Here is a 72,089-nt window from a genome sequence, read left to right as displayed (position 1 = left end):
GACTTACCTGAAAAATCCAGAGACTTCCTCACGAAGATACACAGGAAGGGCATGTAGAACAGTGGTACACCTTGTGTAGATATCATGCAACTCCTATGAAGATTAAAACAGACTTGTAAATACTGTGACAAGTTAACTAATCAAACAAGGCCACAGAGTCCCAAGCAATTGGCCATCACATTGACTTTTGGACATAAATCCACAAATAACCTGCTAACTTATCTTGGGGAAATCAGAGAAATGGCAAACACATAGAGAGGACTTATTGTGGAATTCAAAAGCTCACTTGAATCATTAAAAATAACACCAATAATACACAGATCTAATATGTAAAATGTGTAATCTCTTCACCTGTTCATCATGGATTTTAAAAATTTCAGCCAAAGCATCTGCTGTCTTACCCGTTTTGGATGCCTTCTGTCTGAATAAGGTCATCAAATGAGGAGTATGGCGATCAAGCTCGGCATAGAATGTGTTAGGCAGGTTCTGGTTTGTGATTCGCTGGAACTCTACATACACCTACATTTAAATAAAGAAGAAAGGGATAGTACGTACAGTGACATCAATTAGTCAGTTCAACATTAATCAAATGATTATTTTTTTATTTCGGACATACATTACCAGCAAAGGAAAGACAGCTAATCCAAATTACCCCAGATTCCATATGGAGAGCTGGCCAAAGGTCCATGAGCTGTTTCACCGGTGGGCAGGTCTTCACTATCGTCTGTCGCCTCAGGGCAAATGGGTTCTGCATCATCTTACCAATGAGGAGTAGGTTTCTCTCAGTCTTCTGAACTTCCTCAACAATGTTCTGCCTCAAACGCTCAAGACTTGAGGGATCCTCTCCTTGGGGAAAGTTGGGCAGAAAGACTTCATGTAGCAGATAAAACTCCCGACTGTACATTAAAATGCCACACAAACGCAAAACTACACTTGTGTTACAGGGTTTAGACAAATGCCTGACATTAAAAACAGCAATTTGCACGTGAAGGTATGTCACCAACCCCCATTCTGATCTACTTTTTTTTTGTTTGTCTGATTGACACTGAATAAAAATATTACACGTTTTCCTTGTGAGCTGTAATGCATTAGACCCGACTTTATACTTTATAGTTAATATTTTGACACATAATGTTTTGTAACACATTGGTGCCCCTGACCAGTCTGCTTGGCTAGCTATCACTGCATCCAAATCCTGTAGGCTAGCGAGGCTACGGTTCCGCTAGCTTAACGTTACGTGGCTATCCTGAATACTTGCTCAGCAAGTTTAACCTCCAAATATGAACAAATTATTAAAACAAAATTTAATTGTGTGTTCAATACTTAGAGTTAATCCAACGGCGCTGATACTGGGCAAGACGAAGAACACAGAAGCCCATGTGGCTGTAGATCCAGTATGATCCAGTCTTGGATTTTACTTAATTTTAAGTAAAAATAAATCTACAAAAATTATCAGTTTAATTAACTCAAAAGTCAGAAAATGCTACAGGCACTCAAAATGTTTGAGTTAGTAGAATGTTTTAACATATTTTAAGTTTTCACTATTTAATTCAATTAATTATTTTGAGCATACGGGTTTACAGTGTAGAAAAGCGCCATACAAGCTCAAGTCCATTTACCATTTATAAGCTACCAGAACTGAGTGGGCAGTAGTTCCATTAAATAATGAATCAGCAGACTTTTGATCCACAGCTGTGTTTCTTCCAGCCTTGATCTTTTCATACACTCAGATAAAGTAAGCTATACTGCATGAAGATGTTTCACCACATAGTTAGAGACTACAGAGGCAGAGAATACTTTAACTTTCTCGGCCATGTAATGAAAGCACTACAAATTGCTCAATATTTACATATCTATGTTATATCTATGATATATCTAATATCTGTATTCTGTCCTCACGATTGCATTTCTGAGCAAGGCTAGACAGATAGCGAACAAAAACTCCAATAAAACCGTTTTCTTGAACAAAGTGGCTTTACTGATGGTCGTTTCTGTAAAACTGAAAATACAGTACAAATATTGTGTCAATATACTGCACATGTAAAGCATACACACATGAAATGAAACTGTAAATAGTTAAATGTATGAAGTACATTAATAGCTTGAGATGAAAATATGAATTGTAACCCCATGTATTCACATGTAACATTGCTGTATAACATTCACACATTCACTCACAACTGGAAGCGTAATGTTATCTTCATAAACAGAAATATCTCTTCATAAAAAAAAAATTCAAACAATATATGAGGCGGAAAAATGCCAGTAATGGTGGTTATACAGGAATCAGAATAATCTGTGTTTGCATTTGTTGATGTGTGACTTTTTTCACTACATATTCTTATTTGTTACCTGTTGACTAAAGGGCTGCATGAATAGAATGAATCCATTCAGTCCAGTATGAACGACGGATTTAAATGAAGGGAGAGTCTGCTCGGGTTATAACCATTTGTAAGTCTCACAGTTTGGTCATGTTTGGTAAGGTTTAGGAAAAAGATCACGGTTTGGATTTAAAATTTACATAACTAACAGATGTAGGTTTCATAACAACACAAGTTGTGTAACTAACAAAACTTATGTAACTTAGGACATAATGTAACTAAAGACGAGTCACTGAATGTTAAATGTTGGTGTCCTGGTTAAAAGCAGAGTGGCTGTGTGACCCATCCCTCTCCACCTACGCCTCCACCCCAGATGTTTGTTTTTTTTGGTCCTTATATCTTGACGTAAATGGTGCATGAAGAGGATCTTTACGGATTAGTCCCTTTTGTATTTCTAAGACTTGGGAGTGAAATCTTTTGCTGGTTTTGGACTTGTAAACTGTGATGGGACTGTTTGATTTTTTTATGACTGCGTTAATGCAACATCTGCTCTGCTGTCTGTTTAAAACAGGTCCCTCTGATAATTCATCCAAATCAGAAATGTTGACATCAGACACTCTGAAAGCAAACAGGAGCAGTGCTGTCATGAATCACTGACATTGTTGAGGGAACGTAAGGGTAATGATATTATTTTTATACGCCTGTCTCCTTTGATTTACCTCTCTGACACAAAGCAAAGAGCCAGCGATCATCAGTTGTTACATCAGAGAAATCAGAAAAACAATACTTCTAGGGACAGCATGACATCCCCATCAGACAAATATGGGCTTCTGCACGTCCTGCCCTATCATCAATATTTAGTTTCATGCTGTTCTCCTCTCCCCTGACAGTTCTTAGCATGCTGCTCTGAAATAAGCCGTACAGCAGCCTGCCGCTGCGTCCGCTGTCTATATAAATGCTAATGAAAGGCAGGGCACCGAGAGGCCGCGCTGCTTTTGTAATGTTAATAATACATTTGGCTCAGAGGAAGGTATGGGGCTGCAAATGAGTGCTGAGGCTTTGAAGATCTAACACATTATTATCTAAAGAGAAATCACATGAAAAGGCAATGATTCTTTAGTACAGGCGATATCACAGCCCTCACATAAAACCTACTTAGCTATTCTGATGCTAAAGCCGGAGCGTAAGAGACAGAGTCTGGGTAATGTGTCAGGTGTGTTTGTTTTTGCTTCAATCATCTTCTTCACAAACATCTGCTCATAATGCAGATCAGGGCTCATCTTTGATTTCAACTTGTAGAAAGTGACAATTCTTTACTTACTTTTATTATTTCTGGCATTGTAGCTATGAATCTGTTTTATTCATTGTTGTTATGTTTGTTGTGATTGATGTGTTTGTTTCTGTCTATCCCTCCTTCCATGCCCATCACAGTCGTGGTCAAAGTCTTTTCTTGCCACTGTTACTTTGCTTAATGTCACTGAGTGTTGAGCTTGATGTTGGCTCTCTGTGAATATTATAACAAAGACTAAGGTGTAGAGTTACTCTTTTTGAAATGACATTTACTCTGTACAAATACAATTCTACAATTCAATTCAACAATTTATTGAGCAGATGATTTTTTCCTAAGTGACAGAAAACAAAACCAATTAAAACCGCAAGCGGTGATGAAGGGCCCTCGCACCCCTGTGAATGTCGGGGTGTGTTGCGACCGCGGGAGTGCAGCAGCTGCAGAACGTGGCTAGGCAGCAGGCCGTGCAGTTTAATTTGTGTAAAAGCCGTAGTACTGGCATGTTGAAATAAGCAACGTAATGAAGATCATGTGATCATGTCACTATGGTTAAAATGTGTTATTGCTATGTGACTGTATTCAGAGGCCAACCCTGATTATACATGTGAAATTTGTTGAAAATCTGACATTGTATATGGGAGGTAGTAGTTATTCTTTGCATTAGGAGGCACTATGGTTAAAGTTTATTATTGTTTTGTCATTGTTGTCCAGAGGCCAACCCTGAACATACCTGAGAAATTTAAAAAAGATCAGACAAAGTATATAAGATGTAGTACTTACTCCTTGCAGTAGGGGGCGCTATGGTTAAAGTAAATGATTGTTATGTCAATGTGTTCAGAGGCCAACCGTGATCATACCTGGGAAATTTTAAGCAGATCCAAGAAAGTATGTATGATGTAGTATTTAGTCCTTGCATTAGGAGGCGCTATGGTTTAACTTTATTATTGTTTTGTGTCACTGTGTTCAGAGGTCAACCTTGATCATACCTATGTAATTACAAGAAGATCAGACAAAGTGTATAAGAGTTACAGCCACTTCCTGTTTGATGGCGATGTGATTTTTGGACTTCCTGTTGAGTTTTGGGCGTGGGTGCAAGACCCTTTTTTGTAGCTTTTGTCATGTTGGAAATGCATAGTAAAATTCAGAATTGTAGGTTCAACGTGCTGCTGGGGCTGAATGTTTGAAATATTGTAGGGGGCGCCACTGAGCCATTAAGCCACGCCCACTCTCTTAAACGGTATAAGATGTTTGACTTTACTACCAGGATTATATGTATGAAGTTTCGGGACAGTACGACTATGTTAAGCCTGTGAAAAAACTACTTCATGTCCTTATGGTGACAGCGTTGGACATAGGCATTTGAGCTTGAAAGTGTTGTATGGCCAAGGTGTTAGCATGGTCCACACCAATTTTGACGGGAAAATTAGCTACCGTGTAGCAATGGCTAATGCTAATTGAGAAGCAGTAACTTCCTGTTGTCAACAGGTGGCACTGTGACTAATCAAAAAATGTCAATCATGGATGTGTTCAGGGCGGGTCCCGTATCATGCTATCATGATAAATTTTGATATGATTAAAGACTAGATGGCAGAGATATAAGCATTTACTTTTTTGGCAACTTGCCAAAACGCTCTAAAAACTTTAAAACGCATGCCACGCCCACGCCCTTTGACGAAATAACATGCCGTACACAACGAGATATGTTGAGCCTGTCTAGAATGCACTGACACTGAGATTGCGTCGATCGGATGGCGCCCTCGGGCAAGTGCGTTCAAATAAGAAGGCTGAAATCTGTGATTTTGAGCCATTATCGTGAATTTCAACTTTAATTTGTGGACTTCTTGTCGGGTTTTTTGAAACGCCGCAAGAGGATTTTTAGTCCGTCCCGAGAAGCTTAATATGCATACCAATTTTCGTGAGTGTACTGTAAAATTTCAAGGGGGCGCCACTGAGCCATTTCGCGAATTTTTTTCACGAAACCACCAAAATATCAAATTTTTTGCGAGACCTGATGACCGTGGAAAGTTTGGTGAGTTTTCGGGCACATTCAGGCCCTCAAAAGTGGCCGCAAAGAGGAGGAACAATAAAAAGAAAAAGAAGAATCGCTAGGGTTTCAAGAGGGTCCTCACACGGTTTGCGCTCGGACCCTAATTACAAAATGACAGCTGATGTCATGTCAATTTCGGACAAAAAAAAAGTATTTAACAATCCTAACTTCTCCAGAAGTAATTTACTTTTTCTAACTTTGTCTTGTCTTCATACTTTTTATTTGACTTTTTTAAGTGATGATTTGTTCTTGTTCAGTAATTTTGTTTATTTCAGTGTTTGGATTTAATTTCCTGTTATATTTTGAGATTCATCCTTGTGTTCCTGGTGTGTTCCCTTGTGTTGCTTTAATCCCTCGGCATGTTTTTCTGATCATATTCTGCGGTTAAGCTTGAAGTGTTTTCTGTTTAATGTTTTCATGTGTATCTGTCTGTTTCTCTTGTGAGCATTTCTCTAGTCTTGTCTTCAGTGTTTCCTGTCTTATTTAGGATTTAATGGCCCGATCTCGATGTCAACACTTTCACACTCATTGACTTTGATGCACATTCCCATTGAAGCCGTGAGGGCTTAGAGCTATCTCACTGTCAAATCATCGAGTGTGTAAGGGGTCTCTCACAGACTTTTTCAGCCCTTTAGGCACCTTTTCTGAAAGGGGGCATATCTACAGAATTACACATAGTTCATAGCACTGTGACATGAAATATAGGATTCCCAGGGAAAGCCCGCAAGAATGGAAGGGTAAACAAACGCCATAAAGCAGAAATCAATAAAAAAAATGAAAGAGAGACGGTAAACAGGCATGAAATCAACATTAAGGCTTCAAAATAAAGTTTGCCTGCAAGTATAAATACATAAAACAGCCAATTGAATTAATAAATAAACGCCCCTGGTGTTTTTATGACAGCAAAATGCTGCGAAGGTCACCCATGCCTTTTGTTCCAGTGTACTGCAGTTTGTAACAATCTTTTTACAAGTCTACCAAAAGAGTATATTGGAAAACTAGAGCTTATTCAGAACTCTGCCGCAGGTATTTTAACAAACAAAAAAAAAGAAAGAGAGAGAGAGCATATAACTCCTGTTTTAGCAGCACTGACATGGCTCCCTGTATGTTTTAGAGCCTCGATCACATGAAAATCTGGCAGTCTGTCCATTAAGCGCCTTGGCAGTGAGGAAAGTAGAAAACGTCAGCCATGATGTCGTGCTGTCAGGATTAAAGAGAATTCAAAAAGTGCTATCCCATTCCTATTAAACCATTTCGAGCCCTTGCAGCCTTGTGCACTCAATCACTTTCTAGGTGACGTCAATTAAAGGGATACTTCACCTGTTGAAACATGAGTCTGTATTGACATTGGGTCATATATGTAGAAGAAATGTGAAATACATTTTGAAGTTGGTGCCGTCTCACCGCTATATTTATATTTTTTCTCCATTATCAGCTTTCTCCACAGAGCCTGTTAGCATAGCTTCCAAGCAATATAGCGGATGTTAAGTTTTGATTCTGAGAGTGAGTTCCCACCCACTGATCTGTGATTGGTCTGTAGCTTCAGTGGTTGAAAATATGAGGAACAAGCATTGTAGTTTCACCCTGCTAAACGCAGCAGCTTCCAGTGACTCAAAAATCGTCATTTTGCATCACTGGAAGCTCCTTTTCAGACTCAGAAATACAAAGATTTCCCATCTCAGGGGAAAATGAGGGCGGGATGCACGACCATTCAAAAATACTACCAGGTTTCTAATGATACAAAGCTTAATGCAAATGGGTGAAGTATCCCTTTAAGTCCATAATCACAGTGTCTATTTAAGGTACTTCTCATGACCCTTATTTTTTGTTTCCTCACTCCTCATGCCTCACTTTAACGGGATGTAGTTCTATGTTTAATGATGTCTCAAGTTTCTTTATTTCAGCACCGAGGATCAAAGAAACATAAGTGCATCCTTTCTGGAAAACTTTCCGCTGGATACAATGAAGTCAATTTGCCAAGCTTTCACAGCTGGCAAATATAAATAAAAACATTTTAACAACCATTTTTTACCCCCATTTGAGAAACACTGGCATAAGGCATTAGATCTTACCTCTAGTGCGGAGAGCGTGTCCCGACGCAGTCTGTCTCTCCTGCGCCTCGAGGCCTCCTGGTCATCCATTATACCATCCAGTACATCGTCTGTCATGTTATCTTATGAATTTGGTCTTACATTGTCTGACATTTAAAAAGGCCTGGTATCTGCTTAACTGACGAGTTACAGCTGAACGTTTGTGGACACATCTGCCTAACCCAAATGGCAAAGTTGGTGTGGTCAAGTGATGGCCCGATTACTTGACCTACATCCAGCTGCAATCAATTCAATCATTGTTGCCTGCAATCAATAACAGAGATTAGTTCTTGTGAACGTTTATTCAATTTCACACGCATTCATAGTAGTGTCAATTATATTTAGATACTGTAAATACTGTCATCATCTCTTCGGACTCTGTTGCTTTGACCGCCACTTCTGTCTGCGTTGTGCTTTTAACCCCCCCACCCTGTCCTGTCACAAATAAGGCGTTATGTGAATATGCTTTAGAAATGAGTGAAGACATAAAGACAGAAGTTGGGTTGTATTAGTGCTCGCATCAAATTTAAAACTCTGCTGCTTGCTTACAAAACAGACACAAAAACGTCTCCTCCTCACTTTAACTCTCTGATCCAGGTCTACACTCCCTCCCCCCCACTACGCTCTGCCAATGAAAGGCGTCTGATCCAACCTTCACAGCAGGGTCCAAAGTCTCTGACTAGACTCTTCTCCTCTGTTGCCCTCCGGTGGTGGAATGAACTTCCAAACTCCATTGGATCTGCAGAGTCCCTCTGCACCTTTAAGAAAAAGCTAAAGACCCAGGTCTTTCATGAATACCTACTAACTTAATGATGATGGTCTCCATATTATTGATGATGATGATGGTAATGACGATGGTTTTTGTTTGATAACGATGACTTATAAGATGGTTTCTATACTGATTAGAGCTCTCAAGAACTGCCCTCAATGTTGTGCTTTGCTTCTGGTCACTTCCTGTCAGCACCTGTGTGTCCAATCAGACTCAAAGCTGATCGTTTGCTCTTACTGACATTGTTCCCTTTTTTCTAGATCCTTGCTTGTGTTGTACTTACTCTCTGATGTACGTCGCTTTGGATAAAAGCGTCTGCTAAGTGAATTGTAGAATGGAACCCGGCCTGTTGTTATCCAGGTAAACAGTGGTCAGGGGGATCACATAGTGCTGCAGCATGCTGACAGAAGGGCAAACACGAAGCAGATATCAGGACAGTATCACCTGTCTGCATTTTGCCAGCAGAGCAGCAACTATCAGGAACCCGTCGATACTTGTACTCATGTTTAGGCTTAAGAGCTGCCTCTTCAGATTGGTGCTCAGCCTCAGATTACAGTGAGACAGACTCAGTTTGTGTGTGAGCAGCTTTTAATTGGACAGTCTTCATAATTTAAGTGTAGACCTCATCCTTTTTCAGAGTAACTTGAACCCTTTAAGTCAGCGAGAAGAAGTCCTGTTCCTGCAGAAAAAAAACAACAACTTTGAGTTATGAGGCTCTACAGGGACAGGCTCCATTTTCACACTGTAACACGAGGGGAGGGGGGGTCTCAGTGGTTTCATGTTCACATAACAGCACAGAGTGAACAGCTGCTGATCATCCTCTTAGGAAATATTTCACACATATCTGACATAATGTGGCTCAGGTGTCAGTGCAAACGCACATGGGAACAGATCCAGGCTTTATATCATTGAACACACTCAAAACTGTCCAACAAAACAGACAGAATTATAATTCAGGGGAAAAAAGTATGTGTAGAATTAGAGAAAAAAAGGGTTCCAAACTTTGTCCTTATGTGATGATTTCTGTTGTTTGCAGCTAATTCCAAAATGTGACGAGTATCATTTTTGCTGTTTAATGTATTTATTGGAAATTTCATTAAGGTCTTATATAGAGGGACAGAGATAGCAGGCTGGGAAGCTTCTTGCATGTGTCTAAATGGTGCACTTATTTATCTATTTGTCTATTTTAATGTTGTAGGCTCTGTAACTTTTACTGATCAACTTGTTCATCAAACTTATAGATTAGAATCTGCTCACTGTGAGCACTTGTACACTTCTACCTACTCACCATGCGTTTGCACTTTTTATGTTTCATGGATTGTCTATGATTTATTATGTTATGTGACTCTCCCTGCAAACAACTTAATCTACGGGTACAAAATAAATAACCTGAACCTGTTTCTGTGCAGTTCTATCTAGAACCATCTGTTTTCTTTAAAGACAGGATCAGGACATAATGAGGGAAAAAGATGTTAAAATGTGGCGCTGCCAGTCTGTTCATGAAGACAGGAATGGTGGCGGATGCACTTGTGGTCATGACAGCGCATGTCTCGTAATTTCATAGTGTCATAGTGGGTGCACCTGTTTGAAGGACACAGCCCTTTGTAGATGAAACATAGGTATAACAAGTGCTTCTTACCCTGGATTTTATTTTAAGTACATCAGTACCTCTGGATTTGTTTTAAAGTTATCTTTAGTATGGAAACAAAAGCCCCTCTTCAGACTGCCGTTTCACTCCTGCGATATTTACTCCCATGTGATGTTTAACCTTCTGAATGTTGTGGGGGCGTAATGGGTTAGACGAAGTGATCCCCTTCTCTTTCTGTACCTTCTTTGGAGGTAGTGACAGAGGTGTTACAGAGGCGAGACGTATCAGCAGAGCCAGCGGGGAACGCAGTGCTGATAACTGCTGAGCTACAGCACTTCAGTGAAAAAAGCAGTCTGAAATGGGCTTTGACTACATGAAAACACAAACAGGGTCCTGTGTAAAACTGTTTTATGATATAAAGTTTTGTAAAACCAAAGAGAGGACAAACAGACTGTTAGATTAGATGAATTTATAAAAAAAAAAAAAAGAAGAAGAAAAGAATGGTTAAATGGTGCATTCAGGTGCTGCTTGGGTGGTCCAAGTTTCAGAGTTTGGAAGACGTTCTTCCGACTTCAGTATGTTCAAGTGATTTCAGTTTGGAAAGTCGGAATGTTGTAACAACAGCACAAAAAAGCGTTGATGCTACCAAGAAGATCAGTGAAATGTCACTGTTAATAAGTTATATTTGAGCAAAAAGTTGATGTGCAATATGTGAATTAATAAAAAAACGTGTGAACATTTACATAACATATTTTTTGCCCCCTATGTGATGACGATTCTGACGTCAAGTCGGGAAGTCAGGCACCTAATTCTTTTCCGAGTTGTTGTTCCGACTTGAGCAGGTGTTCATGTGCATTTTACATATTGGAAATTCGTTTTTTCTGATGTGTCCGGCACCACATGAATGCAGCATAAGTATTCCAAGGTAGAAGGGAAAAATGTTGATAACCAAAAAAAAAAATGACAGGCTGCAAGAAACAAGGTGAAAACCCAATGACGAGTAGGAGGGACCTTCCATATCGGAAACTAGGTTAGAAGGTTTAAAGAACAGGCTCGCACAGAAACAGAAGGACTAAATAGACTGTGAAGAGGGGGGCTAGAAGAGGTTATAGAGGGGGTTTCTATCCAGTCCAGGTGTTAACGTACAATAAACACATTGGGTTGGACATACCTGCAGCTCTTCTGTTGATCAAGGTCAAATCTCACTCACCTGGCTTCAAACAAGTAACATCTCTGTGAGTAAGAAGAAGCAGATCCTCAACTAAGGCATCCTGATGACTCCTGTTGGAAAAGCTGAGTCACTGCAGAAATAGCTAATCAGTCATTTACAGCATGACAAAAGTGAGGGCCGTTGGTTTAGCTCAGTTGGTAGAGCCACACATACAGAGGCTGTATTCCTTATCGCACAGATCACATGTTCTACTCCCTAACATAATGCTACTTAGAGCATGTCATCCCACTGTTTCTCCCCACATACTCTTCTGCTGTCCTATCAAACAAACGCAAATCCCCCAAAAAAATGTAAAAGAAAAAAAAGCGTAAAGAAAAAAGTCTGCAATTGAAATAAGTAAAAAACATCACTGGAGGTGCTTTTTTTCACACATCAACTCACAGTGAAGGTTTCTGGAAAAACACCTGAGACCCGAACCTGTCCTAAATTGTCATATCTGGGTCTTGCACAGGGACAAAACTGACAGTAAGGTTTCTGTTGTAAATGAATTTGTCATTTGTATTGTTTGAGTAGAACTAAAACAGTTAAGAAAAATACATTTAACACACCTTGCATTTCTTTGAAAGTAGTAAAAACAAAAAGTCATGATAACATAAAATTTTAAGTTAGTTTTACTTCAAGTCTATAAAAATGTTGCGTTAACTCAGTATTATACTTTTATGTCACCTCAACTAATTGAAAGTTTTCCAACTTTGAAAAGTGATTCATATTAACTTAAAAATGGCGAGCTCTATTTTCGATTGGGAGGAGTATTTGTCTTAACCCTCGTTGCAGCAAGTGGGTTTCGGGGATGTGGATGGAGATGGAGATGTACCTGTGCTGGGCAGTGAGTCTGAACCAGTGGGCGCGCACTGTAGCTGTTCCCACTCAACGTTCTTGAAGCCAAAATACGCCTCTTAGGGGGGCTTCCATCTTGCGATTTTGAAGTCATTTGGAGCCAGAGTCTGCGCAGTAGGGTCCGGGGGCAGGAGCCCTGGTAACACGCCCCGCCCACTTAGCGTACTGCCCTGATGACTTACGCAGCCCAGCTACGCCGAAAGCGCTCTGCCGGTCTACGATGAAGAAATGTGTAAGTACAACAAACCACCGTATTCAAAGTCTAATATTTAAACACTGTGTTTTAAAAAATCCCGCTATTTTGATCATTATTGAAAATACGTGGGCTGCTGGGTCCTCTGTTTTTGCTGAAATTGTTCTATATTTAAGCTATATTTAAGCTAGGTTAGCACCACAGACCGTAGGCTACAGGTGGTAAGATATGTTGTATTTTGTTAGAAACTGATAGTGATTCATGTCTGCTTCTCTAATATATTTAAATGAACAGTAAATCAATTGTTTTTTGTATCTTCATTTAGGCAAAGAAGAGATAAAAGCAGCGGGTCTGACATCTTCCACAGAGGTGAAGTGTAAGTTAAAATCATCTGTTAAAAGTTTATATCCTGTGATTGTTTTGAAGTTTCATAAAGAGGATTGTCAAAACAAGCTATTGTTAACAATACAGTCTTCTAAAAATAAAAATCACACTGAGTCATACACCAGCTAAATGTTAAATAGAAAGGTGATGTTTTCTTTTCCATTTTACAATCAACAGAACCTAAAAATGACTCATTTCAACCTTCATCTGCACACCTGTTACAGAGGTCAGGCTGGGGTCGCTTAGTTTGAAGGAACCTCCTCCTTTTTTCACCTGTGCCAGATGCCCTGCTCATCCACTGTGGTAGAAATGACCTTACACCAGCAGCTCTCCCAGATGAAGAGTCCTCTCTGCCATCACCCAGAGGAGCTGATCGACGTCTGCACAACTAAAGAAGGTGGACAGAGTCTGGTGCTTTGTGACAGTGAGAAGGCTACCATAGTCATCCTCAGATAAAACAAAGAGATCCAGGTCAATATTTAATTTATTTTTCTTTACATGATGTTGCCCTGTGTTTGAAAGGCCAGATGCTGGAGGGTTGTGTTGGATTTGCTTTTCCATCATATTTTAACAGTCAAACAATCATCCAGGATCTCTTTACTTTATTTGATTTTTGTTGGGATTTCTTTGTTAAATTATTTTTTATACTTTCTCCTATGTCCCAGCAATTGGACCTGATGGTCTCCCTTACTTATTTTCCACATGGTTAATGAAGCCAGGGGTTGTTTTATTGAAGATTTCTTTTCATAAAATGTTTAAATAAACTTTTTAAAAATCTGATATGACTGTCTCTGATTAACTGGAGTACAACAACGTGTTGGTCACAGTAAAATAATTTAGCAGTTAAGTTTATAGTTCACATTTGAAAAGGCCTTGAACTGACATTCATTTCTTCTTGACCAACAACAGCTAAGACAACAGGAAAGCTAACAGACGAGCTCAGCTGGTCTTGTCTGAGATAAATGGCCTTCAAACTTACTTAATATTAAACACTTCAAGCCAATAAGCATAGCAAGATACGTATGAGATTCCATTTCCATTTATTCAATCACAGACTTGTCAAACAGTCTGGCATGTTGTGCTGCTGTTTTCAAGAGTTAATGACTAAAGAGAAGAAGTCCATCGAGAGGGGACAGGAAACACTCAGGGGACGAGTCCTCCATGTTGTCAGGGGTTGCTGATGGATCTGAATCTGAGAGCATCTTCTGTAATAAAGAAAAACAATCACAGAGTTAAATGTAAAGTATAATGAATTTTACTGTGATGTTTATGCCTCAGACCTGAAATCAGATCTGTCCTCAGGTTCTGCTAAACTTCAGGTTCTAAAGTTTGTTTTTATGACAGGATAACTATTTATGAGGAAAAACAAAATATAAAAGACATGATGAATTCAATAATATGATCAGCTTTATGAATTTATGTTTTAAGACAAAGTGTTCCTGCCATTTTCTATTGAAGATTATTTTAAACTGTCATCACATGGGCCAGCCTGATAAATTAAATTAATCTTAAATATTCTCATATAATCAGATTTGTGTGCAGAACCTCACCGGAGCTGGAATCAGAGTCTGGACTGCTGTTTCCTTTGGGCACTGATTTCCTTGAAGACAGAAAGAAGAACAATTTAAACATGAACTTCTTGCAGAACCATAGAGGCTGTTAAAATCTTCTGCTAGTCTTCCTTACATTTTAAGAAAGATTATAAATTGTTATTAAAATTACTTTAATGCCGATAGCGGTTACAATAACACGGTCCAATCATATGAGAGATCATTTTACCTTTGAGTCCTATGTGAAGGCGTTCTCTTCAGAATCAGCACTGCAAAGACAAGATGATGGTGTCCACCTTCACAAGCTGCTGCTTCAGTCTGGCTACATCATGGTCACCTACAGGAACACCACAGAAATACAATCAAAGTACTTCAGTTTATTTATCAGAGGATGTACTGTATGCAAAGTAAAACAAAATTAGCTGTAATTCCTCAAAAAGATTTGAGACTGCTTTGTTATTTGAGATCACAGATTGTTTCTTTTCCCTTCTCTCTGTTTGCCTGTACATGACCTTTAGTGCTGTAAAAGATGCTACAGTAAATCCTGGATCAGCTGTGTGGATGGTGTGACTGTGTGGTAAAGCTTTGTTAAAGTTGTCACGCACATACTCATAAACCTTTGAAGAGTAAAAGTGCAGTGTGGTGACAAACTGCTTATAAAATATAAAATAGTATTTTATTGGTGAGGTGCCCCAATCAAAGCGTCCTACAGAGTAGCAGCAGCTTTAGAGGGAAGAGATGAGCGCATTATGGAGAGGAACGCACCAGAGGGGGCGAGCTGGGGGAGAGACGCACGACCTGAGGAAAAGGAAATCCCCAGTTTAAAATAAAATGTTGGTGAGAAGAGGGAAATAGGAAGACATAAATGTCCATGTTGAAATTCTTTTGAATACAGAGGCTGTGAATGTTCAGTTTTCTTTGGCTATAAAAAGGCAACAATAGCCTGTAGTTTAATCATGGTGTTTCTCTTCCTTAACGATTATTGAAGCGAAATAAAAAATAAATGCATGACATTTAAAACATATTAACATGTGTGGGGAAAACGTGATCTTTATGTCTTCTTTTATTGTGCCCATGTCTCCTCCTAACTAACATAACAGCAGCCTGTTGTGTGTAACACTGGTCTCCTGGGTTAACACTTTCCTTTCAAAGGTGTTAAATACAGACACAGTCACAATCACCTCAACGTTTGTCAGGTTTTGTCAATTTTTAGAACAATTTCTCTATGAGTGTCATTAAATTTACAGTATGATCAACTTGTGACTGTTGAATTGGTGTGTGGAAGACAATGCAGAATATTTATCAGTTTAAGCAGCATGATGCTCGGTTAATATTACATTACACCACCGCCGGTTGTTGATGTTTGTGTTCACGTTTCGGTTAGTCTCTTAAATCACTAACAGTTATATTAAATCACATCTTACCTTTAGTTTTATCTGGATACATAGAGAAATATTCTACCCTCGTATATAGTCCTATGAATTTCAGCCTGCATGGTGAAAGTAAAACCTGTTACTCTCGGTATAGTCCACTTATCACTCAGACTGTAAACATGTACACATTAGTAATGATGCAGGCCAGATTACAATTATGTGACTTTGTTTTTACCCTACATAGTTTTTTGAGACCTTACCAGACGTTTTTATTTTTGCTGTAAAATAACTGTACAGTCAATGAACCGCATCTAGGAGCGGATTTTTATAACGATTCTTGGTTTTAAATACAATTTCAATCACAATAATGATATAACAATATCAAGAAACATAGCATGTCAGTTATTAGGTTTGCTCATTTAATAAAATAAAATAAAAAGATAAATCATGCCGGATAAGTAACCTAGCTTTACAACATTTCAGCTAACCTTAGACTGCTTATGTGTTAGCTAGTTAGATAACGACTTTAACCAACCAATGACACAATGGGCCCACAATGCCCTTCTGGGTCTGTGATTGTGGTGTTGTGAACAAAATACATTTTTATTCAAATAAATACTCCCCTGTGTGTCTGCAGTGCATGGCTGTGTGTGTGAGTGCATGGTTACCTGTACAGACAGCCCATGTGTTGACAATCTACCCCTCATCCTCAAGCATCTACTCCGGTCTTTCACCACGCCTCAGTATCCTATATCTTTCTGTGTGATCCTGTGTTATGTGCTCATGCCTGCCTGCCTGCTCATTCACTGCTCAGCCGGGACACTCACTGTCTCTCCAAGAGGATTTGAACACTCCTTCCCCCTTTCCCCCCCTTGCACTATTAGTTTTGTTGCACTATTAAATAACTGTTTAATTGTAGTTGCCCACTCTCCTCCAATCTCTCTCGAAGCCCCCGTTCTCTCCCCCGGAGACCGGTGGGGAGGTGAGATATCGAGCGAGATCCCCGAACCCACCTTGCTCTCCCCCGGCTCCCGAAGACCAATGGGGAGGTGAGATCCCCCTTCTCACTTTCTCTTCCCTAGCTACCGGAGACCAGTGGGGAGATTAAAGGTTTAAAAATGTGTAACGAGTAATGGGTGTGGATGAGTCACCTGCCCTCCTCCCCCTCAAAGAGCAGACAACCAGGTAATGATTAGGTAACAAGCAGCGGTACTGTGATGCGCCGCATCAAGCAAGAAAATAGAGCCTTTTTAAATATGTCATGTAGTTGTGTTTTGTGGCTTCTTTTGTAATATTACTAAATAAAAGCATGAAAATTATATTATACAGATAATATTTAGTGATTTTTAAATGCATTTTCATTCTATTTCTTCTGATCTTAAACTTTTCTCCCTCACTCATTTGGGTTTGTGATTGTTTGTTTTTGAATGTGATTTGATATCAAATGAAGATTTAAGTGACAAGTGATGAATAAGAGAAGAGCTTCTCACCCACTTTGTCACAATGTTTTGTTAAGTTTTCTATGCACTGATTCAGTAGAGTGTAAACTCCCTTCAGTGTTACCATAGGGCTAATAATGCATCAAATTCAGCCGAGACTAACACGATTAGCTGCTTATATCTATGCTTAAAGGGATACGTCACCCATTTGCATTAATCTTTGTATCATTAGAAACCTGGTAGTATTTTTGAATAACCGTGCATCCCGCCCTCATTTTCCCCTGAGATGGGAAATCTTTGTATTTCTGAGTCTGAAAAGGAGCTTCCAGTGATGCAAAAATTGTACTTTTGCACCATCAGAAGCTATTGCGGTTAGCGGGGTGAAACTACAATGCTTGTTCCTCATATTTTCAACCACTGAAGCTTCAGACCAATCACAGATCAGTGGGTGGGAGCTTACTTCCAGAATCAAAACTTAACGTCCACCATATTGCTTGGAAGCTATGCTAACAGGCTCTATGGAGAAAGCTGCTAATGGCGGAAAAAATATAAATATAGCAGCGAGACGGCTGCTGCCGACAGGCCGGTCTTGTGTTTTGGCTGCTGTGGCCGCTGCCGCCGTTGGCTGCCACTGGCCACCAGGGCCACCGCGACACAAGACTGGCGTGTTGGCAGCAACCGTCTCGCCGCTATATTGCTATAGTGCTAGACGCCGCCGGCTGCTGCCAGCTCAGCAGCCAAGACATAAGGCCTGCCGGTGAGGACGAGGAGCCCGGGCCGGCTCGAGCTGAAGCCGGCTCAAGCTGGGGCGGACTGGTAGTATCGGTGCTCTCACTGTTTGCCTATGGACACAGACATAGAGTCTGTTTTCTGACAGGAATTTCCAAGATCAATTCTGGAAGAAATCTCTGAATCAGTTGAGGAAATGGTCTGATGTGTTTCAGTAAATATGTCTGTAAATGTTTTTATTACTATATTTCTACTGCTATATTGTATATTTTGGAGAAACTGTAACGATCGAATTTCCCTCTGGCATTAATAAAGTATTTCTGATTCTGAAATATAACGCCACAGGAATGAGTCCTAAAACCCGGAAGTAAGTTAGCATTACTTAAGTTATCGTCTAAAAGTCAATGTGGATTTTGAATGGGTTTGTGGTTAGATGCCTGAAATAAGGTCTGTGGTTAACACAAGCTTAAGAGATGTTGGCATTTTGTTAGACCACATAAACTACCTTAGGTAAGTCAACAAGTGGCTAAATGAGTCTACAGTGGTTGTCAGTGACACAAAGACTCACGGTATGGAGCAAACGCAGACGCAGAGGGAGAGTTATAAATCAATCCTTTAATCCAGGCAGAGTTCGGTACACGAGAAGGCAATAATAAACAAATCCAGAGGGCTAGGCAAGGCAGGGTCAAAACGGCAGCGAGGGTCATACACGAAGATCAAAATCAATAATAATGCTGGAACAAGGGAACACATAGAACGCAACAAACTGGCAACAGGAGGGAGAACACACAGGGATTAAATACACAGACAATCAGGGACCAACGAGACACAGGTGAGGGTAATCAGGGCGGAGCTGACACACAGGGCGGGGACAAGAGGGGCAGGATCTGAAAGACAGAGACAAGGATGAAAACCAAAACACAACAAAACCCAGGAACATAATATTAAATTTGCAAAACACAAAACAAAACCTAATGCAGACTGAAACCCTTGTAAGTCAGGGACATTAAACGTCATCACGCCGGACACAGAGGCCGGGAACTCTCTCACTAGTCTGAGATGTCTCCTGTAGGTTTAATTTTTAGGTTAAGGTGAATATTATGTTAGTAAACAATTTATTAAACTACGTGGATTAGTTTATCTGAGATCGTCTGAAGCGTAACGCTAGTGACGTCACTGATTATCCTGCTGAAACAAAACGCCTATGCATCAGAAACGTGTGTTTGCCAGAGATTATTTTCTGCTATGATCCAAAATCCAATGAAAAAATCCCATAGGCGAATTCTCCTTAGACCCCATGGCCTACAAAAATATGTCATGTGGTTTGTTCTCTATAGAGGACATTAGTGGGAGTGGTATGCAGTGCTGTGCATTCTGGGATTTGGTGTATTTCATACACATGAGCCAAAAAGACACTTTTTGTCTTTTCTCGGCCAAGAAGGCACCAACTTCAAAATGTATTTCAAATTTCTACTACAATGTCAATACAGATTCATGTTTCAACGGGTGAAGTGTCCCTTTAATGTTTTTTCAAGCCGTCTACCCTCTGTATGGTCCTCTGCCGGTTGGTTGAGTCAATGGCTAATGCTAGCGTGGCTAACGTTAATGCTGGACTCACACTAGTCTTCACTTGATACTGTCTGGTTTACGAGCCGCGAAGGGGTCACTTCACCTCCCCTACACAGGCTTTCACCACATGCTTGGCCCTGTGGGCCTTCGGTAGCTGTCTGGTCTGGAACATCACATTTCTTTTTCATTAGCCAAGCATCCATGACGGTGACTTTAGCTCTCCCGCCATCCAGTGGCTGGTGGAAGAGCCTTATTTTGTGCTTTATTATGGTGGAGAGGGCAAGTGTGACATAGCGGAGCTCCCCCATGTGGCTTAAATTTGTATTGCAGGCAGAAATGTCACATTAAATACTGTAGCGTAAACATTCTGAAAACTCATTTGGCGACCCATAAAAAATCTCTGGCGACCCACCCGTCGGTTGGGACCCAGACTTTGGGAATTATTGCTCTAGAGTTCCCTAGTGTTTCATCATTATCATACATCACACCAACTTGGCTCTGCCGGCTAACATTTCACAGCTATATCTATATTTTCTGTCTCTTGTAAATCTACAGACACTGAGGATGGCATAACAAAGGATACGAACGTTGGCATCCTCGCAGTGATAGAAGATGAGGTTGTCCTGGAGGATCAGATCATTCAGCATGGCATGAAGGACAGGTGGGCCCAGCTGGGCAACATGTCCGATGTGTCCTTGGGCAAGACTTACTTTTGGGGAAAAAGTTGAACGCAATTGTGAGGGCCTGTCTGTCCATGGTTAATAGAAAGGATTTACCTCAGGTTACCCAAAGATAGTATCAGATTTTCAAATTGGATTCATTAAGAGTACCGCCTGGGCTTGCCTCCTCATCGGTTAGTGCATCACATTGAACTAGAATTGCCTTTGACTTAAAACAAAACCTTAAAACTGGTTAAAAAATGTAGGTAATAACTGAGGCTGAACTTCTCTGTAGCATTCAGCAGTAGGAAGTCTTTCTTGCCAGCCAGCAAGGCGGCTCCTTAAGTGTGTGATTTCATGTGAAAACCATGAATAGCCTACATTCAGTCTCTGTGGTGTTGGATTGCAGATTTGTTCTACACTTTTTATTCCTGGCATTGATTAGTGGGCATTGATTATGAATTCCTGTGTGGTGTGTATGTAAGCGTGTGTGTTACAAGCGTTCCTGGTGATCTTTGCCTTCTATTATGTAAGGGGCCGAATGTGTTTGGTGTACTGATCTACAAAATAGCAACAAGTCTTTTTACCCATCAGCAGAAACATACATCATTACCTATGGTCATGATAATTGTCTGGCCTTGGTGGTGACTGTTTTGAAGTGAGTTATTTAAGTTGATGTTTTGACATTATGAAGTTGCTTCAATGAAAGAAATCAAAATATTTTCAGTGAATGTGAATTTAAGTCGCCTTTTTCTAAATGAACACAGCACAACCTAAACACATTTTTCCCCGCTTTTTTTTCTCGGGACAGCTGAGGAGAGACAGGAAGTAAAGAAGGACTGAGGGCCAGAGTCAAGCCATGAGGACCGTATACAACCACTGAGAAAACCTGCACCCTAAAGCTAAACTCTTCCATCAATAACATCAATAAATTCACTACACCTTTATAAGAAAGCACTTCTACACTTTCTCACAAAATCATGCTGCTGCTTCTAATGCTAATGTCCTCTTGCCCCCTTAATATAATATATTTTGTTTTCTTGATTGCATAATATGTCATTATGTGTATCTACCTCTGATGGTTTTGTGAGGGTCGGGTGGCTTTGTGGGAGGGATATGTGGACAGATGGGTGTGTGAGAGCCTGTATGTATGTATGTTGTGCGTGACTATGTCTGTATCACACTACTGTTGTGTTTTCCTGTTGGAAACTAAATGGTTCATCTGAAGGGGCTTTTCATCAATAAACAGAATTTCTCACTAGCACCTGAATGGAAGCATCCATAACTTGACCTTAAGGAGTTTCCTCCTCTGATATAAAACTTCACAGTGGAAATATGATGGCTCGCAGCTGCAGCTTTTTAAAGTGAAAGAAAAGGGACAACAACCTTCATCCTGAAAACATCATCATCGCAAACACACTCACATTATTTACAACAACCTGCCATAATGTGTCACAGTGACCCCTGTTTAATGTTAGTGTCATTCTCAGGTTTACCCCCCCTAGACAAATGTTCTCATACATTTTCAATCCCAGCCACTGTCACAACTCATCATTTTCAATTATGAAAGTTAATGTGGCACACGGCTGTTCATAGTTTTTCATTACATTTTAATTGTCTCCATAATGAAGGAGTCAGGAGCTGCTCTGCTGAGACACAAATCAAACGAGTTCTTCTGTTTTATAAAACGTCAAGCCCCCCCATCCTTCAGCGGGACTTTGTTCTCAACGTGACACATGTCTGTGTGTGTTTCCAGGCTCAGACTACGTCCTGCAGCGTGACTCTGAGTGCGGGTATGTAGGTCAGATCTGTCCCGCCATGACTGCAGAACAGACTAAAACATCAAAACAAATGTGGGATGAGTTGAATGTTGTCAAGGCAATTCTGAACACAACTATTTGATTGGATAAACAAGAATTCTGGGTCTGATGTTAGAGGTCTCAAAATGATGACTCTGTACATCTAACTTAACCTTTAGCACAGTCAGCACGTTTAGAATTTGTTTAGGTTGAAATGCAAATATATATATGTATATATATATACATATATATATATATGGTAGATAAATGAGCTGCATTCAGTTGTTTTATTCCAATTTATTTCCATCTCCACTTACTTACTTACTTGTATACTTACTCACTGTCCTGATTTTATTTTACCTTTATTTATGCTTCCTTTATTTATTTTCCTCTTTCTTTTATAACTGCAGATGGATAATTATTTTGCTTTTCCTTCAGTCACTTTCATAGACAAACTTAGACTTTCACAAGAATAATGCATGGAACACTAGACCACAAGAGTGAATGGGGCCCCATTAAGAGAGGAGATGATATTCTGCCATTATACCTCTTCATATGGCATTACTTTGGGCCCTTGCTCTTCCACCATGCAGTGACAGGGCTCACGGTTGGACAAGGAGGGGTTAATGTGAAAAAAAAAGTATGGAACATGCTTGAGCCGCTTAGTGAAACACAACCTGATGTAAGCGCTGTCCCGCCGGTGTGAACACAGTGCTAAAAACAACAAACCTAGAGGGAGTTTGACTTCACTGTTTAAAAAACTAAAATTTCTCCACATTATATTTGTCTGCTATATTAATCAATAAAATGTGGCATATTATACCAGTAAGCAACTTTTCACCTACTTGCTTAAACCAGTTAGCACCACTGGTCCATCAGTCAGGAATATGTCATTGGACTCAGAAATCAGAATCAAAATCAGAAATACTTTATTAATTCCAGAGGGAAATTTGATAAATCAGAAAACAATCAGATGCAGTGAATACTGGCACATATGCACTACAGTATTGTGATGTAGGCAGATCAGTCGGGCAGCTTCTGGTGTGAAAGCAAATGTAAAAGAACATTGTGCCTCCTAGGTAAGGAGGGTGAATCAGAAAATGTCTGTGAAACAGAATTGTGTGAAACCATTTGTTTGAGATTGGTAAACATTCTTAATTATACAGACACAGTTTGAGTTGATTCGAAACGCTTTATGAATTCTTTATACTTTTTTCACATACACAATGAAAATCGCCAACTGAAAGAGAGAGTCAGTCAACATACTGTGTTGTCTGAGCAAGGAAATTGGCTCCGCTGTGGAGACAGCAGGAATACAAAGTAAAAAAAGGACAAACTGAGAGCAGACAAGATAGACGAAAAGAAGGATGTGAGCACAGATGCAAAAGACGTTGCTGCCAGAGTGAATAAATGTACAGAGCTTCTGATTCCTGTTTGAGATTAAATTACTTTTCTTAACTACAGAACGTGTACGTTTCTGTCCACTCTCTTTCAATGGAGGCTATTAAGATGGAGATCTGATTTCTCCCAGAGTGGAGAGCAAAGACTTTTTTCTCACACTGACTGAATGACTCACTGACACATTGACAGGCAGAGCAAGGTCACTCCAAAGCGATTTAATGACAAGACTGCACTAATCAAGTGTGCTATTTGGAGAACAAATGTCTAATTAAAAAAATACATGTAACCGTTCATCTCATCAGTCCTATGGCATCCTTCCCAACACATGTCTTCTTACAACCTTCCCCATTACAATCATGCTCTGCCTACTTCCACATCTATCGTGCAGCTCAGAGGACAAAATGGGCCCTGTGCTGCGCGGATACGAGGGTTTCAGAAAGCGACAGGAGCCACTTAGAATTGAGTCCTGTAGCAGTTGACTTCCTTGTTTTGATCACGGTTGCGTTCACATCTCCCATGGACCGCACTCGTGTTACACATGACTCGTGTCCCAGACCACCTCTTCAAGCGGACTCAGGCATGGAACCCGAGTACGGTACAAGTACGGTACGTTTGTGTTCACACTGATCAAAGGGCCCGGGTCCCCTATAGTGTGAAACCAGCCTGAGTGTATTTTGAAGATTTTTCTGTGATGCTCCAGTTTCAATGAGCAGAAACATTTGATGCATTCTGAGTCAGCTGACCTATCTATTGCTGTGTTGTGCTCAGGTTTGTACATGTGGGATTTCAATAGTTTATCGTTATTACATTTGTCTCAGCGTATCCATGGGGGATGGGGGATCCAGTGCACCCAAAAATGTAAAATTAGGATAAGAGAAAATATACCGTATTTTCCGCACCTTCAATGAATGGCCTATTTTAGAACTGTTTTCATATATAGGGTGCACCGGATTATAAAGCGCATAGAATAGAACGTGTTTACAACTGAACAAGGCTGGGAGATATTGTGAATATATAAATATAAATACGTATAAAACGTAACGTATAAAACTACAAAAACAAAAGTACATAAGACGATTTCCCCAAATAAATTATTTCTTTGACGTTTCTCTTAACTCTCAAAACGTAGTTTTATACGTAGTGCATTCACAATAACTCAACGTTGTTCAAACGTTAATGTGCATATTCACAATATCTCCCAGCCTTGTTCAGTTGTAAACACGTAAAAGAAACACAGTCTGATACCGCTAATTCAAACGTTAGTGCAGGGGTGCCCAAACAGTCGATCGCGATCGACAGGTAGATCGCTGACTGATTCTCAGTCGATCGCGAGATGTTTAGTCAATATAAAATACAATTGTAAAATAGAAAAGTGATTTCAATTTCATCTCATTGCACTGTTTCCCACACACGATACCTGTGTTGGGAGCCCAAGTATACTTCCGACCTGTGTGTATTTAATTTTTCATTTATTCATGAAATTGCTGTGTGCATGAGAGAGCGAGCGGCGGAGATAGAGAGAGAGAGAGAGAGAGCGCGCAAGAGAGAGTGCAGGCATGCGCAATGACGTGCAGGTAAAACCGGGGGGGTAAATGTTTTACCAAAAAGTCATATATAGAAACTATGCTACGAGTATTAAGCGCATTTGATGAAGCTGCAGCTACTTTTCTCTGCTCCTCTCTGCTGTCATGACTGTGAGCATCGCGGGGGACGAGACACACCAACAAACAGCGCAAACGCGCACACATACACACACACACACACACACACACACACTTGCGCTGGAGCGCCAGCCACCACGCGAACCTTTTTACTTTTTACTTTTAGTGCTACAGCACACAGTTGATCCGTGATCCGTACGGACCGAGGTGGGAACATACGTGACCCGGTCAAACGGTCGATTGGACTTTACTCCGTTCACTCTCACCGTGTCTGCAGCTAATTTAACAAAAGCAAAATCATCTCACAGCAGCCTGCTGTAGTCTGTAGTCTGCATTATTTTTTACAGAACTCTCATTTATTATTTTCTGTTTGTTGTGTGAGTATTAAATGCGTTTGTAGGCTGTTGGTAAAGGCTATGGCTCACTATGTGGACTGGTAGATCTCGGCAGACTGGTAACTTTAAAAGTAGATCTTGGTTCAAAAAAGGTTGGGCACCCCTGCGTTAGTGCATAACTCAACATTGTTCAGTTACGTATAACACGTAAAGCTCACTTTTTCAGTTCATTCCCCGTCCACGAATCCCTCGAATTCTTCTTCTTCAGTGTCCGAATTGAACAGTTGGGCGAGTACGGCATCCAACATGCCCGGCTCCCTCTCGTCATTATCCGAGTCAGTGTCGCTGAGCGCCGTGTACAACCAGTATGGATCAACCAATTAACCAATTGATCCATATATAAGGCGCTCCGGATTATAAGGCGCACTGCCGTTTTTTGAGAAAATTAAAGGCTTTTAAGTGCGCCTTATAGTGCGGAAAATACGATACATATATTTTTTTTAAACTTCTCTTTATTGGGTTTTTTTCTTTTTCAAATACAGGTAAAAAGAATCTGAGACAGGTTTATCCATACCTCAAACCAACACAAAAAACTAAATGATAATAAATAAATAAAAAGATAAGATATAAAAAAACATGAGTAAAAACAAATAAAATACCAAAATAATAAGAAAAAAAAATAGATTTAAATAGTAATAATAATACAACTTGGAGGATGTCAAGTTCTATGGATTTTACTAAATTATTATCTTTTCCTGGGGTTGTTTTTGTTATTGTAGTCTATAAATGGCTGCCATATTGAGTAAAACATATTTATCTTTCCTCTCAGGGTAATTTTTTTTTTTAACTGCAAATGCTTCATTACATCATTCATTAAAGCTTGATAAACTGGAGGTTTTTTTGTTTCCAGTTCAGCAGAATTATTCTTCTTGCTAACAGCGTCACAAAGCATATCACATTCTTCTGGCTGTTTGATAAAGAGAGCTCCATAGCAGCTGACTCAACCCACAACATTGCAAGAACTGGGTCTGCTTTGATATGTTTCTGGAAAATCTAATATAATTTTTTTAACTAAATTCAGAAATGGTAATGTCTTGTAAAAACCCACCTTTGCTACTTTCCATATATTTACAAATCAAAAAACAAGACAGAAATGTATGAAAGATAAATACCACTACAAGATGAGAAAGAAGAAAGTGAAAGAAAAAAGTTTCCAGAGAATTCTTTTGGGACATTGGGTTTGTCTTTCTTGCAGAACAGACACATGAAGCATTGCTGGATTTCCCTCCACCCTAGATTCCATTGCAGTACCATAAAGTGTATGAGATTAACCAACAGTTCTCTAGCAACTATCAAAATACCTTAAAGTGATCAAGTGGAGAGCAGAGTCGCCAACCCCCTGAAGGTGAGCTAAAGGTGATGGGATACCCAGGGAGAACTGAACTCCAAAGCCACAGAGGAGTTTGAATCCTTTCCCTGCATAGGCACAGAAAGTGTGATTTCTTTTTAAAAGTATTTTGTTTCGATCACTGATGGACTTTCCTCTAAGAATAACGTGGACATCTTAGTACAGAGAGTTGGGATCTTTATAATACCTGGCAGGTAGATCTTACAAGTACTTTAAAAGTACAAGTCATGGGCAAGAATGAACTTAAAACCACCAAAGTCAAAGTCACTTCTGTTGGTGAAAGAGGAGTGGACAACACTCTCCCAACATTTACAGAGCAGCCAGTTGAAAACTCCAGCCTGAAGGACACAGCTGTCAGTCTCAAAGCCTCAGAGACTTTGAAAGCTGGCTTTAATGAGATTGAACAATATGCCCATTTAAAGTTGTGAACATAAAAGTCTTTCTGTCCAAAAAGCTCAGTTCTCTGTGCTATAAAAATAATAACTTTATTTATATGATGTTTCTTTTGTAACTGTTGAAGCCCCCTCTGGAGGAGACCACAGCTGTCTGCAAAGGAACCTTGGTTTGCCAAAGAATTTAGCAGTACTGCAGTGCTTGGGTCCACTAACACCCGACGGCTTCCCCTCAGTTTCGTCACAGAAGAATAAGGATGGCTTTTGAAAGAGTGGCCACGTTGTACAGAGAATTAAGCAGTAGATGGCAGAAAGTGGAGTGCTGGCAAAGAGATGCAGGTGGCAAGGGCATTACTCTATCGTTGTGATGGTTGTAACGGAGGCTACTTTCAGCTCCATGTTTTTTTAAATTTTTCTTTAAAAGATTTATTTTGGGCTTTTCGTGCCTTTAATGCAGAGAGAGGACAGTGGATAGAGTCGGAAGCCAGGGAGAGGGAGCGGGGAATGGCATGCAGAGGGGGGCCACGGGTGGAGGCGAGCCCGGGCCTACCGCTTGAGACGAGAGTCTCACTAGATGGGACGCGCGCCCTAACCGTTGCGCCACCAGCGCGCCCCAGCTCCATGTTAATATCGGTTAAAAACATGTTGAAAGGTGAATACATTTATCGAAACCAACTTCATTTGCAATCAATAAAATCTATCATCCAGCTCTACCAAATTCTATAGACTAAATTGGTACTCACCATTCGATCAAGCAAAAGGCAAAATAAAAAATCGAGAAAAAAAAAAAAAGAACAGCATAAATAAAATAAAAAAACATCACTATTTGAATGTAACCTCTAGCATATCCTGCCACTTTGGTTGAGAGGCACAGAATACAGCTCATGTCTATAGCAGCGTGGATGTTTTTCATCAGGCAGCAGTGATTCATTCACATGAAGAATTTAAAGCAAATCAAACCTCTGGAGGTGTCCATCTCAGGCAGCAATATGTTCATGTCCCTAAAGTAAACAGCAGATACAGCAAGTGTGTGTGTGTGTGTGTGTGTGTGTGTGTGTGTGTGTGTGTGTGTGTGTGTGTGTGTGTGTGTGTGTGTGTGTGTGTGTTTGTTTGTGTGTTTTCTAACACGGAAGAGAAAAACACTTAATTATGTGTAATGAGAAGCAGTGAAGAGGACACACTAAAGAAGAGAGAATATGAAGACATCGACGACGGGGGAGGGGTAGCACAGAGAGGGGGTGTGTGAGAGAAAAGGAAGGGAGGGAGGAGAGAGAGAGAGAGAGGGAGAGAGAGAGAGAGTTGGCACAGAGTAGGGGAGAGCGCGCGAGCAGGGACCCCGCTGCTCGCACGGGACGCACATCAGGCAGACAGGCTGGAGGTCTGCGACAGGGAGGAGGATTGCGCACCGCGGACAGGCGCACCGCGCGGCTCTTACCGGAAACCACGGCTGTTTGTCTGGAGACACTGGAGGCTGTCCTGCCGGCTGCTGCAGCCTCTTTTCTTGCGCGCTTAAAAGCGGGGGATGTGATGGGTGCTGGAGCAGAGCCCGGAGGTGATGAAGAGCACGTTTCTGATCTCCAAGTTGGGTTTTTACGTCCAGACGACGCTCAAGGGGGAATAACGGAGACGCGCTGACGGATTAAAAATCACTCTTTTGGTTTGTTTTCAACAGAATCTCTCCGGTTCTTCTAGTTTTTTCCGCCACATGTGGGATTCATGATGCTTAAACTCACCTCAGCATCGTACATGTTGCCCGACTGATGAAGCGGGATTGTTGCCCTTGTATGCCCACATTCGGCGCTTTCTGAGTCAACATTCAGGTCAAACGACCGTCTCATGTCCGCGTGAAGAGCCTCAGTGTGACATGGAAACACCGGGACTCTACTGGCTGCTTTACTGCTTCATCCTTAACTGGCCCTTTATGTTCTGTGTGTACGGTAAGTGGAGGAACAAGGGCTGTAGTTTAATATTAGTGGCAACTGTCTGTGCGTTATAACTGTACAACTGTTGATGCAAAGTGTGAGGATAGTGCAAAGCAAAACAGCTGAGCGGTAAAAACACACGCAGCTGTGCTACATCACAGCTTCCTGCTCTCCATTATTTGATCAAATAAATCCTGAGGCAGATTATAGGTCACGGCTGCTCTAATAAAACCATTACAGTCTATAAATCATGCCTAATGGGGACTATAGGAGGAGGATGATGGCTTAGGACGGACGGGCCAAACGGAGGCTTATGACATGTTTCCACTCATTAATCTCTGCCTCTCTCCCTGTCTCCCTCCAACACCAAAAGCTGCATTCACTGAAGTCCCTAAAGATGTCAGTGTGGGGGAGGGAGAGGATGTGGAGATGCCCTGCGCTTTCAAGGCGGCCAGCGCAGCACCCATGTCTCTGGAGATCCAGTGGTGGTATCTGAAGCAGGAGGTGCCCAAAGACCTGAACCACGAGCTGCAGATCAGCGCTCCATCTAACAGAGACTACAAGGTGACCACACACACACACACACACACACACACACACACACACACACACACACACACACACACACACACACAGACAGACACACACACACACACACACACTGTTCTAAACTGCTCCGGCTCTACCTGTCAGTCTGTATCCAAAATGAGAATCTATAGCAGCACTGATTTTTTGTCAAAATCTCCATTTACTTTTTATTGCAGTTGAAAAAAATCTAATATTGAACTGGAACATTTCTTCAATGTGTTCGTAGAATATGAAAACTTTGCTCACTGGGATGTTCCTGCAGTATCTGTAAACACCACAGGAGGGCGGAAATACACTGAACTGAATTGTACTAAAAGTGCAACACACAAATAATTTTTCTAAAATGCCAAAGAAATAGAGATGATTACTTTTCTTTTCTATTCTTTAGCTATCCATGATTGTAACTGTAGATTTTAAGGCACACTGAGTGCGTTGGAATTTAATCCTTAATGCTCTTCACTCTTGCTACAATTCCAATGAATAATACTCAAATAAATAAAACACTCACCTATATAAACCTTAATTCTTTCTATTTAGAAAAAAGTAAGACTCTGTTAAACCTGCATTATATTAACCTTATAATATATATAATAAACCTTGTTATATCAATAAAAGTATGTCTTACTCCCCAACTAACGGAGACTGAACTAGTGGTCCTACTGAGGCATTGACTAAGACCAATTTTGCACAAAAATTCTCCACTGAAAACGCCATTTGTTTTTTGTTTTGCATATTCAAAAAAGTTCCACGTTCAGACCATAAGGTTGTCTAAAATGCTGTAGAATACATGCCGGGCCAGTAGTTGGTGATATGACTTTGTAGTGAAACAACACATGCACACATTCTCTTACTTCTACATAGCGGTGAGTTACAAATGGCTAACTTTAAAAGATGGCTAACGTACAAACGTTTGTGTGGACGGACGATAAGATGGGGTTGCTGGTTCAAGTGACCCTAAACCACAAAGGCAGTACATTTCAAGAAAATGTCGACAAGGAGTCATGCCAGACCATGAATCACAGCCACAGCCTGCCACAGCAGATACTTGTAATGGAGATACTAATCTGTGCTGCGCTGGGCTCGAGTGAGACAGAGTCAAGCCATTCCAGCACATAGCCCATGTTAAAGACCAAGAAAGACAGAAAAAGACGTTTTGCAAGCCAAAACAACCACTTCAGTTTGTTGTTGTTTGCTGAATTTTAGAGAGGGTAGAACACAAGTTTACCTGATTGCTATGTAACATTTCATTTTCATTATATGCGTTAACACTCGATCTGACTTAAGGAGTAGAAGGCGCCATTTGGTCAGTGATCGTTTTGAGACCACCAGCTCTCCTCTGAATGTCAGAGCTTAACTTGCAGAAGACCTGGGGATTCAATCTGAGCTATTGTCTGTCATAAATCACTATTTAACACTTCCTGTATTCACCAGCCTCTGTAAACAGTAGGTTTAGCAAATGTTGTGGCCTGGTGTCTGCACTACAACCAAACGTCTGTTTTTTTTAAACGGGTGATGATTGTATGGTGAAAATCAATGTCGTGGCAGAGCGTAATGCTGGTGACGGTACTGATTATGGTTTACCGCCCACATCTATCAGGCACTCAAAACCATGTTTTTTTGTAAACGAACAGCCAGAAACTACAAACAGCTGAAATCATTGTCATGAAAACAGGGACTTTAATCTCCACTAATCATAACTTTTTAAAATTAAAGTATCATATAGACGTCATATTCCTGGGTACTTTAATCTTAAAGTAACACCGTTACCGATAGAACAATCTATCTACTGGCCTATAGAACAATGTTTACATTACTACCTTAGGGGATGCTTTGGATTGCTTCAGGTATTAGTCAAACACTTGCAACTTAACATTTTGATGGCAAAACACAAGAAAAACCTGCAGTATGTCTTCAAGTGTGTCAATTTGATGCAGACAGACTTTGATGTTTTTCAAGTAGGAATGAGCAGCAATAAATCCATTCATCGAAATCCAATTCAAAGAGGCCATCAACTTAACTTTACAGCCTCATCATATGTGTGTGTGTGTGTGTATCATCAGACATGTGCATATGCCTCTATCTGCAGGACAGACACTTGTTTATGTTACAGTCACCCTCTCTTGATGAGATACTGTGGGAATTAAACATGACAGTGATCAGTGTGAGTGTTTATCAGTCTAAAGAGTTAGGGACTTCACAGCTTTGGCATTAGCACATTAAAACATGCAGGGAGGGGAGAGCAGACTCAGAGTGAGAGAGAGAGAGACTGAGAGCAAGAAGAGAGAGGGTATGAATGGCGTCTTTGAGAAATAAAACACGCTCTGCTAATGTGTTTTTTTTCCATCAGATAAGAGAAAAATCAAGTGTTGTTGTTTTTTTGTGTATTTTTTAGCGATACGACAGCTGATGTTTTGGTAACATTTTGTGTTTGTGTTGCAGGTCACTCCGAGGGCAGCCAATAAAATCAGTGTAAGTGTCCGTGCTCCCGCCTCCACACATTGAGGAGTGCTGATTAGCAGCCTGAATGTTAGCGACATCATGCTCCTTTTGTAAGACCGAGTCCCACTTTGAGTGTGTTTGTGATGTTGCTTGAGATAAATGTCTGTCTAAACATGAATGACACACCTGACCGCTGGTGCTTAATTAACATACAGGCATAAACACAACTGTATGCAAGCAGAGAGGGAGGCAGGGGACGAGAGGGTGGTCACACAGGAACACATTTCACCTGTAGTCTGATATAATTTAAATTATAAACACAGCAAACCATCATGGTTTGGGCACAACTCGCTCAGACACTTTTCAATCAATATAGCGAATTTGATTATTAGCCATGATGTCATAACCATCCAAGGTAGACTTACAACGAGCTCCCTGAGTGTGAAACGATATGCTCCTGTAGGAGACACAAGTTTGTATGATGTCCACCTCGTTTTAAGATAAACAAGATATATAATCGATATCGGGACAAAGAACTGCTCTACCCACGATCATAGAGTGTCACGGTGACATCTCTCATTGGTTGAGCTTGCTGTTACCATGGCAATGTTTCCCGTCGTGTGCAAACAGATAAGTTTCGCTAGCAGGCTAACTAGTTTCTCAACATGAAAGGTACTGATAACCTGGTCATGCCACAGTGAATGTAGTTTCCACAACACAAACTACAAGACAGTTACAACACTTGTATTGGCAGTATAAACACTAGAACAACGACAATAGTTACTTTTAAGAAGAAATGATGTAATTCGCAATGGATTGTGGGATGGGTAGTTCCTTGACTCCGTAGGAAGAATATGTACAGTCTTGTACCTTTGCCTTTCCTTCAGTTTTTCAACGCCGTTTCTGTGGCAAATTGAAGGTACTATAGTCACGCGTATTGGGGTAGCTGATTGTCTCTTGATATAAGGTTTTTGTGAAAATCAAGGGAGGATTTGAATGGGGGAAATTTACTTCCGGAACCAGAACCAACAAACAAGTGGGCGGTTACGGTTGAGCCCTATAGTTTACAAGGTTGGTCCAAATTAGAACCGTTTGTCTATGTTTCAGTGAGTGAAATATTGTTAAACAAGTCAAGTCACTTTGTAAAGAACTGTGGATCAACTCCCAATCTTGTACATTTTTTAAGACATACAAAACATATACAATATACAATATACAATAATACACATAATAATAAAGTTCTACAAATAGACAAATAGAATGTCTCTTATATATTTAATTTTTATATCAGCTTATTTAAAACATTTGCCATCTAAAATCTTTATTGGTGACACAAATTCCACATCAGTCAGGGTTTACCTTAAATCATGCATAAGAAATTAACTCTACATCTCTAAACTAAAGTTCCTTTCTTATGCATGTTTATACACCTTTTTCCAATTGGAGTCAAAAAGATCTAGTGTCTCTTATTCACTGCAGAACATCGTCAGTCCTCTGCTCACTCTATTTCTGCAGACATGTTTCATTTCCTGATCTTTTTAGAGCTCCAAAATAACATTGGATTCAAAAACCTGCAGCTGGCACTTTTATGATATTAATATTTACTGTTAAACTGTGCCCTTTTATGTGCTGAGTGGGCCTCGATAAGATCTGATATGAGGGTCTGCTGAAGGAGCTAATAGAGGGTCACGTGCCTCTGCCTCTTCTCATGAACATGAAGCTTTTCTCAGTCAGCTGCTGATTCATGCACACTGCTGGTTATTCAAACCATGTTTCAGCGTTTCCTCTTCCTGCGTTTCAGACTGTGCGTGTTCAGGGCAATGCCATCTCGCACCGCCTCAGCTTGTCCAAGGTGAAGAAGGAGGATGAGGGGGTCTATGAATGCCGGGTGTCTGACCTGTGGGCCGACGACACTCAGGAGTTTACAGTCCACGCCTCGCTGCACGTGTCGGCAGGGGATGGCATGGTGGCAGAGGAGGCCGTGTCGCACATCCAGAACCGCTGGCCTTTGAGGAATACTAACACAGGGCTGGGAGGGGAGGGGGTGGCAGGCAGGGCCACCTCAGAGCCGGGTCAGGGGCTGGCAGTGGGGCAGAGGTTTGGGCAGGGGAAGCACCTTGTGCATCAGCAGGCTCATCCAGGACTCCTTCCCTCGATCTTCACCACCACCACCTCAACAGTGGTCAGGTCTTCAGCCTCAACGCTACCCAGGATCAAAGACATCCTCCGGCTGCAGCATGGAGCCGGTAAGTGAGGGATGGGCAAGGGAAGGGAGGGGAAACAGTGCCACAGTGACCCCTGGTGGTGGTTAAGGGAGTAACCACTTGATAAACACACAAAGCTGAGTGACGCTGTTTCAGGTCTGTAATGTGTGAAGTTCAGATCTTTGACACAGACTCTGTGTCTGTGTCCTAGTGATTTACACTGAGACACACTGCAGGCCCTCTTGTATCCATTTGCATCTGCTGAATAGATTGTTAGTGTGAACATATTCTGCTGCATAGTGTTGGATCTGCATGACTTTCACATCAGAGTAGATACAGTTTACTTCCTAAACTTCTAGTGTCAGAAAAACAGTCAGTGTGTGAAACGATGTTGAAGTTGTCTCAGTTGTCTCCATTGTGTTTTGTCCATTTTTTCTCCAGCAGTTATTCTTACATGTTGATTTAACATCAACATGTTTATGCTTTGTTTAGCTGTGACATTGACATTTGACATGACAGCATAAGAACTGGTTATTTTTTGTCAAAGAGGATGAGGAAGGAATATTTGTTAAAGCTGCAACCGCAAAATAACAATAGATAAAATACAACTTTATAAAGTCAATCAGTCAATTCTACCCTGGTCCAGACTGTTGAGAAAAAAAAAATCAAACCCCTGGTTAAGATTGTTAATGAATAGATCAAACCCCTGATCTACACCAGGGTCTGGACAGGTCACCAGTCCAATCAGAGGGCTTTCACAAACATTCAGGCTCACACTCAAACACACAAATCATTTAGATTCACCAATTCACCTAACAAGCATGTCTTTTGGACTGTTGGGAGGAAGCCAGAGGCCCAGTGTTTAATAAATCATTTACATCATCTGGACTTTAATTCCATCATCAAACCCTTGTCCAGACTCTCGAGAATTGAGTTTCACCATTTCTTACTGTAAATTAATCAGGCAAACTTATATGATCAAAAACCTGACTTGTTTTCAATTAATCTATCAAATCCTGGTCTAGCCCTCAATCAATCCACCTAACCTAGTCTTAACTTTTAATCGATCCATTAAACCTTAGTCTGGACTTCAATCAATCTATCAAACCTTGGTCTAGAGTCTAGTTTGATAGATTAAGACTCTCAATCAATCCATCAAACCCTTGTCTGGACTGTTAATCAATCAATACAACTCTGGTCCACGCGTCATTTATTTATTGTCCCTGGACTGTCAATCAATAAATCAAACCCTAGTCCAAACTGTTTGATTGAATATGATTGGGGATTTGAACCACAAACCTTCTTGCTGCAGAGCCAAACACTCCACCACTGTGAAGCCTCAAATTCAACCAACCTCCCACACATCTCTTCAACCCTTAAAACGTTAGTCATAAAGTGCAGCTTTACCAAAAATTTGACCAATCAATCTAATTCACCATGCAATGTGTTTATGTCTACAAACTCATTTTTTTAGATTTTCAAATAGATTATCCTTTGTTGTATAAATATTGGAAGGTGTTGTTTACTGAATCTTCAGTATTATCTATTCATTTATTCTATGGAAATCTATGGATGACAGCATGCTAGAAACGTGTTTTTGCTGAGAAGCAGACAGCTGAGCCATTCTGAAGCATTGTGATGTCAGGTGTGATGGTTGTTTTAGTTTTAAAGCCCAGCATCAAACTACAGAGTCCCTATGGAAAACTGTACATGGAAAAAACACGACTCTAACAGTGCCTCAGGGGTTTGCAGTCATTGTTAGGTACCTGTTCTTTTTGTCCTTTATGAATCCTCTCGTGGTATGGAAAGACAACAGGAAAGTGTTAGTCGTTTTGCAAGTCCAGGACAAAGCTTCAGAAATCTCCTTGACAATGACTTTCCATCCAGTTTTATTGAGGAAACAAAAAGGCCATGGGAGACACGAGTGTTTCCTCTGATAGTGAAGACACTCACTAGCTGGTTCTGATCTGAAGTTACAAAGTGGCCGAGGAGAAACCTTACCTCAAAGATGCTCGAGGGTTTTGAACTGTAGCTGTGTTGAGTTAAAATGAGAGCGATGGAGTATTCATACACCCTTTCCAAACATCACACACATCTCTAACCCCTTCATATCAGGGGAGCGTTTTAGTGCTGCTCTTTATGACAGCAGCCTGGCAGATGGTGGTGGTGGTGTGTGTGTGTGTGTGTGTGTGTGTGTGTGTGTGTGTGTGTGTGTGTGTGTGTGTGTGTGTGTGTAGGAGTTTGTGTAATCCACCTCGCTTCAATTCGTCTACCTGCCTCGCTGGAGTTCCACGAAGCGTAATGTGAATAATTAAAACTTTGCCAAGTTTAGAGAATCTGCTGAGCCCTGAGGAGAGCATGACAGCTGCTGTGTGTATGGCTGACACACACACACACACACACACACACACACACACACACACACACACACACACACACACACACACGCACACACACGTGTTGATATGAAGTGACTGAGTTGTTGGTTATGACAGAGGTAATCCTGCAGTCTGCTCTGTGTGTTGATGAGCTGCAGTATCAGTCCTGTGCTGTCACCGCTCTGATCAAACACTCCTCACATGGTAAGAACTCTGCAGCAGCTGTGTCTGCTTGTGTGTGTAAAACAACCTCAGCCAATAATCAGGCAATAAAAGCATCTAAATATGTTTCGTTCCTGTTGATTAGTTATGTTACATTATGATGACGGATTCATTATACATACTCACACAAGATTATCACAAAAACCACCCCAGCTGACCTGGACGCACGTCAGCTGGGGTGGTCCTCTGTTAGAGAATTACGAATCATGCTGTAATAGTTTAGGCATCAGACCAGACTTTCATAAATATACTTTGTCTTACTGCATTACTTCGAGGCCCACTCAAACCTTGTATTATGGGTGGGATAGGGTTTGTTTATTGCAAATAAAGTACTTTCCCTTAAGGTACCAAGCTTGTAAGAATTTTCAATACTTCAATAGAGAAAATACAATGATTTGTTATTTCTATGATACCCAGTATCTTAAATAGTAAATAGCCAATTCTCTTTACATTAAAAAAATTACATTACACGACAAGAAATCTAAATGTAAAAATTACATTTTGAAATTGAAAGATGTCTCAAGAGAGAAAGAAAGACAACACGGTCTAAATTGTACAAAAACATTTTGGTACTGAAGTGTTGCCAGTGTACAATTTAGACAGTGTGCAGGAACTCAGCACTAGTTGTAGAGTCTTTAGAGATTAACCAGGGCAGCCTTATAAAAGAGAATTACAATAACGTTAAGAGGTAAAAAATGCATGAACTAGTTTTTCTGCATTGTTTTGCTACAGGATATGTCTGATTTAAGATATATTACAAATGGAAAAGAAACGCTGTCCTTTAAATAAGTTTTATGTGAGTTTATGGACATATCTTGATCAAATATAACTCCTTGATTCCTAACAGTGGTGCTAGATGCCAGGCTGATGTCATTAAGGACTGCTATGTCATTCTAAATGTCTCTGAGGTTTTTAGGGCCCAGTACAATAACTTAAGTCTTGTCTGAGTTAGGCAGCAAAAAATGTCTGGTCATCCAGGTCCTAACGTCTTTATGGCATGCTTCTAGTTTACATAACTGACTGCCGTTATCAGGCTTCATTGATATGTAAAGCTGAGTATCATCTGCATAACAATGAAACTGTATGGCGTGTTTCCTCATTATGTTGCCCAGAAGAGGCATATACCTGAATAATGTAAAGAGAATTGGTCCAAGCACTGAACCTTGTGGCACTCCATGGCTAACTTTGGTGTGCATAGAGGACAAACTGAGAGTGATCTGATGAATATGATTTAATCCAATTTAAAAAAATCCCTGTAATTCCAAGTAACTGTTCTAGTCTCTGTAATAGGATGTGATGGTGATTCATATCAAATGCAGCACTAAGATCCAACAAGACGAGCACAGAGAGAAGTCCCCTGTCTGAAGCTAGAAGTAGATCGTTTGTAACTAGTGCAGTCTCAGTGCTATGGTGGACTCTAAATCCTGACTGAAAGTACTCCAATAAACTGTTGTCACGGAGAAAGTCACATAACTGATTAGCTACCACTTTCTCCAGGATCTTTGAGATAAAGGGAAGGTTAGATATAGGTCTATAGTTAGCTAGAGTTCCTAATTCTAGAGTAGACTTTTAAAGAAGAGGTTTAATTATGGTTACTTTAAATGACTGTGGTACATAGCCTGCCTCTAAGACATATTGTGGATCAGTGGATCTCTCTCTCTCTCTCTCTCTCTCCCTCTCTCTGTGTGTGTTTTGTTTATAATTTTCCCTCACAGCAGCTGTTTGCAGTATCACTGGTTTCTGAAGCCCTGAATGTTGTCTGATTGTGGTCTTGACATTGTGATGTAGCACTGCTTGCCCCTAGCACTGATTGTGGTTCTGTAGTTTATTTTTTTTTTTCAGGAAATTGCAAATTAATGATCTATTAATACTTTTGTAAAGCAAAAAAATTGTATAATCATGAGCCTCTATTGCGGCCCACCTTCAGTACCCTCACACTTTGGGAATCAGCTTTCGACAAAAGTAAAGAATATGTACAAATCTCCTGAGCTATGTTTTTCAGGGTTAACTGTTTGGAAATGTTCTCACTGTGGCATCATCGATGTGATACGTTTAATTTGTTTGTGTTCAAATAATCAGTTTTGAAGGACTAAGTGAACATTTAATTTTCAAGAGAGGAAAACTTGAGTTCACATGAGGAAACTGTGTGTGAGACTTACAGGGACAACTATTGCAATATAACTGTTCATCAGGAAATGTAGTCATAAGACAGTCTCTCTTCACACAGCTGCATCATCTCCCAAACCCCTCAGGGATAATGAGGAAACCCTCTGCTGGTCTGTGCAGAGAGACGTGCTGCTGCAGGGAAATAAAATCACCTGAATGTGAGCTGCACAGAGAGGAGCAGGTCTTTTCAGAACAAATGTCCTGGTGTCCGTCCAGTGACAAACTGCTGTTACTGCTCACTGATTTCTATCTCCTGTAGGTTGATCTACTTTTCATGAAGCCAGGAAGTTGTGTGTTCACAGTTTAGTTATGTAACTCACATCTGTTGTTGAGTTGTGGAGAATGAGTGAAGCAGCACAGAAAAGCTCACCATCAAAGGCATCATTTACGTTACTGGACTGTTCTTAGTGCTTCATAACTTTTATTGTTTTGATTTACATCAACTGTGACAGTATATGTGGGAATGTCCAGGAAACGTACTACCAGTGTTGGGCAAGTTAGTGAAAATTAGTTCAGTCGGAAAACTCAGGTTTGTATGGTTTGAATTTTTATTGCAGCAGAAAATAGTTTGAATTTGTTGTCTATATGCTCCGACCTTATCACTCCTCGCAGATTTAATTAACATGCAGGAATTTGCGGAGTGATGGGATGATATCTTAAACCCCCCCCCAGTTGGAAATCGGTGCAGCTTGAGTTGACTTCCTTCGTTTTGCGACAGGATATGCCTGATTTTAGATATATTATGAAGTTGGAAACAGGCTGTCCTTGAAAGTGGTTTTATGTCAGAGTTAAAGGACATATCTTGATCAATAGAACTCCCAGATTCTGAACAGTGGTGCTAAATGCCAGGTTGATGCCATTAAGGGCTGTTTTATAATTAGAAAAGGCTCTCTGAGGTTTTTAGGGCCAGGCACAATAACTTCAGTCTTGTCTAAGTTAAGCAGCCAAACATTTCTGGTCTTCTAGGTCCTAATGTCCTTAAGGCTTGCTTCTAGTCTACAAAACTGGTTGTTGTCATTGGGCTTCATTGATACGTGTAGCTGAGTATCATCTGCATAAAAATGAAAATGTATGGAGCTTTTCCTCATAATAGCACCCGGAGTAAGCATATATAAGGTAAAGAGAATCAGTCCAAGTACTGAACCTTGAGGCACTCCATGGTTAACTTTGGTGTGCTTAGAGGACTTATCATTAACATGTACAAACTGAGATCAATCAGACCTGATAAATAGGATTTAAAACAACTTTAGGCAGTCCCTGAAGTTGGGATGTTTAGCAGTTTTAACGTCAGACAACTGAAATAAAATAATCATGTTTATTCATGAACTGAGTTGGAGTCAGGCAGGTTTGCTGCATCAAGTGGTCCATCATGTCCTCCTGGTTGGATCAGAAGAATTAAGCACTGTCAGTTTAGCAGTTTAGAAGCTTCATGTTTTTATCCTTTTTTTTATTTGAACTCATTTAATGAACAAGCTGTGTTCAGAGCCTGGTGCTGCTAATTCACTTTAATCCTTTTCATAAAGCAATAAACGAAGGATGATCCAGATTCACATCAGCATGTCAGCTAGATTAAAAAGCTTCGCTATAATCAGGAAATATTTCACTCTTTTTTCTGTCCTGTAATTTGTGTCATCAAAGTGGGCCATCAATGATTAGCTATCTGTTACAGTGTCATAGTGCTCTAGAGCAGTGGTTCTCAACTGGGGGGTCAGGACCCACAAGTGGATTGCGGAGCCATTTTCAGTTGGTCGCGAATGTGTGCCTTCAATATTTTTTTTCATTGAGTAAATCTGATTGGTTATAAGATATGGGTTGCAATGTTTGATGAGAAAGAAGGTGAGTGGTCCTGAGGTTTAGAACGTGTTGAGAACCTCCGCTTTAGAGTCCCTGAGAGCTTTACCTTACTGACGGAAACAGAGTTATCAGTGTAGAAAGGAGAGATGTAAGCTTCCAGTTAAAGGTGGTCAGAGTCAGTGTCTTCATCTGGGAGATTATTCCAGGTCTGTGCGGCATGATAACAAAATGCTGCTTCTCCATGTTTTAGAATAAAATAGAAGGTTTATTGTCTTTGTGCAGATGTACACAATGAAAGTCTGTTCCACTCAGGCTGTGCTACAGATTTTTGTTGTATACACCGGACAATGACAATAAACCTTCTTTTCTATTCTTACAATTAAATTGATCATGATATCAACGGTGACGATATCTGGGTTTGATACTTATCAGTTCTCTCATGGGAAGCTGTTGATGTTGATGATGATGTTTTAACTTTACAAAAAAAAGTGCTCTGCCTCTGTGCACTGCATGTCAGCATCTGTTTCCAATTGGGCCTTAAAACTGTTCGTTTGCACTAACTCTCAGTGTATCAAAATGCAAGAGGAAATGTTTGTTGCTAAACATTTCTGCATGAATTTTAGTCCAGACTGTGTAATGCTAGCACCTGTAATCTAATCTGGATTGTCCTTAAATGTACACGTGACGCTGCTGTCTTTAACAAACATTCAGCTTGATCAGACAGTGTGAAACAGCAGAGCGTGTCAGAGACATGATAGTGATCCCCCATCCTGCTGCTACACTCTGACTCATCACACGACAATACTTTCCTCTGCTCTTAATCCAGATCATCCTGTGTTGTCCTCTTTGCTCAAATACATTTTATGTTGTTTATAAAACGGTTTCTTTTTTTTCCTTTGCACGCTGTCATTTTGTGTAGAGCACAACAGAATCAAACAAACATGTTCAGCTTGCTGTTCTTGAATTTGTGTGTCATTTTAGTTTGACTTTTCATGACTGTAGTTTTTAATGTCTGTCACATCATCCTGTCAGTTTTCTGTATTTCAAAGCTTAACAGACTAATAGATGTTGATTAATTTGACTGAAATTGAAAAGCCATGTGGATGAAATCTATAATATAATTGATCATGTACTTTGGGTCATGTTTATAGATCTATAGATATTTGCTGGGATTAGATTTACCTCCTAAAGGTATGGTGTCTAACTTTCAGAGTAGATGTCCAGTCTCTTCAGCACACCGCCTCCCTTCTGCATCATAATGTAATTATTTTTTCAGATTATGATCAAGTTTGATTCATCACTTAAGTGGTGTTTGGTTCTTGCAAACTAGGATTAAAACTCGGGGATGTCAGAATTTGTCAGTTTCAATTAAAAAAAAAGAGGTGTGACATTAAAGGATTACACTTTAGATTCTTGAGGACTGTGCATATTCGAATGTTGTAGTTCACCAGATTAATATTCCTGCGGTGAGGTTTAGTATTTTCATGTCCAAGTCTTTGAATGGAGGCTGCAGCTGTCAGGCACACACTGAGTCAGAGACAGTTTCAAATTCTCAGAGACAGCTTTCTATTGACCAGGATGAGTTTAAATATATTACTGAGTGTTTGACAACAGATGAGGGATAACGACAACCTTCTGATGTTCTGACATTGAGATGCTTAAACACGCAGGAAGATATTTTTGGACCATTTATGTCAACACAATAGGCCATAAAAATCAAACTTAATTCATTACTTTCTGTACAGAGTTTGTGTTCCTGTCTGATTCTACCCATACACTGCAACAGTAGAAAAACTGAAGTCCTACAGTCAAGAAAATGTTAAGCCAAAGAAAAGGCCAGTCTGAGCAAGGTGAAGCCGTACAAATATTCCACTTTTAACACACTTTAAAAAAAAAGATTTCATTCAAAAAAGCTTCAAAAAAGCCTTCATTTTAGAGACGAAATGAATAGAGTGGATAGAGTCAGAAATTGGGAAGAGTTAGAGTGGGGATTGACATGCCAGAAGCGGCCACAGGTTGGATTCAAACCCGGGCCGCCTGCTTGGAGGACTATAGCTTCCATACATGGGGGTTGTGTACTTAGTCTACCTGCGTCTGATAACTTACACTTTAAGTGATAATCTTTTTTGTTTGTTTTTAGGTTTGGCCTTTTTCAGGTTGCCAGATGTTCTAGGACCCAATATTAAAGCATGTTAAAGGCAGAATATGCAATTTTTCACACTTAAATGTCGCAAAGTCTGTGATGTTTTCAGTGCATTCCGAGCCGTAGCTTCAGTTTGTTTACATCGCCGAGACGGCCGGCCGGCTCATCCCCCGGCGTATAAAAGTTGTTTAATTTAGGGACTAGAGAAAAGAAGAATAACATACTGTACTCACTGCTTAAGTGTGTTTCTAGATCATGCTCATTTCAGGTAAATTTAAATGCAATGTGAAGATACGAGTATAATAAAGATCGCTAGCATTAGCATGCTAACACAACAATGCAGCACAAGTTGTTTTGGTTTCGTGCTGGTGCTCAAGGGGGACATCTGCTGGATCAAAAAATCGCATATTGTTCCTTTAAAGAAATGGAAAATCTAAGATTTCAAGATTAAATTCAAAGACTAATTATGTAAACTTACTAAATTGAAGTCATAATTTATATAATTAAAATACCAAATGTATTAGGTTAAAGTTGTATATTTCCAAGAATAAAGTTATTTTGATTTTCTTAATTAGAAACGCATCAAGCCGCCTGCACTGAAATGAGGAGCGTGGAGCATCTTGTGTGTGAAGATACACTTCAGGTTTCACGAATAAGGACATACAATGGAACGTTAAGGATTGTGCAAGAAACAGAGTCTCCTGCAAGAAAGAGAACCACACCGATTTTTGAGAAAAGTCTCTTTTACTGTGAAGGAAATGGCTGAGTGGTCAACTACAAGGTTATCATTGGTGTGTACCATCAACCCAGTCTCATGTGTAATAGCTACGTTGGTCCACAGCGCAAAACGTAGTAGTTTCACAATAAGGGCTCTAAAATTGTGACATGCCTACGTTGCCTATTTTTTTGTATAGGCATACCTCAGGTCACGTGACTGCCCAGTTTTCACCTGGCGAAAAAACAAACATGGCGGACATCCCTTATATTTTCGGTGGAAAATGCAATATTTTAAGATAGTTTGAGGCTTAAGTGTTGTTTTGATAACCTTTCTGGCGACAAATGTACATTGTATCTTCATAATCTTCGTTCGGTTTATGTTTATGATCTTTAGTTTGTTCGTTTCTACGAAGATTCTTTCAGGTCTCGATAGAAAAACGTTGGATTGTTACGTTTTCTACTGTTGCTATGGTGGTAGCTATGGACGCTATCAACAAGGAACCGGAAGGAAGTGGACGTTCGGTTCGCGGCTCTTAAAACAGGTTACATCAGACCCTAGACATCAAACTAAGCTCCTATGCAATAAATAATGATTTCTGTTACATTTTTATCGATGTCTTTCATTACAACCAAATTTAATAAAACGATTAGAACAGATCGATGCATATTAGCAACATTATAAACTATAACATGTAACAATACATAAAGACAATACTGTACAGTTTGTGTGATTTATATGATTTTATAATTTTATTTGACAAAATAATCCTAATGGATTAGATTAATACCAGAAAATGCAATCAATAAAGTAAACGGCCGGTGATAAGAACTACAAACGGGCACATGACACTGACATCAAATAATGACGTATTGATAATAGTCACTTGTGAGCGATCTTTCAGGGGGTATTTACTGATGTTTTTTAAGGTTGGTTGCAAAAATCCATTCAAAAAGCCCATTATGCTGTGGTCTGTCAGTGTACTGCTGACATGCGCAATCGTGCAGTCCCGCCCACTGTTGGTTTAAAGGCTGAGGGCGCGCCCCCCCCTCCTCTCCGTAGACTCAAATTTTAAATCCCTTTTTCATACACTTATGTTTGACCTAGAACCCCCAAATTTTCACCAGTTGTTTGTGAGATTGGGAACTGTCACCAAAACAAAACAAACCGAATCAACTTCCTAGGTCTCTTCTAAGAGATTTTGTGAACCCACAAGTGACTTAAGGCCCCACTCTCAATTTGCCAAACCTTTCACAATTGAAACACTTTTATCAAAACATCAAAAAGGGTGTTTAAAAAAAAAGTGTGAAAATGTTCCAAAAGACAGAGGGTCATTCTCCATTATATACTGTATGCTTTGTGAACAAGACTGATGTTAAAAACTCCTATTAAAGGTGCTTAAAATAACTAATTTGACCATTTGCGGCCTAGCAGAGACATGAAGCCTTTTGACCTGTTCAACCTTGTTGCTCTATGAAAGACATTAAACTGAATATTAAAACAATGACTGATGACAAATTAGATTAACTCTTCTATAAGGAAAGAAGGATAAAAAAAAGTACTAGGATGAACTAACATGGACAAGAGCATAAGAGATTTTTACTTTTAGCCATAATTCTAAACCAAGCACTTAAGGCTGTCCTCCAAGCATATAGTTCCCCAGATTTTATGATATACTTACACCAAAACAAACAAACAAACAAACAAAATAAAAAAAAATAAAAAACATTTTATGTACTGGGCTTTGAAAGAGCTCTATGAAAGTATGACTGCAAGACCCCTTGCCTAGGAAATGAGAATATTTAAGTTTTTGGCTTAGAGCTGAACGACATACATCGTTGGAAAGGTCTCATCCTGGAGAGTAACATATGTGAAGATGAGGTTTCAATATGACCCCTGTTTTGAAATAATGCCCTTTGAACCTTGAACCAAGGGCATGTTTGAAGGCTTATAACTCAGCAACAAAAGGGGCTACAGACATGGGAATAACTGTTTTAGAGAGGTCTTGGAACAAAGTACCATGTGAGGGTAGTCAGCTCACCAAAACAACAGGGGGAGCTGCTATATATGGTTAAAATACATTTTAACAAATGTATCAATTATTTTTTAAATATCTGATAACATAAATATGTTAACCATCCAACTAAACTCCCCTGTGTACCCTCAATTAAATATATATTACTTCTTAGGTAAGGGAAACACTGAGATTTGTCTAAAAGACTACAATTCCTCAGAGTCAAGTCATACAGCTTGATACTGAATGGCACCATAATTGTAGTCTTTTCCGTTTCCAAAAAAAGGTTGTAACTAGGATTATAAAAGGCTTACAAAAGATATAGACACTGAATATGTCTCGTGTGACCGAAGTATTTATTGCATAGTTCATATATGATCTATGTTAAAATAAAGTACATATATCAGTTAATTTTGGATATTTTGACTGTTATTCTAGAAACAGGAATTTTGGTAGTTATGTCTGGCGTTGTGCACAGAGGGAACGTAATTAGGGTTGTAAAAAATGTATATCTACCCACTATATCAAATATTTACTAAAGCCGAATATATATATTGTAAAAAAGTGGTCAAATCAAACCTGTTTTAAAAGATAGTATTAATCTGTCAGGATTATTTAGTTAAATAAAATCATATAAATCACACAAACTGTACAGTATTGTCTTTATGTATTGTTAAATTTTATAGTTTATAATGTTGCTAATATGCATCGATCTGTTCCAATTGTTTTATTAAATTTGGTTGTAATGAAAGACATCCATAAAAATGTAACAGAAATCATTATTTATTGCATAGAAGCTTAGTTTGATGTCTAGGGTCTGTTGTAACCCATTTCAAGCATAGACCTGAAAGACTGAATAAACGATATAATTCGCAATGGATTGTGGGATGAGTAGTTCCTTGACTCCGGACGAAAATGATGTACACAGTCTTGAACCAAGGGGCAACCTCCGGTCTCAAAAAATGAAGCCTATGCGGAAGTACAAAAAACTGCAGTTCCTCGAGGTTCCGCTTGAGGCTGGCTGCAGAAGCGCCGGAAGTGCCATAAGCCCACAGCCAATAAAGCCCGTTTTTACCACAGGAATCAACATGTTTACAGCCTGGTTCAAAAAACGAGATATATCTGAGAAGTTGACGGCCCCTTCTCCTCACACTGTGGGGAGGGGGATTTTTTTTATAACTCATTCTATAAGGAAAACGACTATGCCCATATAAGGGTTTTGGGCGATTTGATTGACAGCTCTGGGCGCTGCATCTATCTGTCAGTTCAGCAGGTCAGGAGGCTAACAGCTTGATCCGTCTGATTTCTCCTCTTTTTTACTTTGTTTGGAGAGGTTGTTTAACACATATCTGACAACATACATGGCTTGCTGTGCGGTTAACAGACCATCCAAGAAGTTGATGCTTCAGTTTTTTTCGGTAAGTGATATAGTAGTGTTATATTTACTGTATACTCATGTGTCGGTATTTATATTTACGGACCTAGCTTGTTTAGCGTTAGCTTGTAAACCAGTCGACTAACTGTACTCAGTGTAGCTCATTATTTACATTATTTACATTATTTACATTATTTACATTATTTAGAATTGTTTGTTGTTAAGATGTTGAAAATAATGAGTTTATGTGATGTTAGAAGCTAAAGGTTCAGCTCGGTGGTTATCTGACGTTATGAGTAATGTTATACTCCACGTAAATGTGGACATTAAAAAACAAACTTTGTGTAGTAATTATCTGTCAGTAACATAAACTCAACTGAACCTAATGTGCTGTGTAGGTTATAGAGGATGACATTAACGTTACATGGTTGGCGTAGTGTCTCAAGATTTGAGCAAACTGTTAACAAATTTTAAAAAAAATGCACTTTGTAAGAGCATCTGTAACCATTAAGAACTATATTAATAACCATATTAATTTTCACTGAACTCATACACAGAATATAGCAGCAGAAATATAAAATATAAATAACATATGGAATGAAAATAAGATTTAAAGCACATAGATATAAAGTATAGTATATAGTATAGTTTGAAGAATACAGCTCATGTTAATAAGAAATGAGTTACTGTATGTTCTGTACTAAAGCACAGAGAGTTGGGACCTGTTAATGATTTAAATAATTCAGGTTATATTTGTTTCATGTTAAGATGAAGTACTATCCACAATAAACTGCTTAATTTTTCCTCACACAAAATCTGAGACAATTTGATGTGGAATATCATTGTGTGAGTGAGAGAGCTGAAAACAGCATGATTACAATAAGGTTTATCTTCTTAACTTTGAATAGATGTTGATTACCTGAATACTGTACCTTTGTTGTCTGGGTAGTACACTGTTGAATTTATAAATGTACTCTTACACAGAGATGAATACAGAAAAATAGATGAGAACAAAAAAATGATTTAATGAATAACTGATATTTTCTCTCTTTCTTTGTCATCCTGAAGACCCCTCACTAAAAGTCCATGTTCTCCTGGATCCATGTCACATGCTCGAGCTTCTTCTGAATGACTTTTCAACAGTCAAAGTTCTGGTGAGAGAAGATGGCCAGCAGATAAGACGGCAGTACATCAACAAGCTCCACAAGCTTCAGAAGGAGGAGGAGGAGGGTTTGCACCTTGGAAGACTGTATTCATGCTGTTCAAATAAAACTAGATCTCCTCCAAACAACTTGCAATCAAACTATTTTCTTCCCATTTTAAACCCTTTTGTCCAGTTTAGATGGAAGAAGTTGATATTATGTGATATTGATCTGGGAAGACTACATTTCTAAATAATTTTTAACTGTTTTTATTCACAAGTTATTGTTCTTATTTACTCTCCATGTATCTTGAGTTAAGAATGGGGCTGTGTTTAAGGGCATATTTTTGCAATGACTCTGTTCCATCCCACTTTCAGAAATGAACTACATTAGTATTTGGTAAAAAAAAATGTTGAAAGAATAAGAAGTTGTGTAAAAGTAGACTTCCTTCCCTTAGCTATTGAGTTGAGCATAAAGGAGTGCATTTATATAGAAATATTTATTTAATCTGAAAAACAACATAAAAAAAGTCTGTTTTTACAGCAGAGATGAACCTGTTTACAGCTTGGTACAAAACAAACAAATAGATGTGTGAATGTTTTGATGATTCATCAGTTTTGATTTGATGAAGGATAAGAGTTATTCACAATAAGGCGTGTAGCTGACCAGCTTGACAGGCGGGTGCGGTGTAACGGTTTGTCAAGAGGCTTAAAACACGCCTCAGCTCTCAGTCTGTGGGTGACATCACTCAGACCTCCCTCACAGCGAGCTGTTGAAGAGAAGCAACTGAAGTCCACCCCAGAAGAACTAACAAATGCAGATGTTGTTGAGGCTCAGGTTTCTTCCTCTGTCTCTGCAGCTCTCTGGGCACCTCGATGGACCAGTCACCAATAATCCACACTGTGTCTATAGGAGAAATACAAAGGTGTTCAATTAATGCCTCAGACAAGACAAAATGTACAGTTAACTACATGTGACAGCTCAGGCTGTTTTTTTGTTATGAGCCACATCTGCAGGAATAATATTGAACAAGGTAGCTGCAACTCATAATAATAGATGCCAGTCTTAAACACTATTTTTTCTAATAGTTTTTGGTGTGAAGCTGACACTGTCCACAGACTCCATGACTTCACAGGGTTCAATAGAAAACAAATGTCTTATAATAAATACTAAATAATTATTTTTCAATTGTCATGTTCACCTCATCGCTGTTGACATCAGTAAATATAAGACACAGACATTCCTCTTCTTGTCAGAACAGTAACATGAACTGTATGCTTTGTAATATTGATTTCTTCTGGATGTCTCATATTTATTTACAGTCTATGGATAAAACTTTGTTAATGTATTGCTCTGCTAACACTGACAAAGTGTAACTGCTCTGACAAATAACTAATAACCATAGTTGTATATTTAAAAAAGTGTAGTTTTAAGACTTTAATTAAACATTTGGGTTGAATATAATTAGTTTTAACTGTGTTGTAGAAAAGTTAAATGTTAACTTACTGTTTATAGAGATAACTCAGGATGAGCAGCAGTAGGGGATGATAGCAGCCTAGCTGTTAGCGATGCTGTCAAGTGGACTGCTAACGTCGAGCTGAATGGGCGAAGTTAAGTCCCGCCAGTCCCGCCTTACTGCTGTTGCTAGGTTGATCCGAAGTTAGGTTGAGACTGCAAATCCAATATGGATGCGGCCGTCGATTGGACTCATTTTCTGCCTATGTAACAGACGGGTCAGGGTTCGTCCAGTAATATTTACAGTCTATGGTTTTGAACCTATACCTTTGATTCCGTTTTTGATGCCGTTTTGGTGCCAAATTGAATGTACTATAGTCACGAGTGTTGGGGTAGCTTGTTGTCTTGGTCCCAGGCACCAATCTCTTGATATAAGGTTTTTGTGAAAAATCAATGGAGGATTTGAATGAGAAAGCAGAGCAGCCGAAAAAAGAGCTGCGAACCGAACGTCCACATCCTTCCGATACGTTGTTGATAGCGTCCATAGCTACCACCATAGCAACAGTAGAAAACGTAACATTCCAACGTTTCTCTATCGAGACCTGAAAGAATCTTCATAGAAACGAACAAACTAAAGATCATAAACATAAACCGAACGAAGATTATGAAGATACAATGTACATTTGTCGCCCAGAAAGGTTATCAAAACGACACTTAAGCCTCAAACTAAATTTTCCGCCGAAAATAGAAGGGATGTCCACCATGTTTGTTTTTTCTCCAGGGGAAAACTGGGCAGTCACGTGACCTGAGGTATGCCTATACAAAAGATAAGGCAAAAAGAAACGTAGGCATGTCACAATTTTAGAGCCCTTATTGTGAAACTACTACGTTTTGCGCTGTGGACCAACGTAGGTATTACACATTTTGACATGAGACTGGGTTGGTACCATCCAGAGGGCTTTTTCTTTTTTTTTGAGATTGGTAATCAAGGGTTTGGATCCGTTCACATATTCTGTGAGGAGACAGTTTGAGCTCTTCCTGTCCTTCCTGAGAGCATTAAATCAAGTGAAAGGCTTGATACTGAGATGATAATCGTGTGTTACAAGGGAACAATTAATCATGGTGGGGGATGGGATGTTAATGAATTATTGTTGCTTGCAGAAAACAAGATGTTGCATGATTTGTGTTGGTAAAGCGATACAGCCCTGGCTGTCAGTGATGCAAACTGAACCGTGCTGACAGAAACAATGATGTCTCAGCAGCAGCAGCAGTGACAGTGAGGGTGCCTGAGTGCTGCTGAAGCAGTTATGAGCTGTGCGAGTCCATTTTAGACACACCAACACTTCAGATCGCCTTTATCTTCAGTCAGAGTCCAGAGACTAGAGCTCAGCTGGAAGGATGTAATCCATTCAGATAAACCACTGTGTCCTGCAGATGTCATGTTGATGTCCCTGAGTGTCTTTTAAAGAGAGAGAACAAGTGACTGCTGTATTACTGGTGGAAAATAGAGCTCATGTTGAATGCTTTAGAAAATGCAACAGACTAGAGGCTGACACAGGAGTGGTTTATCCCAATCCCGGTAGAATGACTACCGTTCTATCCCGCTCCCGTTTATTTATTTTCACTTTCGTTTTTTTCTACTCCATTTGGCACCATACATTTAACAAACTGTAGATTTTCAGCTGCTTTTCAATCCCACCTACTTTTAAAATGTGTGTCTCTTGTGGCCCTTAGTCACTAGTGTGACGTCAATGAAATTACATGTTTTACAAACAGCATAAGGTGTCGCACTACCATACTTCTAAGGGGCAACAGTTGCTCAGTCTGTAGGGACTTGGGTTGGGAACCGGAGGGTCGCTGGTTCAAGTCCTGGTGTGGACCATAATATGGAAGTTGGTCATTTAGCTGGAGAGGTGGTAGGGGACTTCCCGAGCATTGCCCACTGCTCTGCTGTGCTATCTGCTTAGCAGCTTGTAGCAGATGTCAGCAGCCCTACTCTGACATCTCTCCACTAATGCATGTCCACAGGTCCTGTTTGTGCATGTGTGGGATTCGGACTTATGTGTGTGAGAAGTATGTCCATATAGATAACAGAGTGTAAAATGAATTTCCCCTCGGGGGTTAATAAAGTCTATATAATAAAGTGTATAAAAAAAGTATGTCGGACCTGCCCCAGAACTCAGACAGTCAAACAGACTGATCATTGTTTTTAACTTTATGTTGTAACTCTGCCTTTTCTGTATCAGTTATGCCCGCTGTCTCTGAATCCATCGCTTTTGGATTTACGCAACAGCTGCAGCACTCGCATACGACATACATCATACACGTTTAACCAACAGACAGACACAAAAGCTGATAGAAAAATTACCCTTTATTCATTTATTTGTGTGTGCATGTACAACTTGTCTACCCGTCCGCTCCTGTTGACTTTCTTTCCTGTCCCTGCCCATATCTTGTGCTGAGTAGTGAAATCCATTCTCGTGCCTCAGGAATCCTACGGGGATTCCTGGCATCGTGAGACGCCAGAAAAAATGTCAGCCTCTTTAACAGATACAACATTTATGGTTGGTGGAATAATACTAATGTGTTGTTTTGGCAAAGAAAATCCTGCCTTCAATATCGAGGAATCTCAGAGTGTTGTGTTTTTAAGTCAGTAAAATAGCTTTCTTGTTCTATGTGTTGTTCTCCCTTGTACGAACACGGACCAGACAGCGCGTCCTTTTTTTTTTCTCCCTCAAGTCCGCCTGTCTTGGAAACTAAGCAAGCTTCATAATCACGTAAAGCCATACATGTGTTGTATTACAACCTTATGTACTAGAGGTAATGACAAGCTCAGGCCCGGTTAGTCCTGGAGCAGTGTGACCGCACGCCAGCGGGGGAATCACTGAACACCCCATAGCTGATCAGAATCAAGTACTAAGCCAGACCATGGTTTAAAACTAGAGGAGTGATATGCAGAGTACGTTTTTATGGACACAAAAAAAAATCTGAATAAAGCCTGATCAGAATAGAAATGTGTCAGAAGAGACTGATCGATACGGCTTATTAGGAAAGAAATTGAATTCAAAAGAGAGGCATGGTTTGTGATGATGGTTGTTTCAGATCCTGAATCACACTTTTTCCAAATAGCTTCTTCCTGGTTGGGGTAAATATGTTCTTACTGAGCATGTCTGGAGGTCCTTTCCGCGGTATCCCCTTTATATATGTCCGCCATGACGGCATTTTCTCTGTTGAAAGTTCATGTACTATTCGATCCAGTTTGAACACACACATAGGCTGAAGTATATATATATACATACATGCACACAAACAGGATCCTATGAACATGCACTAAGGGAGAGATGTCAGAGTGACGGAGCGGCCCACAGCAGGCCTCCTGAGCTGATGGTGGGGAGGGGGTTTGGTGCCTTGCTCAAGGGCACCTCGGCAGTGCTCAGGCACCTCTCCAGCTATCAGACCAACTTCCATACTTGGTCTGCACCGGGACTTGAACCGGCAACCCTCTGGTTCCCAACCCAAGTCCCTACATCAGATCCCAAATCAGAATGAATTTATTCATGTTGAGGACATTTTGCACATGTGAACACATCTTTATTTCCTCTTCTCTCTGTCTCCCTCTCCTGCAGGCTGTGCACTGATAAGCTCTGTGGATCCCCTCCTCTGCATCTCTGTCCTGCTGCTGCATGAGCTCCTGACCCTCCTGCTGGCCCACTGAACAGAATTCAACCAAATGTGTGTCGACTTGCAACCCTCTCACTTTTAATACCAAAAAGAAACAAAGCGGCAGTAGGCAGCTTAAACACGTCACTGCAGGGAGTCAAAGACTGGAGACTGACACAGGACTCCTACAGTGTGTGTAGGAGTAGGAGGAGTTGAAAGGGGAAGCGATGGGAGTGTCAGTCCTGACCCACACACACACAGCCGATGCAGAGCGGCCACACAGGTGTCTGCACCCGCTTCATGCACGGCCTCCTCAGAATCCACAAACTCACCTTCTTCTTCTTCTTCTTCTGCAGCGTTTCACTGTGAATTCTTTACAGATCACCTTAGTGTGAGTCCTGCTGCTCATACTTGCACCGTCACCGAGGAGGGTGATTCAAACCGTCAGTCATTCTTTTCTGTTCAAATCTCATTCTACAGCTACCCTTCAAACATTGTGTTAGTCTGACCTACGCCAGGTACACACACACACACACACACACACACACACACACACACACACACACACACACACACACACACACACACACACACACACACACACACACACACACACACACACACACACACCTACCTACCTACCGTACCTCTGTTCTTCATAGCTGTGTCCCATCATTCACACAAGGAGTTATAAGCTAAAATATATTTTGATGAAGATGGGGCACCATCCGTGTTGTTCTTCACCTCTAATAATGTTTATTTTTTATTAAATCTGTGGTGACTTTTGATTTCTATGAGACAGAACTTTCCCACAGCAGTTCAGAAGAAGTTTATTGTTTTTGTAATAAAAGGTAGATTTCACACCTGTCGTGTGTTTGTGGTTTTCTTTTCACAATGGCACAGGCAAGGGTAACCTGCAGGTTCATTTATATCACATTATTAACACTAACACCTGTTGGAAAATGGCTGTTGACGAGGCCAGACTTTGATTTTATTTGTTTTTTTGGACGCTTTTGATTTTATTTGAGAGACAGGACAGTAAATAGAGTTGGATATCGGGGAGAGGGATTGTAGTAAATGACAGGTGGGAAAGTAGGCACAGGTTGGATTTAAACCCGGGCCACCTGCTTCAAGGACTACAGCCTCTGTACATGGGGCACTCAAGCTAACCTCCCTCCCACCGGTGCCCCCAAAACTTAATTTAATACATAAAATTTAGTGAAGAAAAAGGCAATTTTCAATAAAGCTGCTGAAACACTTAAAAAAACCACTGAGTCATATTACGTCACATTGTGGACTCTTACAGTGTGCACAATATAAGTATCTAGTGTATGAATAAAACAAACGTCCTCTATGACTTAGTTGACTTGGTTAGCAGAACAGCCTATTGTGTCTTTATTATAGAACATAATGTAACATATTATTACATAATGGTGATGATGGAATTTTTGCCTAAGGCACCAGACTCTCTAGGATCCCCACTGGTTATTGTCATGAAAAAGTATATATCTAATATAAGACTCTCAAGAGATTGAATACGGTGAGCACAGTATGCAGAACAAGCTGAGAATGAGCAGCAAGGCCTACAACTCTACAATTCACTTGGCTGACACTTTTATCCAAAGCGACGTACATCAGAGAGTAAGTACAACACAAGCTAGGATCTAGGAAAAAAGGGAACAATGTCAGTAAGAGCAAACGATCAACTTTGAGTCCGATTGGACACACAGGTGCTGAGCAAGGCATGAAGAGATTCTTGATGAGACTGTAACATCGTCTGGCGGGAATGACAGGAAGAGCTGGGTATCGTCAGCATAACAGTGGTACACTGCTATCTTTTTTAAAGTTACTTTAGGGTTTTTTTTTTGCCCTAGATTGGACAGCTGAGGAGTTACAGGAAACATTAGGAGGAGAGAGAGCGGGGAATGACATGCAGCAATGAGCCAAGGTTATATTCTAACCCCAACCACCAGGCTGAGGGCCGGTACCGGGCCGTGGATCATTTCGTACCACAAAGAACTAAATGGCCGCAAAGGAGGAATAAACTATTTTTCATTAGTCTTTTGGGTATTTTATTTAGAAAAATTGCCACATCCACCTGCCCATGACTCACTCCCGCACTTGAGTCAGTTGTGCGTCTTTTCCATGCATCAGTAAGTCCGCAAGCTAACCCTTGCAAAAATGACCCAAAAACAAACGTCACTGAAGAGCTTCTTTGAAAAGGTTGAGATTGCAAATGATGGTGGCCTTAAAAGTATGTTTGAGACAACTTCAAACCTCCTTTCATTCTGGATTAAAGTCAAGGCAGACTATCCTGACATCGCCACAAAAACACTGAAAGCTCTGCTTCCTTTTCCAACATCATATCTTTGTGAAACTGGGTTTTTCTGCAGTGACAGCAAACAGAACAAGCAACAACCAACGATCCGGTGGGGTGGAGGTTGTTCTGGCAGGCCGTCAACCAACGATCTTGAGGAGCCTAAGAGAGCTCAAGAGCTCTCAGGAAAGTAGGTGGTTAGTGACTGAGATTTACAGATAGATACATGCAGTAATATGATGTACTGTATATGCACAGAGAGAGAGAGAGAGAGAGGGGCTCAAGGTGCCAGTTCCCCCGGTAGTCTAAGCCTATAGCAGCATAACTAAGAGCTGGTCTACACCAGTACTAACTAAAAGATTTATCAAAAAGGAAAGTTTTAAGTCTATTCTTAAAAATACAGACTGTGTCTGCCTCCCGGACCCCGGCTGGAAGGCGGTTCCAGAAGAGAGGAGCCCGATAACTGAAGGCTTTACCTCCCATAGTACACTTAGAGACTGTAGGTACCACCAGCAGGCCTGCACTCCGGGACCGCAACGCTCTCGAGGGACAGTACGGCACTACTAGCTCCTTAAGATAAGATGGTGCCTGGCCATTTAGAGCTTTGTAAGTGAGAAGAAGGATCTTGAATTCTATTCTAGACTGTATAGGGAGCCAGTGCAGAGAAGCCAAGACAGGAGTAATGTGGTCCCTTTTCCTGGTTCTGGTCAGTACACGAGCTGCAGCGTTCTGGACTAGTTGAAGAGTCTTTAGAGACTTGCCAGAGCACCCTGACAAAAGAGAGTTACAATAATCCAATCTGGAGGTAACAAATGCATGAACTAGTTTTTCTGCATCATTTTGCGACAGGATATTCCTAATCTTGGAGATATTACGAAGGTGAAAATAGGCTGTTCTTGAAACTTGCCTGATGTGAGAGCTAAAAGACATAAAAGGCTTAGAAGTAGCTTTTTCAAAAAAATCTAAACAAAGTGAAAAGACAGAGGATGAGCAGCTAGCTAACAATTGCCTGGAAGTGCGATTTTAAAAGTGCAGGTGTTCTAATGCTAGTATATTACCACCCTCTAGCAAATCAACACATTCTGTTTTGTTTAATGTGCAATAACTAATGTTAGCTTAAGCCCCAAAAAACGAGATTCAAAGCTGTTCTTTATGATGCTTTTAATTTGCTTTTCTTATTGCCTTATGCCTCAGTCTCTTTATTTCCGGTCTTCATATAAAAGGTGCTTTTATTTTGAAAAACTGCAAAGGGGACTTCCGCTACATCGTAAAGTTACGGGAGTAAATAAATACAGCTAAAAGAACAACCAAGAGGAGAAAATGTTACACTTACGTTGTTTTGTGAGGTGGATTTATCTTAAAAACATTTGTTTGGGTGACTAACTCTCGTTCAGAAGGATACTACATGTAGCATGTATCCATTTGTTAGCTCTGAGCTCTGACTCAGCCAGTTATGAGTGACAGGAGGATTACTGCTAAATGCACGTAACTTTACCGTGCTTCAACTGTAACCGAACAGCTATGATTGGCTTAATAGTCACTTAATAAATCTTACCTGACCAATAGGTTTTCATCAATGACTCCACTGGTAAAAAGTGTGGGGGATGAAAATATGTTTCAGTGACACCTGAGACGTGCCTGGATGCAGCAATGCACAGCCACAGCAAGCTAACGAAAACGTTAGCCTGGAATGACTTCAGCAACAAAATAAGGAAAAACGCAAAGAAACAGACAAAGATGGGGATGACTAGGATGACCAAACAGTGGAAAGTAATATCACTTAAAGTTCACTGGAAGTGGCAGGTGCATGTCCCATCGTCTCTGAAGACCCTGAACCATGGGGACTGATTACAGAGGCTGTACGGGAGGAAATTCTGATGAAAGGGGTTTCTGCCTTTCAAAATCGAGCTGCCAAATATCCAGTATCCCGGAGGACAATCGAGGCTGGCAAGACACGTTCTCTCACCAACGAGGCACTGACCAGACACCTTCACAATGGGGAAATTGTACCACGGGATTGGATAATATATTCACCGTCCACCGGAGCCATTTTTTGCTTTGCTTGGAAAATTTCGTCTCCACATAACAATGCATTTATTGCTGGATATACTGACTGGAAACACACCGAGAGAATGACAGAACATGAGATGAGTGGCGAGCACAGACAATGCATGCTTTCACTGTTGATGATCCCCTTGGGAGACAAATCAAAGTAGAAGGTCAGTACTGGAAAGATGTATTGAGGCGTGTAGTTGCCGTCATCAAGTTCTTAGGTAAAAGGGGGCTTCCTTTTCGAGGAGACACAATGGTAATTACCTGAGGATTCTGGAGCTGATCGCACAGTTCGATCCATTTTAAAAGGAACATTTTGAGAAGTGTGGTCAGAAGCGGCGTGGTTAGACTTCATACTTGTCATCAACTATTTGTGAGGAGTTTATTGCCCTAATGGGTGACAAAACAAAGCAAGTAAATGGTAAATGGACTTGAGCTTATATAGTGCTTTTCTAGTCTTCCGACTACTCAAAGTGCTTTTTACAACGCATGTCACACCCACCCATTCACACACTGATGGTAGTGGTCACTATGTAGTATCATCCATCAGAAGTAACTAATCCCATTCATACACCCACCACCGAAGCAGTGGGAGCAATTCAGGGTTAATTGTCTTACCCAAAGACACATTGGCCCAGCTGGGAATCAAAACCTCGACCTTCCGGTTGAGAGACAACGACTCTACCAACTGAACCACAGCCGCCCCAAGTGATTGCTACAGAATTACAGCGCGCAAAGTATTTTTCTGTGATCGTCGACTCTCCACCTGATATGTCTCACGTGGATCAACTGACTTTTGTGTTCCGATTTGTGTGTCGAGGGAAATGTTTGCAATAAACAAAGAGATGGGCGCACCAGATTTAGCTTAAAGCTACATTCCATCTGTAGTCCATTACTACTGGATAATAGGTTGGGTGTAATTGGCTACCAAATTGGGAGAAAGGGGAATAAAATCTGATACAAATTTATGAAAAAGGAAATGTGGGAACATAGGCACATTCCCGCGCTATGTACCAAGCTCGAGAAGCTAGGAGATTGCGCTGATGACCATATTCTGGGACACTGTGCTGCACCGATTCAATCTTACAAGCAACAGCCTGCAAAAAAGAGACATGGACCTAATGACAGCTGTGCACCTTTTAGAATTGCTTTGCACTTACGTTGCATCACTACGAGGGCAATTTGCAGACTTTGAGAGATCTGCCCGGGCTGTCACAGGTCGACACAGACATACCAGTCCGAGACTCATCGCGTATGTAAAAGAAGAGCCTTTGATGATGAGACAGCCGACAATGAAAGTCGTTTTCACTCGGAGTAAAAAGTTCCAAGTTGAGACACTCAATGTGATTGTTGACGGTTTGCTCTCTGGTCTGAACAAACGGCTGGATGCATACAGAGACATGAATGGTCACTTCAGTGTGTTATTTGACATACACTGTGATGACACTGCTCTCCGCAGAGGGGCTGAATCTCTCTCCTCTTTGTACCCAACTGACTTGGACAAGGCCTTAGCTGATGAGCTGATCCAATTCAGGGCATTTGTCAGCACCGAGCAAGATAGGACTCCGGGAAACCTATTGCAAGTTCTGCTGAGGAATGGACTCCAGACAACCTTCCCCCAACATCTCCGTCGCATTCAGACATTTTCTCACACTGCCTGTATCCAACTGCGAGGGAGAGAGGATGTTTTAACAACTGAAACGGATAAAAAATGAGCTCAGAACAACCATGGGACAGAAAAGACTTTCAGCCCTCTCTTTGATGGCCATCGAGTCTGAGCTTGTGAAGGAGCTGGATTTTGAGGACCTCATCACAGACTTTGCAAAGACTAGAAAGAAGAACTTCTAAAAGGTAATAACAATTTGATTATGCTGGCTGTGAGTGTGCATTGAGCATTCATCTGTTGTGTTTGTGTGCTGCTGTTAACTTTGTGGATGAATTTATCTGATGCTGTTTGCATGAGCTTAATATGCCTATAGCAGCATCACTGTGGTGTGATGCTGCTATAGGCCTATCTGTTGGACTTGGTGTGTGATGTTCAGTATATGCTGGCTTTTTGCAGTTGTGTGTGAAGCTACATATCTCCATAGTGAGCCTTCTTTTGAAACCTGTATTCAGCTGTGCTGTTTCATTACCTTAGGATGGCATTGTTGTAAGTCACAGTACCCAGGGGCCCCTGGGGGTACTAATCTGGCCTTGCCCCCAGTCCTCGGAAAAATTGTCCGGCATGAAACTGGTCCATGGTACGAAAAAGGTTGGGGACCGCTGTTATAACCCGCTGCGTGACAACGACAGCCTTTGTAGTGGGGTGCGACTTAACCACTAAGACCAATGTACTCAGATCTTAAATCTTTGAAGTTAAGATAATTTACCAGGTTGAATCACTTTATTGATAAAACCCGCAGTAATCTAAAATAATATTCCACTATCACTTCCAGGAGACAGCCTGCTGTCATTTTTGTCTAATCAGACTGTGTGATGGTCTGTTTTTGTGGAAACAGGGTGAAATATACTCTTAATGACATTCAGTAAACAGATGTGAATACAGTTAGCTAAAAACAATACAAATATATGATATGGTGTTTGAGTCTGACGTGACAGCATGTGATGTCCCTCAGAGACACCTCAGGCTGTTCAGGGCAGTATGGACTAAATCTAAAATGAACTTTTACTGAAACTGGAATTCAAAGACACAAACATGACTTGATGGAAATGTGCAGAAGCATCAGTCTGATGTCCAACACAATCAGTCTGTCTGCAAAGTGGGTTTAAACGTGTTTTCCCCCGATGGTTGAACACAGATAAAAGCACATCCTCACAGTCATGCAGATGTGAAGAAATTTCTACGAGTCATATAAACATAAATTAATAAAATAGATTGAGATCTCAGCGGGCAGCTGCCTGCAGCATGACACAAAAACTCAATTTCCACTCTTCCTGATCCAGCTCTCAGATTATTTTGCATCCAGAGAACAAACATGATGTCAGAGAGAGAGGAGCTGAATTAATTACATCTCACTGAGGCTGAGTGAAGGCCAGAGGATGTGACTAACCTGGAGTTTATATAAGCCTCAGTGTGTCCTGGTAAATACCGTCCAACAGTCAACACCTGAGGAGCATTTTCACCTCGTCTTGCCTGTGTAAAAATAACACTTGACACACAGTTGCCCCAGGAGATACAGCCATTCACACTGGTTTACTCTTTAAAATTCATAAACCCAACACTTCCTTCCTTTTTTCAAACTGATATGTTGCTCCACACTAACACAGACAGGACACACTCGCGTAATTATTGCAGGAATGATTAAATATAAATCCAAGAACATCAAAAGACGGACAAGGATGTAGAATATGAAGCTAACCTGCAAACCAAGCTACCAAAAAAAGAGATTAGGCATTTTATGCAACAACGTAATCTCATCCTTATCGGTCTTTATAGGTCTAAAATAATGGACCTGAACCCTCCTTGCACTCTTCATCTTTTAAAATTATGTGTAGCAGAGTGAAATTTGACTCTGGAAGTATGCTTGGGATACTGCCCATCACTAAACCTATAAAACCACCTCAATACACTTTTATTACAATGCAATGCTTGGTAAATGTTATCGCTTATTTAATCTCCTGGCCAAGCTTCATAAGGTTGGATTCCTCATTGGAACCCAAATGTGTATACCTGGAATAAAAAGCCTTCCTCTGTTTGCTCCATTGACTTGAAACTTGAAAATCTACTGTGCTGTCTTGGCCGGCTTTGAGCGCCTCGCAGAGGCCAAATTCACTGTAAATATGTAAATATGTGAGTTTTTTCGATGGCATCTGTGACTTATCTTGGTCATGTGTTGGGGCGAGGTTGTGTTGCTCCTGTTGAGGCAAGAGTTATGGCAATCTATAAATTTCCTTCGCCAACAACCAAGAAAGAGTTGTAGTGTTTTTTGGGGTTAGCTAGTGTAACTCGTTAGTGTAACTCAGGTTAATTGAATTTGATTTAGCCCTCTATTTCTTTTCTTTGAGAGGGGAGTGACCTCAGTGAACCTCCATAAATTATGATTAATCATTTTTCATTTTATTTTGTATTTATTTATTTCCCTATTTTTTTTCTTAACATTCAATCTATCAACCAATCAGAGCTCATCCCACTTATCATAAACATCGGGTTCACGAGGTCACTTCCTCTCATCTCATCTCATGCTTGCACAGACAGAATTGTTTGGCTGCCCAAGACAGGACAACGGGGACATGAATTTACACAGCAGTCAGGTTTTTTGTATGAAACTACTCTGTGGAGATGGCGAGCTTACCACTGAGATCTACTCACCCCCTGCTACAAGTTGGTAGGATTTAGAAAAAGACATTCTGGAATACGGACCGAAAGACATTGACTTTTGTTTTTTTGAATGGACCCAAGGAGAGCCTTTCCGATTAGGAAAGAGGACATTTATCTTGTTTGTGTTTGAACTTGTTGTTGTAATATTGAAAGTATTTTTTGTGAAATACAATAATTTTTATTTAAACTTACCTGTGTTTGGATTTTGTTGATATACACACCTGAGCTCCTAGAGACCTACCTATTTCTTCTTTAGTTAATTTTGGCTTAAATGCTTATTTAAAATTAGCCCACATGCTACTGTAGTGTTTCCGTTGACTGAGCTTCTGAAGGCCAAGGCCAAATTTGTCTAGTCTTAAGAATGTCAGCAAACCTTTGAAAATGTAAAGTGCCTGCTCTGCTCCTCTCCTGTTTTAGCAGCTCCATGTTTTGACTTGCCTGTTATATTTCAGGTGGATGCCAGCCAGGTGGGAGCAGGTGGCGTCCTATACTTCAAGGTGGTGACCACGGTGTGGTGAGACCAGTTAGCTTCTTTTCTAAAAAGTTTAACTGTCAGCAGCTTTACTATTCTGTTATCGAAAAAGGGGCACTGGTTTTGATCTTAGCGCTACAACAGTTTGAAGTGTATGAAGGAGCAACGCCCCTGGTGGTCTTCACTGACCATAACCCCTTGACGTTTTTGAAGTCTCTCAGGTCTCCAAATCAATTGTGTCAATTTTACAAGCTTTTTAAGATGGTGGCTGCTTCAAGAAGAACGACAACATACCACTCTATCACTGAAGTTCTTTCCATGATTCAGGGCTCGTCCCCTATTAGTAAGTGATGAGGTAATATAGGCTAGGCTATGAATATTGCATAGTTATTCAGTCTTTTTTAGTCAGCATTTTAGTCAGCATAGCTAAGTCCATGAAGCTAGCAGCAGAGTGGAAGGGCTCCAGAATCTGTGGTTGTTACAATGTTTCCCGACGCAATTCATCATTGTCCTACTAACTGAAGATTCCACATGGAACAAGTCTCAAAGTGTGCAAGGCACTTTTTTCCTCTACACTTGGTCTCCCTGAAAAAACCATTACACACTGGCTGAACAAAGACACTATCGACCATGACGAACAAGCGGCAGTGCCGTCTAAATCTGGACCTAAGAGTGGCAAGCATGCAAAGCTTGAAACTTGTTACGGCTAGTACGAAATATGGACCCAAAAGCAAGACTCAGACAGGCAAGATACGTGAACAAAGAAGTTTATTCCAAACGTGACTTAAAAAAGTGCAAGGGGGAGGGGTAGTGCGAAGTCCCGAGGTCCCAAGTGGCAGTGTCCGTGAATCCCAGTGCGGTGTCCAAAAATGCACAGGTGGGTGAAGAAAACACGAAAGGCAATCTGGTGAGCAAAGACAAAAGAAACGAGGTTAGCTACAAAAGTTTCATCGTTTTGCCATAGAGGTCAACAAGTTATGGGAATATTCCACCCAGGTGAGATGTGTCCTCCAAGAGGCTGGGTTATGGGTGTAGCCATTATCAGCAGCCACGTTTACAACTCTCTTCCTGCAGGACTCAGGACTGTGGATTAACATTACTTTTACCAAGGAACAAAGGAACTGATCAATGACTTAAGTCTCCCTCTCAGACAGGATGTTATGAACTTTTACAACACCTGGAATAAACAACCGAGCGGAAACAGAACACTCTGTTATCTACGAATTGACCCCAAAGACATGAACTGTGACCGAAACCAGTTTCTGCAAAGTCGTAAAATTGACCATCTGTTGAAGGACTGCTGAAGAAGTGAATTAAACCACAGCTTTCAATTCTGCATCAAATGAACATTTATGTCTTTCTTCATCTAGATATTTGTAATTGTCACATTGAATGTATTATAATCATCTTTTTAAACTCAAAATCTGATCTTCAGAATAGGAATAAGAGTTATATTATGTTTAATAGGAATTTGATGTGGAGCGCTATTGCCATCTAGTGTTAGAATATCCATGAACATGTAACCTTCCTAAAATGTAAATCATTTTGTCTTTGTTGATTATGTGTGTGGTGATATGGGGTAACATGTCTTTATGCTAGGTGGTAGCCAGGGTGTTAAAAGTACTTGCATTAACGACTGTTCCAGAGCAGACTGCTCTGAGGAGAGTTTAACAATGGATATTTATTGCTTGTTTGCTTTTCTTTATTTTAAATGGGTAGTTAAAATAGTTCATAATAGGGTTCAAGACTAGCAGCGACCTGTCCTCCTGGGGATAGAAAATGTGTTTGCAGAGAATGTCCCCAGGATGCCTCCTAGAACAACAGGGATTTTAGTATGAAGGCCTATGTATGTTACGTTATAACCTAACTCTCTTAGTTAAAGACTAACTGAACCAAAAGTTAAGTACCTTGGAGCGTGTCTTCTGATGCTTTGACATTTATTTAAGGTTAAATGGAATTGTTTGTAATAATTCTGTAAAAATAAAAATGTGTAAAAAAAAAATGTTTTTTCTGCTCAACTTTTAGCATTGTCACTTTATTAAAGCCGTTTGAACCTTTGTTCAAAATGTTAAAATGTTATAAATCAATTAGTTCACCATTCTACATAGAAGTCTGCTTCCAATTTTTCTGAAAAAAATACATGGTGATATAAAACCCTAAAATATCCTAAGAGAGGTCTTGGACGATTGGAACACCAAGTCCTCAACCTTCCTTTAACAGGCCTTGGCATGATCCTGGCATTAAAGGGTAACTAAATCCCATATTTTCAGCTGTAGTGCTCGACCCTGGAATTTCAAAAAATAAATTTAGAATGTCAATGTATCAACTTCGAGAGGGAGGGGGGCGGGGGGCGGGTAAACTTGCCCACTCACTCTTTCCCACTGTTATCAGCCGCAACATGATACAATGTTTCTTCGTACTGAAATGTCGAGATTTGGACTTGAATTGATCCATAACACTACTTAATACTCAAATACAGAAGTTTATAGTTGAAAAAAGTGGTTTTAGGGTTTAGTTACTCTTTAAATAATAGTGGATGACCCTTCTGATTTGGTAATTTGGGGTGTACACTAATAAATGACCTCATGATGTGCCTACCTCTGGATGAACTCCAAAGTCGTGGCTGCCTCTTCCTGGTACTCAAGGTTGAAGGCATAGTAGCAGCTGAACAGGACAGCCAGTACAGAAGAGAAATCTGGTAGGTCCGTTGTCTGGATAAGGACTTTCCCTTCCATGATCAGCATCCATTTTTCCGCTTGCAGAATTGAATCTCCTGCAAAACATACACACCAAAATTGCATATATTCAGGCACAAAAAACTGCTCGACTTGTAGGAAGTACAGGAAATTTGACAATTGGAATCATAAATAAAAAAAAACCTTTTTTGCAAGATTTTTTTAATGTTTGAATTTGGCTTATTGTGGCATGAGAGTTTTAAAATCGGTCTGATACAGTATATGTCCAACACATTACCGTTACCGGTACTTCCAACTTTCACCACAAGGTGGAGTAATATTGTTCTAATATGCCTCTATGAAAAGTAAACTCAAGTACCTGTACCTGCTAATAGCCTTTCTGTTTTACTCTATTAATATTAAAGGCCATGTGAATTAGGTTATATAGTGAAAACGCAGATTTACTGACAAAATTTAGCGTTGCAGGGCTGGCCACTTTATTGGATGGATGCCACTTATGGAAGTTGGTCTGGTAGCTGGAGAGGTGCCAGATTGCTTCCTGAGCACTGCCGAGGTGCCCTTGAGCAAGGCACCAAACCCCCTACCCACCACCAGCTCAGGAGCGCCTGCCGGAGGCGGCTCCGTCACTTTGACATCTCTCATGTCCATAGGATCCTGTTTGTGCATGTGTGTATATTTCAGCCTATGTGTGTGTTGCATGACTTACAGAGTGTAAAAACAGAATTTCCCCTTGTGGGGATCAATAAAGTAAATCTTAATCGTAATCTTTTGAGCTTCATTTCATTGTTCATGTAAGGGGTGATGCTAGGCTCATCTCATGACTAATCTAGGCGTAGTCGTGTAGAAGCTCCAACATCCTTTTTACTGGTCAAACCTGATACCATCACAAGCCTAGTTTGAATTGTCATAGTAAAGGGAAATTAAGCTTTTTTTATTGTAGGAAATACTAAAAGCAACTGTGTTCTATGAAAGGGGTTGTAATTATGCACAATATGAATATTAATCTGCCACATTCATATTTTAGGCTAGGGCGACAGCGTTTCTATTTTAAAGAGCCCATATTATGCCCTTTTTGGGGTTCATATATTTAATCTATGTACTTACTTTTGTACGTTCACAATAGCTAAAGTTTGAAAAAAGTGTCTGTTTTCATGTACTGCTCCTCCTTGCTCCCTCTACGCTCTGAGTCCGTCAGCTGCACTCTGTTGAGCCCAGACTGTTAGACCCCACGTGGGCCAAGTCTGCTCTGATTGGTCTGCCGATCCGCTCTGTCGTTATTGGTCAGTTGCTCAGCACGCGTCTCAGAAATTTCAACAAGAGCTGCAGGGCTTGCCACAATGATCCAATGGGCTTAGATCAGTGATCTCACACTGACAATGACGCCGCACTGACAATTTCTTATCGAGGGGGGCTAGAACCGAGCGTTACATGCAGCTAATGCTACAGCTAACAGGAGGACGTAGGAGAAGCCACGTTTCCGCGGACTTTGAATTTTTGCACATAGATGTGCCTGAACATGCACAGGACACTTGGAAAACACACTAAAGGGCATATAAAACCAGAAAAAGCATAATATGGGACCTTTAACTTACCAGAATTTATAAAATATGTTTTGGAAAAGGCTATGAAGGCTAACTTTAGACATCACGTGTCATTCCATTACATTATCACAGCCTTCATCACATACATCAAGATGACTGGAAACATCAACATTAGGAGGAGGACTGACTGGCTTCTCAAACAAATCTTTATGTTTTCTGCTTAGGTGGGATAAGAAAGATGACTTGACACGGAAGTATTTTTTACAATTAGGAATGGGGCATAAAACTTTTTTCCCATCTCTAATATGCCACTTAAGAGATGGTCACAGAGGCTGGATATACTGGTTGATTTCATTTTACACCCCTCTACCTGGCAGGCAATAGCATCACTTTGTAAAGGTCTGCTGACAGCTGATGTTGGCTCATGTGTGTGTTTTCGGTGCGTATGGGATTTAAGGGCAAAAAAGGTTGTAAATGTGCATGAGCGCACCCAGCCAAGTAAACCTGAAGTTAGCAAGGTTTCTATGCGTCTTCACATGATAATACAATTTTGAAAGCATCCCTGTGGAGAAATCAGTGTTTGCACTTGTATTGCATTACCATTGTGATGAATTCACTAAATAATGTACTCCTCACAATCGGTTTCTCCTCACCGCCGGCTCGGTGTCTCTTCATCACCGGCTCGGTTTCTCCTCACCGTCGGCTCGGTGTCTCTTCCCCACGGCTCGGTTTGTCTTCACCCCGGCTCGGTGTCTCTGAACCGCAGCTCGGCCTCTTCCCCGCGGCTCGGTTTCTCTTCACCGCAGCTCTGTGTGTCTGAAGGGGAAAAAAACAATTTAAACATTGACCCACAACAAACAATACATATATAACATTAGAAAGACAATACGTCGTTGATGTCCAACTCTTCTTGTTCCACACTCGGTTCCACTGACAAAAAGCCGTGCTAGCTGTTTAATGTAACTAGCTAATGTTAGTAAATGAGACCAACACACCGTAGAATAACATTAAAGAACGACGTTGTGGATATCAAATCTTTCTGATTCTCACCTTTTCCAAATGAACAACACTAACTATCTAACCTTACCGTTAGTAAATTAAAGTTAGATCCACACCGAAGAACACTTAACGGCCATCGTCACCAACTGATTCAAAAAGCTAACAAGCCAGCTAGGAACGTCTACTCTCAGCAAGCATGGCCCTAATGTTAGTTATGTTTTTGACAAAATAATCACTACGCACTTGGCGAGTAGAACACCAGAAAAAATCGCTAAATCTCAAACCATCTAACGCTTTACAATAAACATAAACCTCAAATAATTGTTTTTAATGTAATTAGAATACTTTAAAGTAAAAACGGGGTAAAATCAGGAATTTTATATTATATAAAACTCAATGAAATTTACAGATAGCTAGAATCACAGTTGGACTAATTTAGGAGAGATGGCTAAAAATAACCTAAGTAGCCTACTGGTGATACATTAGCTTTAAAACTAACTACAAATGTTAAGGTAACAGTAGTAATAAGTGGTTGAAAGACCTGACTTAACTGTTAAGACATGAACTAATGTTATCCTTATGAAAGTATTTTAAAAAATATAGAATGGTAAATGGAATAAGATATATTTTACTTACATATTTTTGTGAAGTCACAGCCTTTGCATCGAAGTCCCGCCGTCTTCCCGGTCTTCCCCCCAAAAATATTCAAACCCAGCTTTCCTGTGATTGGTCTATTTTTTGCGGGCAGAACAGTTACTGTAAGTGGATTCACAAAGGTCTCAAACTACTGTGATATCCACACAGTCTGATAATATTTACCCAATTTACTCCTGCAGGTCTTTAGTTTCGGCTCTCCCCACTAAACAGTCCTTTACAGCTTCGTTCAACAGCGTGTTGGAGGGTCTTAGCCTAGGCACTGGGGTCTGAGTCAGCTTGGTCCATGCTTTTGGCCAGATTGTTCTGTTACGGCTAGCATGAAATCTGGACCCAAAAGCACGACTCAGACAGGCAAGATACGTGTATTATACGTGTAAGTATGTATTTAGGACGAATCGGAGGCCAACCTGAGTAGCAAGGTATTTGAATACCTTGAATATTGCCATTTTGAAGGTGTGATCGAAGACCATCGAGAACTCAAGGAGATCATAGTGTGGAGTGATGGCCTCACCCCCAGCCCTGGACACCTCACTGCTGTAAGATTAGAAATTTCCGAGTTCCTTTTGACACCTTACCTGTTGGCCCCATTCGTGTGGTTTATCCTAGCCTGCTTATATCCTCTATTTCTAGGACTCCTGCATTTTTTTTGTCTATAATGTTGATGTGTTGTTGTGTTTTTTCATATATTAACATGATTCAATAATTGAGGCGTCTAATCGACCTTCACAACAGGGTCCAAAGACTCTAGTTAGACCCTTCTTATCCCCCACTAGTGAAACAAACTACCAAACTCAACTCAAACTGCTGAGTCCTTTTGCACCTTTAAGTAAAAGCTAAAGACCCAGCTCTTTCATGAACACCTACGCACTTACTATTGATGATGATAATACTGATGATGAAGATATTTGGAATGGTTTTGATAACTTGGGCTGATAAATAGGTCATACAAATCTGTGTGTGGATTGAAATGATGTCATTAGCATTCGTACAATGTTACTACATAGCTATAATAAATCTTATCATTGTAACATGTGATGTTCAGGTCTTGATTAAATTGTCCGAGAGGTCGTAGCTGCTGGCGTTGAGATTCTGTCCCTGCAGGTCGTGTCTCTTTCCATGTCAGCGGCTTTTTTCTCTCTAAGCTTGTCACGGGACTTGAGATTATGTTGTTGTCTGTATGTCTGTTGTAAGCAGGCTGAGTATAATCTAGGCTTGGTCAATGTCGTGAGTTAGAACAAGTGCAAATGAGTCACATATCTGCAGCATCCAGCAGGATTGCACTGACAGGAGAGAAGACAAGGATGGAACTAATATGAGCGACACTGTTGGCCAGACCTTCCACCACCCTTATCAGGTCAACAGAGGGGAAAAAAAACATCAACAGACAGCTCACCAGTGAACTGCTAAATGTTGGCTTAGTGTTATACACCATGATGCATGCATCAGTGCTGAAATGAATGTGTGTTTAAATGGTCCCGCACCCCGCCCTCCCCTATGTTATCCCTTCTAACCTTGTTTAACCTGGATTCCAATCAGATTTGTGCAGAGACCAGCAGACTGTCAGGGCTTCAGCTCGTCACTGACTCACAGACTTTCCTGCCAGATGTTCAGTACCACATCTGCCCTGCAATACTTTAACTATTGCAGTGAATTTTCCTCTTCAGTCTTAACATTGAGATTCAATGATACCATTTAATTCAATAGTACACAACATGATCTGTAGGAGACTAAAATACCTGGATCATCAGGGCCTGTGTCCACCTAATGTTTCTTTTTACGAGCACCAAAGCTCTAGCTCTGCATTTAAGAGTGCGGTAAAATAACAGTTTGAAACAAGTTGAAACAAACTCAATATATTTAGCATAGGTATGTACCTGTATTAATGTATGTGTGTGTATATGTATATGTATGTGTGCGTGTGTCTCCAAAAAGAAACAATATACATTAGCAAGAGCATTCAAAACATTTTAATTTGCCATTGTTATCTATTTAAATAACATCCTTGTTTTTATGTCATCTCACTGCATTATGTGTAAAGTAAACATTCTGTTATACAATTTAAAGCTTCCTACCCGTGGCTGTACTTATCCTCACACTACAAAAAAAGGTACTTTCTATGTTCAAGATCATATAGGCCTACTAAAACTGGTACATTGACTTTATCCCAAAGGGCATCTTTTGTGAAGTGTCTGTGTTTTCTTCTCATTAAAAGCACACACCTACTATTGAAAGTTTAAATTAAATTGTACATTAATGTGTTTCTTCCCTCGCTTCCTAGAATGCTTTTTACTGATATTGCTTTCCTGCTGCGATTGGTCCACTGGGCAAACGACTGTTTTCCGCAGGAAAGCAAGTAATTCTGATTGGAATGAATGGTAAAATTTTTTTTCTCTTATTGTCTTTTAAATGGCTTGTGAATTAAGGTAATTATTTTTCTCTTCCATTTCAGGACGATACAATCTGTGCCTTCCAACTATGAGTTGCTCCTGGGGAAAGACTGTCAGTGAGCATAAGTGATCTGATCTGGTTGAAAGATTCTACTGTCAAGCCACAGTCAATTTTGAGACTTTGTACGCAGTGGATTTGTTCACTACGTATGAAGATCTCAAGATCAAAGACATCATATCTGGGGGATAATGTCACTAAAGCCCTATTTGCATGGGACTAGTATTATGTGGGGACTTCTAGTAATTTGTAATAAATGCAGAGGTCGTCTGTGATCTTAATCCCGTGCGAATCTGCCATGTCCATAATTTGTAAAGTAAAAATTCCACCGCAAATTACCTACCATATTTCGCCAAACACAGAGGTTATGTGTTAATATCAATCCCGTGCGAATCAGCATCTCTGTGATTTGGGGTAGTTTTATGTTTTATTTTTTGTGTTCTCCGCTCCTTTGTTGTGCCTCTTTCCCGGGCGAGAATTATGGAGGCTGTGTTGGCAATTATAAATGAAAGTTTTGACAGGTTTTTGGGTGCAAATCCAGGAGGCTCATCTACAGCATGGAGACCCATTCACAGAAAGAACAAACTCAAATCCATCAGAAGAGAGAAATCTCTAAAGATGATTAGATGGATTACATGCATGGAACATTTTTCTATCTTTTGTGTATTGTAAGCCAACAACACTTCATTTATGCATCAACTGTGGTACAACTAAGACCATCTGTTATGGGTCTTTGGTCACAGTGTTGCTCTGGGGGCCCTCTTTCACACAAATAATGCAGCCACATGTTTGGTTCCACTCATTTATTTTTCTTTAAAATACTTGCGCCTGGGTAAAGATGTAGTACTGCCAGCTTCAGATCTTTCAGGAGTTGAGGATGAACAATTTGAATGTCGGCTTTTTAACAATGAACATCATAAGTTCACAGTTAAGTGTTTCATTGTCCTTCAGAATGGCTACCTGATTTGATTAACGTGGTCATTTATGTTTCATTTGTGGTCATGGTAATCAATCATCCATCTACTGTACGATTATGACATCATGACTGGAAAGCACCTTCTTCACGCTGAACACAGATTATTCATTCAAGTCATTTTTAGTGTAATCGCTTTTCATCACAGTTAAGTCCAGTTAGTTTGAGGTGGTTTGTTATTTTTAGACTCTTTTTGTCTCCAGCCTGCCATGCTGTGACTCCCTTAATTGTGTAAAATGAATCATATAAAATGAATAAAAGTTTGCCTCAGCTCTTCAGCTTCTTTTTAGCCTGAGAGCCTACAGGGACAGCAAGAAAACATCACCCCTGTTTTCT

General features: G+C 40.3%; 1 protein-coding gene and 2 long non-coding RNA genes across 4 annotated transcripts; 2 read left to right on the top strand and 1 right to left on the bottom strand.

Moving 5' to 3' along the window:
* The first annotated feature begins 12,291 nt into the window (after positions 1–12,291).
* Positions 12,292–13,167, top strand: LOC136178511 (uncharacterized). Of its 2 annotated transcripts, none has more exons than XR_010665915.1 (3): positions 12,292–12,403; positions 12,690–12,740; positions 12,926–13,167. It is a non-coding gene; the product is annotated as an uncharacterized lncRNA (long non-coding RNA). The 2 variants fall into 2 exon arrangements; XR_010665914.1 differs by having other exon boundaries at positions 12,293–12,403; positions 12,973–13,167.
* Positions 13,168–13,816: 649 nt separating this feature from the next.
* Positions 13,817–14,636, bottom strand: LOC136178514 (uncharacterized). The gene is made up of 3 exons (XR_010665918.1): positions 14,528–14,636; positions 14,299–14,348; positions 13,817–13,953 (listed from the first exon to the last, which is right to left on the bottom strand). It is a non-coding gene; the product is annotated as an uncharacterized lncRNA (long non-coding RNA).
* Positions 14,637–28,357: 13,721 nt separating this feature from the next.
* vstm2b (V-set and transmembrane domain containing 2B) lies at positions 28,358–53,910 on the top strand. The gene is made up of 5 exons (XM_020651388.3): positions 28,358–29,000; positions 29,359–29,549; positions 32,013–32,042; positions 33,814–34,258; positions 53,247–53,910. Exons 1-5 carry the CDS (start codon positions 28,928–28,930, stop codon positions 53,333–53,335), a joined length of 828 nt encoding a protein of 275 aa, XP_020507044.1. The 5' UTR covers positions 28,358–28,927; the 3' UTR covers positions 53,336–53,910.
* The last annotated feature ends 18,179 nt before the right edge of the window (positions 53,911–72,089 follow it).

This window comes from Labrus bergylta, chromosome 3 (genome assembly GCF_963930695.1).
Source record: "Labrus bergylta chromosome 3, fLabBer1.1, whole genome shotgun sequence".
NCBI classification, from domain to species: Eukaryota; Metazoa; Chordata; class Actinopteri; order Labriformes; family Labridae; genus Labrus; species Labrus bergylta.
The sequence above is the reverse complement of the archived record's forward strand: the minus strand, read 5'-3'. Positions and strand labels throughout refer to the sequence as shown.

Bases quoted from the DNA above. Each gene is read 5' to 3' on its own strand.
- vstm2b (XM_020651388.3), top strand. From the start codon at position 28,928: ATGGAAACACCGGGACTCTACTGGCTGCTTTACTGCTTCATCCTTAAC. The intron at 29,001-29,358 runs GTAAGTGGAGGA...CAACACCAAAAG, and splicing joins CTTTATGTTCTGTGTGTACG to CTGCATTCACTGAAGTCCCT. The intron at 29,550-32,012 runs GTGACCACACAC...TTTGTGTTGCAG, and splicing joins CATCTAACAGAGACTACAAG to GTCACTCCGAGGGCAGCCAA.